The sequence below is a fragment of the Leucoraja erinacea genome, chromosome 3 (genome assembly GCF_028641065.1).
Source record: "Leucoraja erinacea ecotype New England chromosome 3, Leri_hhj_1, whole genome shotgun sequence".
Classification (NCBI taxonomy): Eukaryota; Metazoa; Chordata; class Chondrichthyes; order Rajiformes; family Rajidae; genus Leucoraja; species Leucoraja erinaceus.
In genome coordinates this window covers 32,268,753-32,340,841 of record NC_073379.1, presented here as the reverse complement: position 1 = coordinate 32,340,841, position 72,089 = coordinate 32,268,753, and positions in this window count along the sequence as shown.

Here is a 72,089-nt window from a genome sequence, read left to right as displayed (position 1 = left end):
TCACAATGTCCCGCAAGGGAAGGGTGTCGCCACCCCTTTCAGTGACGTCAGGGGGAGGGCCGCATTTTAAAAGCACCTTCACCGCCTCTCCAACGGTACAGTCAACTGCACTGATTGAGGTCGACTTAACATCGACTTCTGCACTGCTTTCTCACTTTGCCATCTTTAAAGATAAGATTTATTTTGAAACACCTCGCCGTTTTTAACTTTATTGCACTGATTCCGTTTTTAACTTGATCCGACTGATTCCTTCAATATAACATTTTAAAAGATTGACTTTCCTATTATCCCATTTATTTTTAAAAAATCTCAGGTTTTAAAACACCTCGCAGTTTTAATCCATTTTTCAACTTCTTCCCCCCCACACCCACCCCCCCCCCCCCCACGCCACGCCCCCCTCCCTCCCTCCCCCCACCCCCCCCCCCACACACCCCCCTCCCTCCCTACTACCCCACACCACCCACCCCCCACACACACACCCGCACACGCACTCACTCACAAACACGCACACACACACACACACCCACCCCCCACACACGCCCTCCCTTCCTACCCCCACACACCCCCTCACCCACACACATCCTCCCGGCCCCCACACTCCCTTCCCTCCCACACACACCCCTCTCCCCCCCACCTACACACCCCTCCACCCCCATACATCCCCCGCCCATACCCCCCTCTACCTCCCTCCCCCCCCCCACCACACCCCGCCCCCCTCCCACGCCCCCCCTCTCCCCCACAACACCCCCTGCCCCCACACCCCCACCCTGCCCCCTCCATAATTCCATTATTTTCCTTGTGGGAAGTGATGGGAGTGATTGGCTCGGGGGGGGGGGGGGGGGGGGGGGCTGTCTCCGGGGTGAGCGCCGATGCCGCCCCCCCCCCCATCCACCCCCACATTGGAGGATGGGGCCCAACAGGTTCCACTTGACATTTAAAACTCTTGGCACGCTTTCCATTCATCCCATCTTAACAGTGCTTCACATCAGGAAGACTGGAAGCATCACCAAGATAAAATATTATTAAGTTCAAATGAGAACCAGTGGTGAAAGAAAAAACCTGTTTCCATGTAGCTACCCCATGGTAGTTAAATGCCATCATCTCTGACAAACACAGTTTCAATGCAGGAGATCACATGAGAGAGAGTTGCTTTGGAAAATGACAAGCAATCAGTTTGATTCATACTTTTCAACGATAGTCTATTAAACGATCCAACAGCAACTAATACTTCTCATTAAAATCTGCCATTAAGCATGGGACATCTTGATTCTGTATCATTGTAACTAGGCAGGAGAAGACAATAAACGCATCTCCATGTTAACTGGTGCTTGTCACTGCCATTCAGCACAATTGTGGAAGTATGGCGATGCTATTGAATGATCTTGTGTATAATTTCTGACTTACTTATGGACAAAATTGACTCACGAAAGCCTGAAAAATTGGACCTGTTTGTGACCTGTGGATGTCCTGTGATCCCATCTGTCTGCACATGGTCCATATCCCTCAATTCACTGCCTATTCAGGTATATTGTCTAGATGCCATTTAAACATTGCTATTGAACCTTCCACTCGCACTTACTCTCGTAGTGTGCTTCAGGCAACTATCACTCTCTTTGCAAAACACTTGCCTTGCTCATCTTTTTAAACTTTCAACCTCTCATCTTAAAGCTATGGCCTCTAATATTTGTCATTTACATTTTTAGTGAGACTAGATTCTGACTGCCTACCCTATCTATGTGTTTCATAACTGGATTTAGTTTGTTCATTTTTTGTGCACAAGACATGGACAATTTGCTACCCTGTCAGGAAGCTATTGGCGCTGCAACAATATTGGCTGAAGACATTTAGGTTCTGGGTACACACATTGAACACCACCAATAGATGGTGATGAGCCCCACTGCCCTTATATGCAGTGACTCTGACACTACTTATCAGCACATGAAATTAGTAAATTTGGCTGCAGGCTGCCTTCTGTGATCATGGGAATCTCTGGAGGAGGTCTTAGAGTCATAGAGTGATACAGTGTGGAAACAGGCCCTTCGGCCCAACTTGCCCACACCAGCCAACATGTCCCAGCTCCACTAGTCCTACCTGTCTGCGCTTGGTCCATATTCCTCCAAATGTGTCCTATCCATGTACTTGTCTAACTGTTTCTTAAACATTGGGATAGTCCCAGCCTCAACTACCTCCTCTGGCAGCTTGTTCCATACACCCATCACCCTTTGTGTGAAAAGGTTACCACTCAGATTCCTATTAAATCATTTCCCCTTCACCTTCAACCTATGTCCTCTGGTCCTTGATTCCCCTACTCTGGGCAGGAGATTCTGTGCATCTAGGTAGGGTGCATTTTTCACTCAATCCTCCAGATGTTAATTGTTTATTCTTACCTGCTGGGCTTTGCTATAAATGAGAATTAGGTCATCTCTTGGAGTCTCCTATTCTCATTACTCATGTAATTACCTTTGCGCCAAGATTCATAACTACATGTGGCAGGACCAGAAAGCTTTGAGCAATCCATCGGTGTGGAAATATGTAGCTCAGTCTGCACAATGCTGCCTCAGTTATTTAGTGAAAGCACAGACTTGTAATGAGGCTTCAAAATATTGGAACCACATTTTTATCTTTGACATTGCTGCTTCTGTCAGGCTCCTTCACACTCTTTACTTTACTTTAGACATGCAGCGTGGAAATAGGCCCGTTGACCCACCAAGTCCACACTAACCAATGATAACCCCGGACACTTGCACTACCCTACACACTAGGGACAATTTACAATTTTTTTTTAACCCAAGCTAATTAACCTACAAACCTACATGTCATTAGAGTGTGGGAGGAAATTGGAGCACCCGGAGAAACCCATGCGGTCACAAGGAGAATGTACAGACAGCACCCATAATCAGGAACGATTTGGGTCTCTGGCACTGTAAGGTAGCAACTCTACCAGAGCGCCGCTGCATCACTGTGTCACCCGCTGTGCCCAATTTTGGGCTCTGAAGGATTGATAATGTGCCATGAGAGGGTCCAAAAAAAAGTTATTTTATTCGTTAATTTTCTTTTCAGTTGTTTAATTTGATTGATATCATTTGCCAGTGCCATTCCTCTATACATTAGGGTTGGTCCTCCAGCTTAAAGGATTGTAGGGCAAGTGAAGTGACAGGTGCAGTTACAGGCTCGTATAAAATACAATACTGGTGTATCTTGTGGCTTGCAGTTTGCACAGATGCCCTGTTTGTTGTAAATTTATCCTATGCAACAACATATCTGAAGGTGCAGGTGTTCCTCCAGGAGTTTGATTTTCAAGTGTTCCTCCAATCAGTTATTTTTGCTCCAGATTCCAGTAGGTGCAACATTCTTGCGTCTTCATCTGAAGGTGTCATTATCTCAGATTTCCCTGCATCACAGGGTCAGCACCACAATCTATGATTGCCATCATCTTGCCTGGACCAATGCTGAGCATCATTTTGCCAGCTTTCTGATTAGAATGTAAACCATGTTGCGACATATCAGCCTTCACCATCACTTAAAGCAGTGATTCCCAACAAAACAATTCGAGTTTTCAAACAATTTGCTTTAGCTTTACAGTTTATTAATCACAAAATTAAAACATGAATAAAAATCAAATTAAATCAATTAAAAGAAAATCAAATAATAATTATTATTTTTTGGACCATATTATTGCCCAGTTTCCATCCTTCACAGTCCCAAATTGGGAGGCAGCTGGAGGTTGGGAACCAATGACTTAAAGGTTGATATGCTGGTGCATTGACTATCTGAACCCGATCATGGCTTTAAATTAACAATGAATAATCATATAAACTTTAAGAAAGAATGAAAGAGCATGTCATTATTTACGATAGAACTTTATTTATCCCAGGAGGGAAATTGGTCTGCCAAAAGTCATAAAACACATCAAGTTACGTGAAACATGAAATTAAAGTGGCAAGTGGGAAGTCCGGGATTGGGGATGTGCAAAGATTGGAGAGGGGAGGGGTGACAGTCTACCTCACAACAGAAGCGGGAGGAATTGTACAGGAGGGAAAAACGATTTCCTGTGGCATTCTGTTTCCCACTTAAAGATTTAGCACTTAAAAGATGGAATATATAGAGCATAAGATAAAATTCCACAAAAACCAATACAACTTTGATCAGAAAGGTTGGTATTAAAGAGTAAATATTGCCCATCAAACTCAATGAGGTTTTCTCCATTACCCAAAAGGATGAATGGAACTGTGGTTCAAACAATAAGACAGCAGTTTCAAAAATGTTGAACAAACTTTGTGTTACATTGGATTGCCACAAAATCCCTGAATTAGGCCACAAAACAGCATTCTGCTTTGGTGGTGAAAGTGCTGCCAATTGACATCATCAATCTGTCACCAAGGTTTGCAATAAAAACGGATACCCAGTTAAGAATCTTGCAATTCCATACCCAAAAGATTAAAAGATGACATTGACTCAGCTGTATAAGTGATTGAAAGAGCCATTAAACTGCCTTGCTTCTCTTTGCGATTTGAGACATTTGAAACCTTCATTGGAAAATCACCATTACACAGTGATAGCAACAATCCTTTGGGCACAGGGTAATTCACACTGCAGGATACGTCATTTTATCTCACTATTTCTTATATTAATTGTGCAGCAATTAATTACACTGCTGTTACACCACCTGTCCAATTGGTTTTAAATTAAAGTCCTGACAACATAGAAAATGACAGGAATTGAAATAGAAAATATCTGGAACACTCAGCTGGTCAAGTATCATCTATGAGAGGAGCAACTACGTTAAGACCTCAGGTTGAATACCCATCACTAGTACTGGGAAAGTGATAAAACAGTTTAGTTTTAAAGTGTACATAGCGCAGAGGAGGAGTGGATTGCCCAGGTGATTGCAATGTTTAGACTTAGGTTTATTATTGTCACGTGTACCAAGGTACAGTCAAAAGCTTTGGTTTGCATGCAGTCCAATCAGATCAGATAACACTATACATAATACTATGTCGTCAAACTCAAGTACAGTAGTGAAAGCAAAGGGGAAGATACAGAGTGCAGAACATATTTCTCAGCATTTTAGCACATCAGATCCATAGACCAAGTTCAATGTCTGCAATGGAGTAGCAGTGAATCCGAAGTAACCTAGCATGGAAGGACCATTCAGAAGCTAGATAACAAAGAGGAAGAAGCTGTTCCTGAGTCTGGCGGTACGCGCTTTCAAGCTTCTGTACCTTTTGCCCAAATGGAAGCAGGGAGAAGAAAGAATGACCAGTGTGGGATATGTATTTAATTAATTAAATGTGATATGAGTAAAGGATGCCTGTTTACATCAATAGACAATAGACAATAGACAATAGACAATGCAGGAGTGGGCCATTCGGCCCTTCGAGCCAGCACTGCCATGCAATGTGATCATGGCTGATCATCCACAATCAGTAGCCCGTTCCTGCCTTCTCCCCATATCCCCTGACTCCTCTATCTTTAGGAGCCCTATCTAGCTCTCTCTTGAAAGTATCCAGAAAATTGGCCTCCACCGCCCTCTGAGGCAGGGAATTCCACAGACTCACAACTCTCTCTGTGAGAAAAAGTTTCCTCGTCTCCATTCTAAATGGCTTACCCCTTATTCTTAAACTGTGGCCCCTGGTTCTGGACTCCCCCAACATCGGGAACATGTTTCCTGCCTCTAGCAAGTCCAAACCCTTAACAATCTTATATGTTTCAATAAGATCCTCTCTCATCTTTCTAAACTCAAGAGTGTACAAGCCCAGCTGCACCATTCTCTCAGCATATGACAGTCCCGCCATCCCGGGAATCAACCTTGTAAACCTACGCTGCACTCCCTCAGTAGCAAGAATGGCCTTCCTCAAATTAGGGGACCAAAACTGCACACAATGATGTGGTCTCACTAGGGCACTGTACAACTGCAGAAGAACCTCTTTGCTCCTATACTCGACTCCACTTTATGTAAAGGCCAACATGCCATTCGCTTTCTTCACTGACTACTGTACCTGCACCCCAGATCCCATTGTACTTCCCCTTTTCCCAACTCTACGCCATTTAGATAGTAATCTAAATTTAGATAATAACTCCTGTTTTTGATACCATAGTGGATAATCTCACATTTATCCACATTAAACTTGCTAATGTTACTTTGAATCCCTGCATCCAAATCATTGATGTATATTGTAAATAGCTGCAGTCCCAGCACCGAGCCTTGCGGTACCCCACTAATCACTGCCTGCCATTCTGAAAGGGACCTGTTAATCCCTACTCTTTGTTTCCTGTCTGCCAACCAATTATCTATCCATGTTAGCACTCTACCCCCAATACCATGTGACCTAATTGTGCCCACTAATCTCCTATATGGGACCTTATCAAATGCTTTCTGAAAGTCCAGGTACATTACATCCGCTGCATCTCCCTTGTCCATTTTCCGAGTTACATCCTCAAAAATGTCCAGAAGATTAGTCAAGCATGATTTCCCCTTCATAAATCCATGCTGACTCTGACTGATCCTGTTACTGCTATTGTCTTTTTCGTTATCTTCTGTTGCTCTTTAAACATTACCCAATCCTCTTGCTTCCCACTCAACTTTGCTAAGTTGTACTTCTCTTTTATTTTTGTACAGTCCCTGACTTCCCTTGTCAACCACGGTCACCCCATACTCCCCATGGAATCTTTCTTCCATCTTGGAATGAACTGATCCACCAACTTCTGTAATATTCCTAGAAATACCTGCCATTGTTGTTCCACTGTAATCCCTGCTAGGGTATCTTTCCAGTCAACTTTGGCCAGCTCCTCCCTCATGGCCCCATAGTCCCCTTTATTCAACTGTAACACTGACACCACTGATCTACCCTTCTCCCTCTCCAATTGTAGATTAAACCTGACCATATATGGTCACTCCCTCCTAATGGCTCATTAACCTCTAGTTCCTTTATCAAATCCGGTTCATTACATAACACTAAATCCAGAATTGCCTTCTCCCTGTTAGCCTCCATTGCAAGCTGCCCTAAGAATCCATCACAAAGGCACTCTATGAAGTCCCTTTCTTGAGGTCCAGTACCAACCTGATTTTCCCAGTCTACCTGGATGTTGGAATCTCCCATAATAACCACAGCATTACCGTTGCTACATGCCAATTTTAACTCCTGATTCAACTTGCACCGTATGTCCGGGCTACCGTTTGGGGGGCCCATTAGGGTATTTTTACCCTTACAATTGCTTAGTTCCATCCATACTGACTCCACATCGCCTGTTTCATTGTCACAACTTGCAAGGGACTGAATTTCATTCCTCACCAACGGAGCTATCCAACCCCCTCTGCCCACCTGTCTGTCTTTTTGATAGGAGGTATACCCTTGAATATTCAGTTCCCAGTCCTGGCCCTCTTGCAGCCATGTCTCTGAAATTCCCACAACATCATACTTGCCAATTTCTAACTGAGCCTCAAGCTCGTCCACTTTATTTCTTATACTTCGCGCATTCATATACAACACTTTGACATCCATATTCACGTCCCGCCTCGCACCGCTCGCAATTGGCCCTGACCTTACTCTTTTATCCCTTCTCGAACTTTCCTTCCCATAAAATTGAGAATCCTTTGTAATATTTCCCGTACTCACTTCCCCTTCAACTCCATCTTTATACTTCCAATTTGTCAATCCCTTCCCCCCCATCCACACGTGTAGCCGTAGCAAACCTGTCTGCCAGAACATAGGTCCTCCTCCAGTTAAGGTGTAACTCGTCCCTTTTGTACAGGACAGTAGCATAATGCAGAATGTTATTGTACATTCTGGGCAGCATAATTCTCCTTTTACTCCCATGCCATCGAAGTGTGTTGACCAAGAAAATTGTGTAAATGTCCAGGAAAAACTAACCATTAAATTCCATAAACTACAGAGAGACTGAAACATTGTGTTAAACAATTCCCTCAGCTCTTATTTAATTATAACCTCTTAATATCTTGTGAAAGTTTAGGGGTGAGGTGAATGTAGATGTGGATTATTAGAAATGGAGTGTGATCAAAAAATAAAAATAAACCAAAACAGCTAAATCAAAGTTAAACCTAATTTCATTAGTTTAATTGTTTATTGACCATCAAACAGAGGCAACATCTGCCACGACAATTTTCTTTCCATTGTCAATGACTATCAAGTAACATTTGATTTACAAATTCTATTCCTTGCTTATAAATCATACTGCTGCCTCCCTCCTCTCAATCTCTGTGGCCTTGTTGGCCTGTTGATTCTCTGCACTCCTCCATTTCTGACCAATGGTGCATTTTTGCTTGAACTGTGTCTTCGGTATGCTCAGCCTACATATCTGGAATTTCCTACTTCCTGAATATCTCGGTCACTTTCTTGCACCCACACCCTCCCTTTCCATTGGAAACTCTTTAATTCTAAATCTTTGCTCCCATTACAATACCGCACCTGAAGTCCAACTAAGAATAAGGAGGAAGCCATTTTGAATGGAGACGAGGAAACACTTTTTCTCACAGAGAGTGGTGAGTCCGTGGAATTCTCTACCTCAGAGGGCGGTGGAGGCAGGTTCTCTGGATGCTTTCAAGAGAGAGCTAGATAGGATACTTAAAAATAGTGGTCAGTGGATATGGGGAGAAGGCAGGAACGTGGTACTGATTGAGGATGATCAGCCATGATTACATTGAATGGCGGTGCTGGCTCGAAGGGCCAAATGGCCTACTCCTGCACCTATTGTTTATTGTCTATTGTCTATCATGTGAAACGGTCAGACTTGTAATGACTACACTCCAGAACTACAACATACACGCAGACAAATCTTGCAGTTGCAGGTGCATGGAGGCTAAGCACCAATCCATCGGTAACTTGTTCACCAAAGTACAGTATATGAGAGAATTTACCTCATGCTCAAAAGACCCGGGATAATGGTGATCTACCAACTTGCCCCTGCTGCATTAGACTGCCTCTGATGATAAAGGTTCATGGCACAACTATGTGAAATATAGGCCACTTCACTTATCTCTGGATACACTTCATGTTCAATCTCACCCACCTCCTACTCACCTAACTGCTCACGAGAAACCAGACATTCTGGCAATCTCCTGGGGAAGGAAATAAACTTGGGTACACAGCAATATCTTTTGTAGGTTGCTGTCAGACTCTTACTGGACCAGTTCTGTTTTATAGAAGTTTATATAGAATCAACATCACCTCTATTAATTAGTAAATCCAAATTGTGTTGATACGCTGACATTCATATTCCCATTCTCACTGGTATTTAATTATTCCAGGGAGCTCCTGAGATTCGCATACCTACAAAACAGGTTGATCAAGATCCTTGGAGCTATCAGCACTGAAATGTTGCCTGATCAGTCTGAGCAAAGGACCCAACCCCAAATGTCACGTGTCCATTTCACCCACAGATGCCGTATCGCCAGTTGAGTTAGTCCTGGACTTTGTGTTTTGCTTAAGAGTCCAGCATCTACAGTATAGTTCCTTGTGTCTCCATTTTACTGCTCAGGCCCTGTTAACTCGCAATCCTTTGAGGATTTTTCTTCTGAACCCACTACAACTACCCTCATCACCTGATCACATACACACAGGAAATGAAATGAAGAGTAGAGTTATTTTACTGGAGTTAATTCACTTTCCAACTCATTCAGATAACAGAGAACCAGAGAAAAATTAAAACATATGTAAATGTGCTGGAATTTAAGGAGCACTTTTCAATGCATAATGTTATAATTCAGTGGTTAACCCATTTGTTCGGATCATAGATGGTAGAATGGCAGGACTCTTGGGGATGCAGTCCTATACCACTGTTGTATAACGTTAGTACCTCCACCAATGTAAAGCACTTTGGTCAATGAGAGTTGTTTTTTAAATGTGCTATAGAAATAAAAGTGACTTGAATTGACATGATAAAGGGAAGAGATTTAACTTTTTTTCGCCTTCCATCATATTGAGGAATGTTGAGTCTCTGTGGTGGGTGTTTAAGTTAAAATGTGTTTTGTGTGTTCTGTTGCTTTTTATTTGTAAGACTGACTTGACAAATGAAATAGAAAGATTAAACGAAAACTTACCGTTTGAAGTTTGGTCTTAAAACCAAATCCAGCTACCTTAGGTGGCTTTTTTGTAATTTATCGCTTTTTTGATAAATTACATTCACTTTTTTTGTTTATTCACAATTATGTGGTGTATGAATCAATCATTTTTATGTACACTTTATTTTATGTTTTTCTCTTTCCCTTAATTATGTTTAATAATGTCAGGAGATGTAGAACTACTGTAGAAATTATGAAGGACAACTCTGGATTCGGGATTCTGAGGTACTTGGCTGCATCACATGAATCATACAGTCTGGTAATAATAGCCAATGCAAGATAATAGTCGAATAAATATCGGAGATCTCACCTTCTGTAGTTGGAACATCAAAGATGCGAATGAGCCAATTAAAAGAGGTAAAATTCTGGCACAATTAAAATCATTAAATATGGATATTGCGTTCCTACAAGAGACACATTTGAAAACAAACTCAGATCAGATTAAGGGCAAATTGGATAGGTCAAACCTATTACTCCTCATTCACCTCTAAAGCAAGAGGCACGGCCATTATAATTCGGAAGGGCATACCTTTCAAATTAAAGAATTCCATATCTGATAAAGAGGGAAGATATGTTATAGTCACAGGAGAAATTTACAATACACCATTACCTATGATAAATATTTACGCGCCTAATTTTGATAACCCACAATTTTTTAGGAAAATAATAGATTTAATCGCAGAGCATAATTTTCAAAATATAATAATGGGGGGAGATTTCAATTGTGTTATAGATCCATACTTAGATAAATCAATAAAGCTAGGGAAGCGTCTTGTTAAAACCAAGACCTGTGAATTTTTAAATACTTATATAAAAAATAATAACATAACTGATGTTTGGAGAATAGCAAATCCAAGTGGTAGGGAATACTCATTTTATTCATCAGTTCACAAAACTTATTCGCGAATTGACTATTTCTTACTGGACACAAAATTGATCCCGTATACGAATAAACCATCATATCATAATAGTATTATTTCTGATCACTCACCATTGACTTTTATACTTAAAATTGAGGGAATGCCGAGTATAAAGCCTTTTTGGAGGTTCAATGCACACATATTAAATAACCCGCAGGGTTATGAGTATATAAAAGAACAAACAAAACTTTTTTTCGAAATAAATGACACACCGGGTATTTCTGCACCGCTATTATGGGAAACCTTCAAGGCATATATTCGCGGTGTCATAATCTCTTACCAAAGTTTTCAAAATAAGGAAAATAAAAGAGAACTTCAGCGGATAGAACAGAAAATAAAATTACTAGAACTGGACAATGCAACTGACCCAACCATAAATAAACATAATAAGATAACTTTATTGAAATATAAAGTCAATAGAATACTATCGGCTAGAGTAATAAGATTATTCCAAATTACAAAACAAGCACACTTCGAATTTGGGGATAAGCCACATAAACTGCTTGCGAGGCAACTGAAGCAACGAGAAAAGGAAAAAAATATTACAAAAATTATCTCGGACAATGGTGAGTTTCTAACATTGCCTAAGGATATTAATAAGAGGTTTGCCCAATTTTATCATAATTTATACACATCCAAAATAAAGACAGATGTAAGTAAAATTACAAATTTTTTAGATAATTGCAAGCTCCCAAAATTGGATAGTTTAGAACAAGAGCAATTAGGAGCACGGATTACTAGTGAAGAAATAAAACAAATAATAAACTTATTGAAAAATGGGAAGACCCCAGGACCAGATGGCTTTAGTAATGAATTTTATAAAAGATTTCAGGAGTCAATTGTACCAAGATTATTTAATTTATACACGCAGGCTTATACTGAAAATAAACTACCAGAAACCCTAGCAGAAGCAACAATAACGCTTATACCAAAAAAAGATAAAGATTTAGATGAACCTGGTTCTTATAGAGCTATATCACTTCTAAAATACGGATCAGAAAATTTTAGCAAAGATTCTAGCTAGAAGGCTAAATAATTATATTAACAATTTAATAAATACGGATCAAACGGGATTTATACCCAAAAGACAATCATTTAATAATTTGAGAAGGCTTTTTAATATAATGTACTCTCATAAGGAGGACAATGAAGATATCTCAGTGGTCACGTTGGATGCAGAGAAGGCATTTGATCAAGTAGAATGGCAGTATTTATACAAGGTACTCCAAAAATTCAATATGGGAGAGAATTTTATTAGATGGATTAAACTACTTTATGATAGACCTACGGCAAGAATATTAACTAACAATACGCTATCTCCAAAATTTTACTTATCAAGGGGTAATAGGCAAGGGTGTGCCTTATCACCATTGCTATTTGCCCTTATGATAGAACCGCTGGCCGAAAAGATTAGAAATCACCCGAATATTCACGGATATAACAGCAAGGACTCAAAGAATAAAATTTCATTATACGCTGATGATATCCTTTTATATATTACTAATACACAAACGAGTATACCCACCTTATTAACACTAATTGAGGAATTCGGCTCTTTTTCAGGATATAGAATAAATTGGAATAAAAGCGAAATTATGTCTTTAAAACCACAAGATTCGAGACACTTACTAAAATTCCCCTTCAAAATTGCAACAGAAAAATTCAAGTACCTGGGTATTCAAATTACGAGAAGACACAAATCATTATTTAGTGCCAATTTTATACCACTATTAAATAAACTGAATGATACGATTAAATTTTGGAAAACGCTTCCGCTCTCATTGATAGGTAGAATTAACGCTATAAAAATGACTTTCTTACCACAATTAATATATTTGTTTCAAGCGATCCCAATATATATTCCAAAATATTTTTTCAAAAAATTAGATTCCACTATCACTAATTTTATATGGGACTACAGAACACATAGAATTCAACGAAAGCATTTGTGCAAATCTAAAGAAGTTGGGGGTTTATCATTACCTAACTTTATATATTACTACTGGGCAGTGCATATTAAGAACATAATATACTGGCTGGATAGTTCCACTCAGCAGTTGGAGTGGATAAGAATGGAGAAAGAGGAGTGCTATCCGCACGATATAGGAACGATCCTGCTCTCACCGATAAAATTGAATAGTATAATATATAAGAAGAACCCAATTATTCACAATATAATAAGAATTTGGAAACAAATAAAAATATCCTTGAAATTAAATAATTTATCAGTACTAACCCCACTATTGAACAACCCCGCATTCAAACCTTCTCTCATCGACAACACATATCAACAATGGGATAGACTGGGGATTAGGAAAGTAGGGGATATGTATGAAGTGGGCAAACTGTTATCATTTCAACAATTAAAATTAAAATTTAAATTGAAGGATAATCAATATTTTAAATATATACAGGTATGTGACTTTATGAAGAAATATACACATAGATTTCAAACTATATTTTTAGATCCTTTAGAAGAAGCAATGAATATTAAGGCTGATTCACAAAAATTAATATCATACTTTTATAATAATATATTAAATAGAGAATCACCCTCAACAGAAGCATTAAGGGAAGATTGGGAACAAGAGCTAATGATAAAGATCTCGAAGGATAGATGGGAAAAGTATTTGATGAATACACATAACTGTTCTATTAATGCAAGACATAATTTAATTCAATTCAAATTATTACATAGACTATATTATTCAAAAACGAGGTTGAATAAATTTTATCCAAACGTCTCTCCCAGATGCGATAAATGTTTGTTTCAAAGCGCTAATATAACACACTCATTTGTAGGATGTACAAAGTTGAATAAATTTTGGAGTGAAATATTTGATATATTTACAAAGATTTTCAAGTCAAGAATAGAACCCAAAACGGAATGGATTATATTTGGAATAATAGGAGAAGATACCAATTTAAATAAAGATCAAAATGTTTTTTTTAATTATGGGTTAATAATTGGAAAGAAATTGATACATAAATTTTGGAAAAATACAACCACACCAACTGTTAAAATGTGGATTAGGAATATGATGGACATAGCACGCCTTGAAGAAATGAGACTCCGACTAATAGATAAATATGACCAATTCTTAAGGAGTTGGTCTCCTTTTATCGACTTTTTGGAATCATGTGATGCAGCGGTACCGTAAGGATTGCTGATTTCAGTTCATGACGCGGATAGATCTACATCTCCGAATACAGATTTGAAAAATTCTCTTTTAAGGGGCCTTCTCTTCTATTTCTACTTTCCACTTTCTCTCTTCCTTTTTTTTATTTTTTATATACACACTTCACGTTTTTCTACTCTCTACCATCTATTTTTCCACTTTTTCCCCTTTCTATTGTTTTCTTTTTCTTGTCCTGCTTACTTCCTTCTTATAACATAAAACTAGAGGTTGTACATAGAATGGATTACGGTATTACATAGTTGGCACCTAAAATTAGATGCCACTGTACTGTTTTGTGCTGTATTAACTTCTAATAAAATAAACAAAAAAAAAAAAAAAATGAAGTTTGGTCTTTATTTTATGAGAAATTGAAGTGAGGGATTACATGAAGAGCCCGCCAGCCCACATGCGCCTCAATCTTCAGAGCAGCTGTATGTACCACAGACCACTTGCACAAACTTAATCTATCGAAAGATTAATAACCGTTACCGAATGATCTTTATGAGATTCAGGGTTGAGAGTGGAGGGCATGTAATCCCTCACTTCAACTCATAAAATAAAGATCAAACTTTAAACGGTAAGTTTTCGTTAAATCTTTCTATTTTATATCGAAGACACGTGAGTGACTACGTGAAGCCTTCAACGCTCTGTGGTTTCATGCAGTAACCCAATCTGTGTGTGAAACATTTAAACAGATAAACCATAAAGGGTAGTAAAGACATGGGTTATTAACAACATGAAGCTAACTTGCATACATGGCAATTGCTCTTAATGGCCACAGTCCCAATTGGCTTTGAGTTAGACAATAACTCATGCAACACTGTTCAGAATTTATATCTGCAATCATCCAGGCATATTCAACCAAATGTTATAACTTCTGAAGTGCACTATATAAGCCTCCTGCTGTTGCAAGAAGATGATCAAATGGGAATACCCATGCTTTTGGCTGCTAATAAGCCAGCCCCCTTAGAAGAGTGAGACTTGAAATTATTTGAATTCACACCCGCTATTAGCTGCTGACATTCCATTCATGTTGAGATCATCTGCACCAGCAATCTCTTGAGAAAACTATTAAATAACAAAGAAAAAACTATCCTTCATCTCATAGGTACTAGCAAGCTCAGTGTACGTGTATACATAATAACACCCCCAACCCCCAATCTGGTGGGTATGCCGTCAATTTTCATGTCAGTTGTGACCCAGAGACCAAACCGGAGATTGAGTAAATACTATGTTCTTTGTGCTGAAATGTTGCTAAAAGCATAATCAACTTAAAATATACTGCTCCCATTAGGAATACAGTAGATGAATATGTGCATAATAATTTACTGATACACATTCCACACCACTATGAGTCTAGACTTTTAGAGTGTTCATTTAAAAGACACCTTGCATAATGTTAGTCAACAGTGGGTGAATAATCAATCATGTATTGCCCCACATGGTATTAGAGAGAATGACAAAGCAGCACAAGCAGTGTCAAATGTGTTCTAACATAATTGCTTCTCTAAGCCCAAACTGAAAGAAACACAAACCTCTACTCATTCTGTTTAAAAGTAGCTCACGTATCTTCTTCACAAACTTCCCATACAACTGTGCAGAGCTAGCTGCACGAGAAATAGGCTGAACTAGCCATCACTCATGACTTTGAGTAAATAAGAGCTTCTTTCAGCCGCCTTTTACAATGGACACCCTGAATGAGTAGGCTAAATTAGCACTATTAAAATTCATGTTGCCTTATCTTTAATATCGTAAGAGGCATCTACTGATAAACCCCTGTCTTATCAGCTACAAAAGCATGTTGTCTATAAACTCCATGACACAATGCCCTTTTGATCTGAGTTGGGCAGCATAGCTTTAAAATCTTTGTAAATAGCCTAGGCCTGAAGACAACCCCTAGGTAGAGCCTAAACTTTCCACCACTGGCTTTGTCATCAAAACACCAGATATATCTGTGCCTCTCGTGAAAAGATATGGAAAAAACATGCACCTTCAAGATCGATTGAAGCCCTAAATCCTCTGAATCAGCTAATTTGCTGAAAGACAATTATTCATCTTAAACTGGTTAACCACACACATGATCAGACTAGCCAAATCCTAACTTGATTTGGCATGCTACATTTCTCTTCCCTTGAGAATTCTCAAAACTCTCTGGGGTTAAAGCCTTTCGAGTTTGATTTTGCCTCAACTGATGGCATTAAACTACAAACCTCCAGTGCCTGATAGAATCAAAACATCCACCAGATCCTTATGCAACTAGAATTGAAGTGTAGCATCCACTTTGTGTGGGAATATGAGTTCCCTGTCAACTCCTCACAGGCAGAATCACCCTCAGATTGGAAAATATCATAATGCAAGCGTGAACCAGGAGTTGCTGCCGCAGTTCTCTACCTGGAACAACCTATCTCAGTCGCCAGTGTGCGCAACACATTTTCTTCACCAAGGTGACCGCGATGACCCTAGGCCTAAATAAGGCCTCTGGCTAAATCTGAATTTTGTAGGCCTGGTGTTCCAACCAGCCTCAGAGTAACAATTCCTGCCTTTAGTTATATATAGAGGTGGTATATCCCACCAGAATACTGAAGCCATACCAACATAGGATGGTTCTACCACCCCCGCAGCTGCCTAAAATTCTTCCTGCTTAAATGTCTATGGCTTTAAGGCTTTAAGTCTTAAATGTGCTAACATTAGTCCTCTCCGAAGAGATCCTTTGCAGGCTGCATGTTACTGGCCCTGCATAAATGAACACATTTTTTAGGAAGTACCTCAGGCTTATAGCATTTTGCGAAAGCAATTTAGCTCCAGCTGCGTATTATATAGAAGTGCTGATGCATCTTCTGCACTATCGAAAGCTGAACCTATCAACTGCTCTTGCAAAGGCCAAAATGATATCAGTGACCAGTCTTTTGGATATGCTGAAATGTTATGAATAAGGTAAATTATCTCTCAAATAGATGTAAGTGATCCCTTGGTGCAGGGTAGAGATAGAATAGGACAGTTGTCCTGGCCAATATTTATTACTCCACCAACTCCTAAAGAGAGGTGATCTGATCATTCTCACTCTGGGATCTTGTTTTGTGAAAATTTGCTGCCAAGTTACCTAGTTGACTATAGTATCCACTTTAAAAAATACTTATTTGGTTGTGAAAGATTTGTGTAATCCTGAGGTTGTGGACAACACTCAAAGTAACATGCTTTCTTCATTTAATGTGCTTTTAAAACACTGCTGAGTGTTTAAGGAGAGAAAATTGATTTTGCTGTGTAGGAAAGAGCTGCAGATGCTGGATTAGATTAAAGGTCGACACAAATTGCTGGAGTAACTCACCGGGACAGGCAGCATCTCCGGATAGAAGGAATGGCTGATGTTTCTGGTCGAGACACTTCTTTAGGTTGATGTCAGGGGAGTGGGCGGTACAGAGATAGAATGTAGTCGGAGGCAGTAAGACTGGTGGAAAAACTGGGTGGGGGAAGGGATGGTGAGATAGGGAAAGCAAGGGCTCTTTGAAGTTAGAGAAGTCAATGTTCATAGCACTGGGGTGCAAGCAAAATATGAGGTGTTATTCTTCCATTTTATTCTGGGCCTCACTCTGATAATGGAGGAGGACCAGGACAGAAATGTCAGATTGGGAATGGGAGAGGGAGTTAAATTGCAGAGCAACCAGGAGATCAGGTAGGTTAAGGCAGACTGAGCAGAGGTGTCCTGCGAAATAATCGCCGAGCCTGCGCTTGGTCTCGCTGATGTACAGGAGAGCTTTATTTCACTGCTTTGTTTGGTGGCGAGGAAAATTAATGTTATTTACATGAGCATCGATATGATTTGGGCATACAATAGCCATTACATTTATTTTAGTGATACATTTTACTTTTGATGAATATCAGGTCATTTAGTATTCATATCTGAAATAACATGTTGATATCTTCTTGGAACTGTAGAATCAACCAGGCTAAGATTAAGGCAAAATGCAGGAGGCATTCCATAAAGAGGCCAATTTAAGAGGAAGACTGAAAGTAGGACTGGAATTGGGAGTACAAGTAAGTTGGTTAGTAGTGATGTCTCATGAATAGCATGTTGCATTATGATGCTGAGGTTGTAGTAAAAGAGCTAATAGTCAAATGTAATATCGTTTACAAAATGGAGTAATTCTTCTATAAAAGCATGGTCTAGCAGAACAAAAGAATGGCTCGGTGCCAAGTCTGAATTACTTTGCAAATTATATGGAACACAATATGGAGGACAGGTTGTCTTTTTAATGAAGACATTAAGATGGAAACCTTCATAATAACATGTGCTTCTTTCAAGGCCATTAAGAAGCCAAGATTGAAAAAATAGCTGACGCTCCAGAGATGTTATAACTTATTATTGGATGAGCTTGATTTGGACTCAGCTTTTCCTATATTCTGAAAGGCTATAGAATCTTTCAGTCATGCCATATTCAGACTTGGTAGGAGTGTTTTACTGATAAGAAAAATGTATAATTGAGTTAACTTTCCTATGTTCTGTGAGTGGAGCCCGAGAAGCACTGAGCAACGTTTGTGCTCTTTGTAGATCTTGGCACTCCCGTCTGACAAATCGATTAAAGATTGGCTTGGTTTACCTTTAACCAGTTTGTTGTTGTCTGCTTTTGAAGAGACAAACTTTGACATTTGGCGTAGTCGGCAGGATCACGCTGGGACCAGCAACAGATGACAGAGTAAGAGGGTACAGTTGACCGGGATCAGATGGGGAGAAAACTGAGCTCTAGTTGGACACTTTGAAGAAGCTCCCGGAAAAAACTGTGGTCCCTCAGTCTGATGTTAACCCAAAACAAGATCCTTAGAAGCAGACAGCAAAGTTAAGACCACATGTGTAAAGGATTGGCTTGTGTATTGAATTGGGTAAAGGATTGGCCACGGCACACTACAAAGGTTTTGTCACTAATGTGTATTAGAGATGTGCACAGGATTGGACGCGGCAGACTAAAGAGGTTTTGTCACAAGTAAAGGAGTGGGCACGGCAGACTAAAAAGTTTTTGTCACTAATGTCTATTGGAAAGATAAGGTGCCTTGAAAAGAAATGTATTGAAAAGCCAATGTGTCTTGAAGAGACAGTGTTTCAAAAAGACTGTTGTGAATTTACTGCCAGAGAGAGTAGCCAGGATTGGGCATTACAGACTGCAAAGTTTTGTTACTAATATACAGGATCGGGCATAACAGGCTGAAAAATTTGTTACAGATTGTGAATAAGTAGTGAATTGGAGATTGGATAGACATGGAAATAATTTGGATAAGAGTGATGGAAAGACGGCTGTATAACACGCGTTATGTGTTTCAAAAGAACAACAAGGATTATAGAATATTGAATTATAAATTAACCAACGTTTGAGTGATGTGTCTTGGTCAGTAGGAGGAATATAGAACGTGGAGACTATTGAAGGAGAGAGAGAGAGAGAGAGAGAGAGAGAGAGAGAGAGAGAGAGAGAGAGAGAGAGAGAGAGAGAGAGAGAGAGAGAGAGAGAGAGAGAGAGAGAGAGAGAGAGAGAGAAAATAAGAAAGAGGAAAAAAGCGAGAAACGCGCGAGATAGAAGTTGGATGGACAATGATTGTAAAAGAGTGATTGAATTGAGTAATAAAAACAGAACTATTAAACGATCGAAAGTACTTCAGATGGAATGCAAGTTTGTTGAGTAATAGGAGATAAGGGCTCAGGCAGGGAAAGAAAGTGCTGATAAGAGTTCGGAGAACAGCAATTAGTTGTTAAGAGCAAACCTGGTACCAGTGAGTCCTCTTGAGATCCTATGTCTGGTATGGCGACCTTGTCTATAGAAGAGGAGGAACTCTTGCCAATCACAATTGGATCACTGTCCAATCACAGCTCGGACCACTCCCATTTTGAACATCAGCCCACCCACCATTGCACTAAACTACTTCCTTTGGTCATTTTAACTTCTCATTCCAACAAGAAGCCAACTATTGCAAGCCCTCTGAGTCACAGTACACAAAGTCTCCCAGGAGAATGCCCTAGCTTGCAAATTCTGCACATTGGTCCCCACAGAAACAAAGATGATTTTAAACAGAACGGCTCTTTAAGACAAGGGAGGTGAATGTAAAGTTAATACAAAGAGATGGCTCTAGTGTGCAAAGTGGGTTTTTTTTAATCGAGGGGGCTGTGCCGCTCCAGCTCACCCCCCTTGGACAAATTTGTGAACTGATGTATGTTTTGCCTGTTCTTTTGTACTAGTTTTCTTTCAATGCTTGAAGGGAAGTGTTTGTTCTAATCCAAAGCCCTCTCCCAGTATTCTAGGATATTCTTTCAAGTTGTCACTCATCCAAGTTCTGTCCCTCATCAGACTAGATTGATCTTCCTGTTCTTTTGAGTTGTCACTCAACCAAGTTCTGTCCCTTATTAGACTAGAGAGCACTCACTGTTGTTTCAAGGCTATGCTGCCTAGATGCCTGCAGCTCTATTCTCCTTTGTTCAGCATTTCGACCAAAGCAGGGAAACTTGACATCCAATATAAATATATTTATATATTCATATATATGCCCCTTTTGATGAAATAGTCCGTGACAGATGAAATGGGATGTCATTGAATTAGCTTGCAGTCTATGAAAATTAATTGTTTATTCTTTGCTTTCTCTTAACTTTGTTTATTTTCTTCCTATTTCTTACCTTTTGAATCGAGTTCAAATAATGACCTGAATTCCACAATGCCCACGTGGCATCCGAGTAGATGTGTTAGATGAGATTGGAGATGCCTTATCTCAGAACAATCTTTGGGGAGATAGATTGGAACAATTGGGAATATTTAAAACATTTTTTTAAAAATAATTATCTATTTTTAAAGGGTCTGCCTTGAAGGTAGTTAAAGTGTGATCTCAAATCCCCCAACTCCCATAGAATTCTGGATTAGTGGGGCAAATGAATAGGACACTAAAGAGTGTGAAAGTTAAAACAAGTTAGGGCTTTATTCTTTGGAGCGCAGAAGGTTAAGGGGGGACTTGATAGAGGTTTTTAAAATAATAATAATAATAATAATAACTTTATTTGTTAAGCACCTTAAAAACAACCAAAGCTGACCAAAGTGCTGTACAGAAAAAAGAAAACAAGCAAGACATCATAAAACAGGCAGAACAACAGAACATACAACTAACACGAGGCGCATAAATTACATACAAAAATCCAAACAATAAATTTAAAAAAAAAAAAAAAAAAAAAAAAAAAAAAAAAAAAAAAACATAAAACACAAGTACGAACAACGCAGCAAAACCAAGCAAATAAAGTTAATAAACAATTCAACACCTCACTGGTCTACAAAGGCCATGGAGAATAGATATGTCTTCAGGAGTGATTTAAAAATGATGAGAGGGATAGACAGAGTTGACGTGGAAAAGCTTTTCCCACTGAGAGTAGGGAAGATTCCAACAAGGGAACATGACATGAGAATTAAGGGACTGAAGTTTAGGGGTAACATGAGGGGGAACTTTTTTACTCATCTTTCTCCTACAATTGAGCACGGACTGATAAGTGTTAAGTAACATTCACACCACAAAATACCAAGACAATGACTATCTCCGATAAGCAGATATCTAACCACCTACTCTTGACATTCAATGGCATTATGATCTGAGTCATTTCACTGTCAATATCCTGCACAAGCCTTATCAGTACCATGGCTATAAGATCAGAACAGAGGCTGGCATCCCGCTGTGAGTTACCATCTAACATCTCAATGCCATTCCACCATCTACCAGATACATCAAAAGAGTGAAGATCCACTCTTCATGTGCATCCATAACATTAAAGAACGGTCTGAGGTTACACAAGCCACCTCATGGGAAACCCTAATGGGCCTGTCCCACTTGGCGATTTTTTAGGCAACTGCCAGCGACTGTCATAGTCGTAGCAGGTCGCCGAAAAAACAGTGACAACCTACGTCATCCTGGCGACTAACCACTACAGCACCTATGTCAGGAGAAGTCAAGCTACGCTCATTGAGGTCAAACCTACTCACTCCGAAAATTGTACAACATGTTAAAAATTTAGAGGCAACCAGAAAGACACTACGACTTTTTGCGCGACTGAGGAGATTTCGGCGACCACAGGCGAACATATGGCAACAAACTAGTCCCCTGCAGTTGCCTAAAAAATCGCCTAACTGGGACAAGGGCAATAAACATTCAATCCTGATACTACCGGTGCACAGTGGCTGCACACAGTGATTTGCAGATTACCTAGTCATTATCATTGTTGCTTTTGGGAGTTTACTGTGTGCAAATTCCTGATTTTATTCTGATGTTGCAAGATAATTTCAAGTGTACATCGATGAGCAGTTTGGAAAACAAGATACCATGAAAAGTGTTGTATAAATGTAAGTCTTTCTCTGACATGCATTGGAGCCATTTCTGATGTAAATTCAAACAAACAAGTAAATAAACAACATTCACTAGACCTCATTTATTAAAATCAACTATCTCCCACTAGCACCTTCAATGAATATCCCAGTTGGGTTAAGTTTAATTACAATTTGTACTATTGGAAGATTTATATTGCACTAAATGTCAGCTTGTTTTTTTTTTTCAATTTGATAGAACACAAACATGTTGGAACAGTATCAGCTTGAATCAACTTGATGATAGAATTATGGTTTGACGTAATCCTTAGACACTAGAATAATTGAACACAGCTTGCATTTCAGATTCACCTTATCAATGCTGCAACTTTTTTTCTCGAAGTCTGATAAGATTATTTTTATTGTCCATTTTGAGTTTAGGACTTCTTCTGAATGTGGCAAAATCAAATGTTTCTATGAAGAACATCTCTGCTGTTTCATCCTCAAAGCTAACCATGCATATAAATATTAAACTGTCATTCACAATGTCTTTAAAACTAGTCTTAAATCAGTTTTATTTTACTGAGGTAGATATCTGTAAATTGTTCTGTGTAAACCGCAGTGAAAGCACAAAGTGGTGAATGAGGTTTAATTTATGGATCCACCTAGTTTCATTTTAAACAACGGTATGTGGGAGCTTCCAGAGAAAGTCAGTCCTTGATCAAAAATAATGAAAATTGGAAGTGCAATATGTTAAATGACATTATCAGAGAGAGTAAGACATTTCAAGAAAGGCGATGAATTAACAACTGAATGCAGGTACTATGGAGGGATAAAAGGGTTGTATCTTTTGACAGCCAGCTGTCTGATTAATTATTATAAAATATAGTATGATAGACACGTGTGTGGGACTACAGGTTTGCTCTGTGACAGATAATATGAATAAAATGAAACTTTTTAGGTGTATGAGACTGATCGATAAGGTACATTCAGGTGTGAAACATGATTTCTCTTATCACCTCAAAAGATGCCTAATTACAAAAATATGAAAATGCACAATGCATTGTAGAAGAAAAAAAAGTCAAAATGTTAAGTTCCAGGCAGAGTCTTAATCCACTGCATCATCCAAGTACCCGAGGAGTCCTGAAATACCTGGGTCTTCTCTGCTCCATCCAGGTGCAAACAGCTTCATACAGTAATTTTTTTTCTGCTGATGTCACCAAGTTGCTGCTCCAGATAGGTCAGCCTGAAATAAAATATTTTGTCAGCTTTGACTGAGATGCAATCAAGTCATCCAAATGTGGGGACACTAATTTCAATAAAATCCAACCTTTCAGCTAACTCAGATGCCAGCTGCAATTCTATCTCAAACGGGAAAAGATGACTGGATGAAAGGTCACTGAACACTGTTGGTATATCTTTTGGTTCCAAAAATGGCCTCAGCAGAGCCAGCATACAATGTGATTTGCCTTTAGGATCAATGCCATCTCATTTTCTTTTCATGTTTGACTAGATTTTACAATAAATCATTTCCCATGGGTGATTTGCGGAAAAAGTTAGCAATTTGGGGGATTTTTCAAATAAATTCAGCAGTGTTGTCTCTTATAAACTTCTGCAGATGCAGGATAGAAAGCAGACTGTTGGGTTGCATCCCAGCTTGAATTGGGAACAGCTCTGCACAAGAAATTGCGGAGAGTTGTAAATGTAGCACAGTCCATCACACAGACCAGGCTCCCCACCATTCACGCTGCCTCAGAAAAGCAGCCAACATAATCAAATACTTGTTCCACCCTGTTATTCCATCTTCTCCCTGCTCCGATCCGCTAAAAAGTTCAAAAGCTTGAAAGTGCATACCATCAGACTCAGGTACAGCTTCCTCCCCTCTCTTACCAGGCTTCTGAACAGCCCTTCCATAAATCAGAGTAATGTCTGGTTCACATCTATCCCATTGCAGACATTGATCTTTGTCTATGTAGCTGATTCACTAAAATGCTGTGAACTATGTTCTTCACTTTGCATCTTCCCATTTGCTCCATCTGTTGTACTCGAGTTTAATGTGATTGCATTTTATATATATATATATATAGTATTATCAAATCTGATTGGAGAGCATGCAAAACAATGCGTTTTCCTGTACCTTGGTACACATGACAATAATAAACCTAAACCTGAACCATTAGTTATTAATGCTAAATGAATCCATTGTTATATTCCACTCTTCAATATATTGAACTCAATGGAACTAAACTAGCCAACAGTTGTTTTAGTTACCAACTGAGTAACCCAGATAACTGGTTTAATCAATTTGGTCTTTAATCATGGTATTTTCAATTTTCATCATGGCAATCATAGAATTACACTGAATTATTATTTTTTAATCCCTTTCATAGAGATCATAAAATTACTGGATTGTTGTAAAAGTTCACTTAGTTTTCTAAATCCTTCAGGGGAGAAGATTGACCATCCTTGCCCTTTGTTTCCCTGTGACTTTAAACTGTTGCAGCAGCTCATTCACTTGCAAGAAATGAATGCAGTGGTTCAAGAATGTGTACTGGTCTACTATGCTTGGACAACAACTGTTGACCTCCATCCCAAAATAAAACACGTTAGGAAAGTTCTGTTTTATCTACATAGTGTACTTCAGACAAAACACACTCATAAAGTTAAGGATTACATGCAAAGTTTTACCGATATAGGAAGGCATTGGAAGCACCTCACAACATGTGGAATTGTGTCACAGTGTGAACCTGAATCTTCATGAAAGGAAATAAGAAAATTGGTGCAGACAGCATTGAGAAAGGATCAATTCCTCACAAATTATCAGTTCAATGTAGCTGTTAATAATAGAATTATATTTGTTTTCAAATAGAATATTTTGAATGGTACCAAAAATAATTCATTTTCTCGCTGGATGAACTATTGATCTCTCTATACATGAGCTCTTTTTCCTGATCAGGGCATTTTATATTCCTGTCATCCATCTACAGTGGATACTAAATCTGCAATGGATCATGCAGGACCGTGTTGCTAGGTGACAGGCTAATAACGATAACAGCTCAGCATTGCGCAGTGTCTTCTTTGAAGGATGTCAAGGAAGGAGAAACCAAGGTGACAAATACACCTGTGGCCTGCTTTTTTGGGATTAAAAATCTTCATTCTTGCTCCATCTTCTCTTGCACACTCTATTTGCCAAAAATGTCTCAGACTCCTTGTAAGAGGATTGCTATTTTTATCTGGATTGTCATGTGACTGTCACCTGAAGGATATAATAATAATAATAATAATAATAATAATAATAATACATTTTATTTTTGGGCGCCTTTCAAAAATCTCAAGGACACCTTACAGAGATTAACAAGAATAATAAAACATATAATCGGAATAAAATAAATAATAAAGACATCACCAAAACACAAATTAAAAACAGAATTCAATCCAAAGACTAAAAAATGAAAAACACAATGTGAAGAGAGAGCAGCGGCAGCTAAAGAGCGCCAGCGTCCACTCTCCCTGATGACAGCCATCTTGGACACAGACTAACATGTTTACTTACACACGAAAAAAATCATCCCCCCACAATGGTGTGTGTTTGCACTTCAAATACAACTAAGTGCAAATTAGTTTGTCTGCTGGGTCGAGTTGATAATTTGAAAGCTAGTATTCATGCACAATTAAACCTAAAAATGTACAGAGTGTTGGTGTGCAAGGCTTGTAGTTTGTCATGGAGTCTTTATCCATAACCTTTTTTTAATTCTTTGACAAGACATGAGCATTGCTACCGCAGCCATCACTTATTGTAAACTGCTCACAACACCATTCTCTCCAAATCTGTCCTGGTATCTCTGATAAACATCAAGTCAAGAGGAAAATTATACTTGATTATGCAAAGTAACTTTATGGTAGGTGCCATTTCCTCTGATGTAGTTTAGCTGATATTAGATGTAAGAGAGAACGGTACAGAGGCAAGTTTCCCTGGGCTGAATTGGATTAAGGAGAGAAGTAGCTTGTTATTGAAGACACAATGAAGGATGTTTCCAAATTAGCTTGGTGTGCAATGGGGAAGCACATCTACATCTGACCCATAGGTGTTTATACATGTTTATAAATCTCTGGACATCCAGCTAGGGCATGCTTCCCAACAGCTGCTTTGCCATATTTGCCATATCCACTCAATACCAATAGTGAAGCTTTAGAGCTACGCAGCCTCATTAAAACATTTTAATTGCCATCTTCATTTGACAACTCAACCGTCAATGTAAACTAGAAGAGGAAGAAGATTGCGCAGTGGCGCAGCTGGTAGTACTACTGCCTCACAGCACTGGAGACCCGGGTTCAATGCTGACCTCTGCTGTCTGTGTGGAGTTTGCACGTTCTCTCTGTGATCATATGGGTTTCTTCCAGATGCTCCAATTTATTCCCACATTCCAAATACTTGCACATTTATAGTTTGATTGGCTTTTGTAAATGATCCCACGTGTGCAACGAGTGGATGATAAGGCGGGACAATGTAACATTGAACTAATGTGAATGGAGATCAACGTACAGCGTGGACTCAATGGACCAAAGGGCCTGATTCCATGCCGTATCTGTAAAACTAAAGTAAACATAGGTGGATTGATGACAGGTTACATATTACATTATCTTCAATGTCTTCCACCTCTCAACCTGCCAACCAAATCTCCATCTATTCACAACTTCTAAGATATTCCATTATAGAACACCATGTGACTCTGTGCTGGTGTTTAACGTGACACGTTTATTCTTGAAACCGAGTGCTCTTATAAAACAATTCAGTTTGATTGTGTGTCATGGTAACCAGGGATTATTACCATGAATCCTTTTATTCTTTTTTGAGTGGGAGTGCAGATTAAGATTCAGCATTCCCCAAGAGAAGTTAACATGTTGCTTGAATAGACTGTTGTATTCCATTAGCAAATTGTCAGTTCATTCTGTTTACATCCAATTATATTTATCACAACAACAAGGTGGTCTTTTAATATTGAGGTGTTCCAGTCAATTTATGTAATTACAGTAGATCATAGTTAGAGCAGTAGTCTATTATTCATGTCATGTTCAAGTAACTGAATTATGTTGAAGACTGATGTTTGAAATCTGTGTAGGTTCTTACTGTGAGTATATGCAGTCATATTTGTATATAATTCCATGTACTAAAATGAGGTCAAATATTCATTTTCACTATATGAAGCTTGAAGTTCTTGATGTCAAGTTGTATGTTCTCTCAACGTAATGAAAACAGTGGTTGATTACAAAGACATTGTGAATCAATTTCTGCTAGACCACACCATCCTGAATACGCCAGGGGGCCTGAAATGAAAAGTCAACAGCAGTGGCAATGGTAGAAAAAGCTAAATAAAGTAATGCAGGAAATCTGCAATAAAAACAGAATGTTGGGGATATTCGGTAAATTGATTAACTTCTGTGAAAAGAGGACTGTTTATTTTTCTCTTAATAATCGCTGCTTGTTTATTTTAAGCAGTGAGTACTTTACTAATCATAATCATAATCATACATTCTTAGCCAAGCATGTTTTGCAACATACGATGAATTTGATTTGCCATGCAGTCATACCAATAAAAAGCAACAGAACACACAAAATCCATTTTAACATGAACATCCACAAAAGTGACTCCTCCACATTCCTCACAGTGATGGAAGGCGAAAAAAAAGTTAAATCTCTTCCCTTCTTTGTTGCGGTCGGGGGCCTCGAGCCTTCCGTTGACAGGATGATCTTGGCTCTCGTAGCCGGCGGTTGGGCCCTCCGCATCGGGGCGATCAAGCTCCCGCATTGGAGGAATCTCAGCTCCCTGTGCCGGCTGATTAGACCCCAGGTCAGGACTGGTCGAACCACTTGCGACCAAAGCTTCTTGACATCAGTCTCTACTCGAGACTGCGAGCAACTCCGCAGGCCGCGTTTGGAGCATCAATCCCAGGCAAGGGATCACAGGTTCTGATAATATGTCCACGGCCCCGCGTTGGGGCTCAAAGTCAGTCTCGAGCAAGGCGGCCAGCTCCATGATGTTAGGCCGCAGAGCAACAGGAGATACGATCCGGAAAACAAACGCATCTCCGGCAAGGTCCAATTGACAATGACAATTTGTAGATTGCAGATCTTTAAATAGTTGAAGAGATAATTTATTTGGTGAATAAGTGAGCTTGTAAATATTATTCTTCATGGCATTCTAATACATAATGGTCTGGAAATTCCAGGCAAGAATGAAGAGATAGTGTTTCTCTGTGACGATGGAAAAGCTTATCACACTTGCAGTGGGCTTTGTGGTCCAGTGACAGTACTGTTAGCAAGAGGCCGAGCAGCCCACAAACCAGGAAGTACAAAGCTGCGTTTCCAATGACATTGTTATATACTTACACGGAGCAAAATAAAGATTGATTGCTTAGACTGATGGATTGCGAAAAACATTTGTGCAATTTTCAAATGGAAATAGACTTTGTATTTTATTTTTCAGAATTAGGGAGTTTGTTCGGAAGAAATTACGGTTTTAGTTCACAGTTAGAAAATCTGTTGCATTCCTTTCAATGAGGCAATGTTACACAATGATGTTGGGTTAATTGTGAGAGTAGCATGTAAGTTGATGATGCAGGCATAAAAACAGTGCTTTGATTGCCTTGTTGAAGGCAGCAGCTGGTGCGCTTTGTGGGAGTTCAAAGTTTCACGAACAACAACTTTCAAATTCATGGAATAATAGGAATGAAAATGCTGACTAACAGGTTAGTCAACATTTTTTGAGAAAACAACAGAGTTAATGGGAAATAATTTGCTTTGAAATACTGATAGTCGCAAAGATTTGAAATTTGCTCCCGAAACATTCAGCAAATTCAGGGTTCCTGTGCTGCCGTGGTGCCCAGTTCCCCAGCTGTGCTGTGATTCAGTGGTTGGACAGAAGATTGATTAGCTCCTTGCCACATACAATGGGGAATCTGCCCACTACAACCGTGTCATGTTAGAAGGCACAGAAAAAGAATAACTATTGTCTGAATGGGGAAAAAATGGTTGGAAATGAGAAGAGTTTATACAAGGCCCAGAAATTCAACTGCATTTCACCAGAATAAAGGTTATGTGAAAATGAAAAATATTTTTAACACTTATCAAAACAATTTTGCATACTACTTTGGCTGTGATAGTGCTATTCATGTGATCAGCACCAAACTCACCCAAGTGATGTCAATAGTAGAGCAATGCCCAAAATTAATCATCAGCAAGACTTTCAATTGTGTTGGTTTGAAAAAAAACAACAGATGCTGTTCACAGGCAGAGCAAACACCTTTTACCAGCACAGATGTCTTGGAAATTGCTTTGTTTCATGGGGGCACTTACACAAACCCTGCCTTCATACCCAGCCTACTGTATGAACTCCACATGGTGACAGATCTCTCTGCACATTGCTCACGTGGAAGACCGGGCTTTCATCACACCTGGCTATAACTAAAACTGCTTTCCCATAATCATTTGTCAAGGCCTTCCAGAGATTATATGAGGAGAGAATGGGCAAAGGTTCACAATATATGCTATCCAGGCACAGTAGGCATTTGGGGGACAACCCTCCAGAAGGAATATCCAAAGTCAGAGGGTGGTGAATCTGTGGAATTTATTGCCACAGAAGGCTGTGAAGCCCAGGTCAATGGATATTTTTAAGGTTGGCATAGATAAATTCTTGATTAGCACTGGTGTCAGGGGTTATGGGGAGAAGGCAGGAGAATGGGGTTAGGAGGGAGAGACAGATCAGCCATGATTGAAAGGTGGAGTAGACTTGATAGGTCGAATTATGGCTTAATTATGCTCCTATCACTTATGATCTTACGAAGGAAGTCAAGCATCCAGCACCCAACACTTCTTGCACCGAGACTTCATGTGGAGCCAAGCTCTTGTCTACATTTCTCGGAGGAGCAACGTTTTTTTAACAGGATGTGCTGCCACAGGGCAATCTTCATTCACATCTGCATCCTCTAGAAACCTTATGTAAATGCTCACACACCCCTCTCACAATGGAATTCAACCTCACCTTCATTCTAACCTGCCTAGCTCTATGGTCATTGAGGATACATCTGCTGATAAAGGTCACATAACATAATTGGTTAATGAACACTACATCCAGGAAGGTCCATTCCATTTGACAATGCTATTTCTACATATCATAAGGTCATAAGGTCATAAGGAATTAAAGGTGTTTTCAAATTAAATTTGTATCTTTGTTTGTATGTGTTTGATTATTTTTATTAATTGTGATAATTTAAATCTGCCTATTTTATAACATCTTGATTTTCAGTGACATTTAAAACAGTTTAAGCACTTTCATAGCAGTGAGCAGTCAAAAGGCCATCAGGCCAATTGAAGGATATGGCTCCAGGATAAACCACTTAAGGGCCAGTTGTCACTCATGGACTGTCTCGGCTCGAAGAGTATTCTTGGCAGGGAGATTTAGCTCTGCAAAAAAATATGTGCTTTCATGAGAATAATACAGAGATTGAGCATGGATTATGCTCTGTATTACATCGTAATGTTAAACTACTGTGACACATTGTAATGTGATACTTCTGTGCCACACCCCATTACAGTTAATGCATTCACAACATCCTAAATGTCAGAAAAAAGACCTAAAAGTCTGCCCAAACTACCTCCCATCCTATACACATCATTTGTAATTATGGACCTGAGCTTCATGACAAAATAAATCAGTGGCACTGATTTATGTAGGTGTACTATAACCAATCCAACAAAATATTTCTAGGATCTTCTATTTCCGTTCCAAATTCCCGGCATTCACAATATTTGAAGTCTCTAATTTCTATCTTCTGCATTCAAATCTTTGGAATTGGAGAGAGGAGACATGTGCAGATGAGTTGCAGAGGAAATGACTCACCACCTATGTGGTGATGAATAGTAAGATTAAACGAGAACTTACCAGTTTGAAGTTTGATCTTTATTTTATGAGGAGGAACGTTGAGGGAATACGTGAAAGAAGCCCGCTACGACGCATGCGTGTCATCCTTCAAAGCAGCGGTGTGAGGTCACAGATACACTATAATGACCTAAAATAGTAAGATTATTAAAGAGATACCAGTTTAAGATATGACCATTCGAGGGTGGGAGCGGAGGGCACGTATTCCCTCAACGTTCCTCCTCATAAAATAAAGATCAAACTTCAAACTGGTAAGTTCTCGTTTAATCTTACTATTTTACTTCGGAGTCACGTGAGTGACTACGTGAAAGATTTCAAAGCTCTGTGACCTCATGCCGTGGAAACGAGTCCATGCTTCACAACTGCCTTGGTAGTTAGGGAGAAATTGTTAATTATATTCAAAACATTCATACCAATTATTTAATGGAAATGATAAATAATATCGAATTAATTCAAATCATAACCCTGTATTCTTCAGGGATAAATTATCATACAGAACTTAAAATGTTCCCCGAAAACGTTCCCATACTGCTAACTGGTTTGTTATAACATTTCTGAAACGTTTTCTCCGACAACCATCCTGCAATCCTGAGGATTTGGTCCATGGATACATCAAGGCGTTTTGCTGCGGATGTAGCTGCAGCCCTGGTGGAGTGATAATTAAATATGTTATTGTCCACTCCCGCCTATCTTAACCCATATTTCAGCCACCGCGAAATGGTCTGAGTTACACTCTATGGTACAGTTTCTTATAGCTGATTAAATGCCAATTCCTTGCCTCTGATAGCCTTTGTACTTTCACTGTATAACAAAACGTGCTTCACTATACAGAGGCGTTTGTCCTCCGGGTAGGCCATCAATTCTATGACCTGCCCCGCTGATCCTGGCCTATTTTGTTTAATAATACGGTCCTGGATCACAAACCCCAAACTTCCTGCCGCCATAGTGAAGCCATCCAGTCTTACTTTTTGCAACAACTGGAGCTTATGCGCTGTGACTAGCGCCATCAGCATTACCATTTCTAGTTAGTTTATCCAGATTTAATGCTGTAGCCGGCGACCAATTCCTTAGCAAGGTCAAGAACACACTTACATCCCAGATATAGTTGTATCTTATTTTTGGTGGCTTGGTGTTAACATTGCCTCTTAAAATTTTAACTACCAGAGGATGTGATCCCACAGACTGTCTTACTGTTCCTTGCCACCAATAAGTTGACAATGCACTTCTGGCACTATTCCCAGTGCTGTAACTCAGTCCTCCATAGTGCAGGCTGGTGAGAAACTCTAGCACCGCCGGAACATCCTTATTTCTGTGGTCCAGAAGGTTATTATGGCAGTAATTAGTCCATTTTTAATATGACCTAAATACTGTTTTTGTGTAGACCTTCTTTGTGCTGCTGTGATCATGTCCACAGTTCTTTTTGATAGCCCCATGTCCCGTAGCGGTGTTTTAGAGTCTACAACCTACTAAATCAATATTTTCTATGACATGGATAGCTATCCTCAGTTACTGGATGCACCAGCCACTTAGGACTATGTCTTACAGTTATACATGGTTCCAGCACCATGTCCTGTACCCCGGAAAACCATAGTTGGGTAAGCCAATCAGGTACTAAGACATCCCAGATGCCGATTCCTGTTGAATTTCCCTTAGTACCCAATTGATAAAGTAGAAAGGAGGAAATACATAAATGCAATCTTCCCCCCCCCCCAGTGCAGTGAAACAGCATCTGTAGCTTCTGCCTCAGGATCTGGTACCAATGATACATACCTCGGTAACTGGTGATTTAACCCTGGATGCAATTCTAATATCCGGCCTTACATACTTTACTGATTTTAGCAAATACCGTTCTATCCAACATCCATTCAGTACTTTCAATAAATTTTCGTGACCTGGTGTCTGCCACTGAATTAGTATCCCTGGTAGATACGTAGCCCATAACCAAATATTCCTTTGGACACACCATTGCCAAATTGAATTTGCCAATTCATCACAAGATGTTGATATCTTTGCACCCATATGACTTATATATGCCATCACCGAGGTATTATCTATCTACCATCTAACATGCTGCAGTTTCATTCCTGAGCTATAAGATTTTAGCCCATGAAATGCACTTAACATTTCTAACCCTTAGTGTTATGTAGGTTAGCTTCTTATATATTCCATCTCCCCCATAGCTCGAGATGGTATCAGTTGTACCGTAACCAATTGCACTGGCATCTGTTTGTAATAGCACAGACGGGTTGTGAATAACTATTGGGTTTGGAGCAATACTTAACATTGTGTTCCCAACATTGTAATTCTTTTATAGCTTCTATCATTAGCTCCATTGGCCAAAATAAATGACCTCTATAATTATGAGCCCATTGAACTCTGTGGCTTTCCATATTAGTAAAGTCATTAACATATTAAATGTGTTAATGGTGTCAATTTTGATTTAAGTGGATTGACAATGAATCCCAGCTGTTCAAACAATTGTTTAGTGGCAACCACTGCCTAACATGCCGATTCATAAGTTATTCCCACAATAAGGATATCATCCAACTGTACCATTACTCTATGATTTTGGTGTTGCAGCAGTCCCAACGTTGGATTAAAATGTTTTCCCCTGTTGGATATTGAATAGCAAGGATCTTAAAGATTAATACTTGCCATACAGTAGCCTGCTGAAAACTAAGTCTTTAGCACTGCTAAAAGTATCCATTTTTAAAATGAATATATTGCACAACATTGTGAAGTATTGATAATCCATAATAATACGGCATCCCCCATCTTTCTTATTTCTAATAAAGGTGTTTGAGACAAATCCTGTTGTTCAGGTGTGGTTTATTCCATTACCAGCATGTATATCTGTCCGGTTTATGTTGTACTGGAGGGTTTTGTTTGTGTAGAAACTCTATCACATATCCCTTAAAACTGCTAAGGATATATCTGCCCATAGATATATTACACCAAGCTTCAACATGAAGTTGCAATGTCCCTCCAACTTCCGTGCTCCCTATTAATGCTGGAGCCCCAAATTCACCTACCTCCATGGTTATCGGTGGTAACCAAGTTATTTTCTTGGTTTCATACGCGGTTGTGGAGAGCCTAAAGGTTAATGTTAGGGTAGATGCTGACGTAGAGACTTTTGCATCTTCCACAGTGGTCGTCCCGGGCCAAACCCTAAACAGGACACTGCTGCTGGGTACCTCTGCCCCATTCTTTGTAGTATAATTACAAAACACTACCTCTCTTAGGATGCACATAAGGTTAATGTCTTCCCCAGATATCCTTTGGATGCTCTAATCAGCCCCAAAGTCGAGCCTCCTCGCCAATTCTTTTACCTGTTTAGACAGGTCTCCCCCCCCAAATAACGGGGTCTATAGCCCTTTGCTTACATAGTATAGCGAACTAGGGTCTAGAGTTGGCTGAATGGCCCTTCAAAATGCACATCACAAAAAATAGTGCTAATGGCATCCTTGTGGTCACTAATTTTGTCCACCTTTTTTAACATGCGGGCCAAAACTGTTATGCCCGCCATGAGACCTTTCAGAGTATTACGGATTTTAATATCCCGACTCCTAACGGCCTTCCCAACATGTCTGCAAATGCACCTGTAACAATGGCTACATTAAGAGCAGCACAATATCCCGGGGTATAAAAGCCTTGCCAACACTTCAGCAAAAATATTAGCTTGAAGTTTATGGGTGGACTCACAGTCCTTCAATACTCACAGCCATCCTTCTCGAGATCATTCTCAGTGTGTTTCTGCTGGCAGTACTGGCTCATCATGTTCAGCAGGTTGTTTTTTCCCACCCTTCAATAGGGGAAAGTGGCTCCATCACCTGCTCAGATTTTACCCCGTCAGACCGTCCATACCCTCCTCAGAGGCGTCTGACATTTCATGCAGCCCTTATGGGAAACTGCTGTGGGACTTATATTTATTTGCCCACTGTGGCTATCCTCCAATCCCGGAGCCTGCCACTGTGGAGAAATTTCCTCCAGCCACCGCTCCAGCCGACTTACATGCCCTCGGGCACTAGTCGTTGCAGGTGCTTTAATATATGGGACCGCTCCTGCTGACCTTGGTGCTCTCTGGCACTAGTCGCACGCGGTATTTCCCGCAGCCGGTCCCCATGCCTACGGGCACTGGTCGCTCCCCATGGTCCCGGTACTCACGGGCACCTGTACCCATTTAGGGTGAAATTTGGCACTCGCTCCCTTATGGGAGATGCTGGTGCCGACATTCATTGCTGCCTGCTGCTGGTCATTAAGCAGGAGCAATTCTGTGTGGCAGCACTTCAGCTCTATACTGACATCAGTAGCTGGCTGCCTGCTGTTCAGAACACAGCAGTAACGACCTGTGGCTCTGCCCTGACGTCCTTAACTGGCTGCCTGCTGCTCTTCAGAATACAGCAGCAAACTCTGGAAAAGAACCAAAGGTAAGTGAAATTTGTTCTTACCTGTACTGGTTTTCAGCCTGTCGTTTGGGAGGAACGTCCTTCCTCCCGCAGCCCCACGGACCCCGTAGCGTAGGTCCTTGGGCTGCTGTCCCAGATGTCGGCTGACGGCTACTGAGTAGTCCTGCTCTCTTCCGGGTCCCGCAGCCGCTTCAATCGGCTCCAGAGCCGCTAGCGACTGCTCCAACATAGACTGCTTAGTCTGGAAAACCCCCGGGACGTGTTGCTTCGCTTCCCGCCCCGCAGCAGTCAATCTTGCCGGTGCGGGGAGCGACGTCGGGCACAGCTGTTCTGCTGCTACTAAAAATAGCCTTTTAGGAATCCTCTCCGGAGGATTCGCGCATCGGCTGCTGCTGGCTGCTGGCTGCCCGCTGTTTCCGCGGTTCTCCCCTCCAGCTCCCGCAGCTTCTTGCCTTTCCTACCTGCAAGGTAAGTGGGAAAAATTTTGCAGTCTCTTACCTGCTTCTTTGCATTTCCCTCTAGGGAGACGTCCTCTCCCATGTCTGACTCGTTCAATGCGTGTATGCGATATGACACGCATGCATCGTAGCGGGCTTCTTTCACGTAGTCACTCACGTGACTCCGAAGTAAAATTGACCAGTACTGGCCAAATAGCTAATGTGCCAATATCAGATTGCTTGCAGAATGCACCAGGATGATTTTTAACCACAATGACATTGTGAGCTCCATCCAGGAGTTGACGCTGCCTTAACTGGTGGAAGGCTGTTAGTTGGTGCTGACTTGCACTCCACTTGTGCATGCAACATATGAAATATGTGGTACAATTTCACCGGGCAGCTACTGAGCAACACTTCAACACAAGTTTCAGAGGTGAAAGGTCCTTATCCACCAATTGCAACACTTATCAATGGAATATTACCCCAGTTTCCAGGATATTTTCCATTTAAAGCAAGCCACACCCAGAAAATTGCCCCATTGTTTCCGGGATGGCATAATCCTTGTTACTTATCTTCACAAATTGCACTCATTTACAAGTTAATTTTTGTATAGTTATTAAATTTCAGTATTTTCAGTAATTTCTGACAAAGTAGACCAAGCAGATTGATTGGGACAATGATTAAAGATACATATATTCTGTGATTAATCATGCAAAATGGCTCAACCTCCTGTATTCTCTTTGTGTAGTTTGCAGGCACTCATTATGACTCTCTAGATTTGCGTCAACATGCACCGGTTTTCTCCCACATCCCAAGGATGTGCTGATTGCTAGGTTAATTAGCTATTGTAAATTACATCCGATGTGGAAGGATGTCAGGAGAGTCAAGTTGAATTGATAATCATGTAAGACAGAAATAACCCACAAGTGGTTCTGTGAGCCAGTATTGACACAATGGACACAATTGGCTCCTTCTATACCATAGGGGAAAATGGAAATATTTTTTACAGAAACAATAAGGAAAAATGAGAACCTGTATTGGTTCTGTATTTCGCAATGCACAGGTGAATATGATTGGAAGTAGGAAAATGAAAAAATCTTCAAAATAGGCAGTTTTTTGTAAAGGTCACTCAGAGGCACAAGTGTTTTGATAATGCCATAGATGACAAAATGGTTAAGACAGTTTAAATTCATATTTCTCTTGCTTTTGTGTCTTTCAATAGCATGACACTGATTAATGACAAACCTGTAAGATCAGCTTGGGAGGGATCAGCAATGACCACATCACATATGTTACTTGCTGCTTAGTTTTGAAGCAACTCTATTCATTGATGTTAGATGTTCTGACTTCCATTGCACTGAAGTCAACAGTTTCACATTGTCATTTAGAATTCCTGCACAATATAAACCTGCCTTTAATGCTGCTGTGAAATATCAGTCACCTTTGCCACAATCTCTGACATTTAAGTAGATGGTAATATCACAGATAAAGTTGAAAGTCACTCCTGGATAATTCTGACGTTCCTAGGAATGTTTGAGCTTCAGGGTGATCAAACTGCTCACAGTGTAAAGGCCCTGTCCCACTTACGTGTCCTTGGCACGCAAATTACGTGACCTCGTCATCGCGTTGATGAGCACGGGCTTCATGTGGCCACGTGGGGCCGGTCCCACTGAGAAGTGTGGAGTGGTATGGAGTTGTGCCCGTTAATGCGCGGCACTCCGAAATTTTGTAGCGAATGAAATCTTCATGCGCAACCGGCCTGTCGAGTAACTGACGGCCAAAGTGGGACGGGCCCAAGACCCTGGCACGATGCAACGTCTCACCTCCAACAGCAGCAGAAGCAGGCGAATGATCGTCAAACTCAGCCTGGGGCTCACGGCCGTTGCGGTCCGGATCTGCCCCCACTCCTACTCCCAGAGCGGGGCCAAGAAAATTGAAGGTACACACAAAATGCTGGAGTAACTCAGCGGGACCTGCAGCATCTCTGGAGAGAAGGAATGGATGACGTTTCAGGTCAAGATCCTTCTTTCAGACGGAAGAAGGGTCTCGACCCGAAACATCACACATTGCTTCTCTCCAGAGATGCTGCCGGTCCCGCTGAGTGACTCCTGCATTTTGTGTCCATCTTCAAATGACATCACGCGATCTAGACTGCAGTGCGGACGCATGAAGTCGCGCGCGGCCTTCGCGGGACCGTTGCGCCTCAACGCGACCACGAGGTCGTGTAATTAGCGTGCCAAGGACACGTAAATGGGACAGGGACTTTAGTCTCATGCATTGCACATAAGCTTTTAAATTCAGATCTAAATCTTGCATTCTTCACTAGGATGCAATGAACTGAATTAGGTACCATCCACTCAGTTTATCTAATTCATTCTTTCAGAACACCAGCACTCAGTTGACTTGGAGTACCATTTAGCAGGCTTGGATTTGTTTATAGGTAATGGAAATAATATGTTAATAGGACAAGAGGTTGTCCCGTGAGGTTGCAGTTAAGCTGCACTTACAATCAAGTTAGCATTCTGGTGTGTTGTGTGGTCTTGACCTGAACATATTCTGTAAATTACCAGACTAAACATGAATAAAACATTTAGCTCCCCACTTTAATGAACGCCTAGTGCACGTAAATTTGCAAAATATGGGCACTCGCTAAAATTAATGCAGGTGATATCTTTGCCTTTGTTAATTACCATCAGTATTTTTACAGAATTTTACCCAAGTTTCAAAGAATTGATCAGTAAGGCTATATCTGGCTGTTGAAAGGAAGAAAAATACAGTTTTATTTCCTGTCAAATGAGACAAGACTAAGTAAAAGCTGCCTATCATTTGGTGGATCACCTGTAGGCTGACAAGAGCAAATGGATCAAAATTGGCCAATCTTGTTGCATCCGTCATTTTAGCTTCCCCAAAATTTTGAGAAAAAAAACAGCTTCCCAAATGGCTCAAAAGGTGCTGCATTTTCAAATGCCCCACTCCTGAGTGACAAGAATTCAAGAATGACGATTGGAAAGGGCAGTAAGACAAAATGTTTTGAAAAGTCAAACATTTGCCTGAAGCTCACAATGTTGAACTAATTTACCAGATTGTTCAATTGGCTGCTCTCTGAGTCCTCTGCTGTAACTTTACATGTTGTGCATTTACTCTCAAGTATTGAATATTAATGAATATAAATCCAGTCAAGTACCAAATTAAATATTAAACACCAAACATACATAATTCTTTGTGCTTTGGGAGTGATACAAATTAAGGACAGTTGAGTTGAATTGTCTGGCTGCTGAAACCGATGATAGATCGAAACATTATCGCCGTGAACTCTAAACACATCCAATCTATTCTGAGTCCCAAAAAAGAAGCCGACTGCTGACCCATGTAAGGAACAGCACAGCACCTCGATTGGCAAAGAATAAGCAAGGCACAAACTCCAGATTTTATCTCATCTGATCAGTCAAATGGGAAGATTTACTAGCTCAGACTTTAGAGGTCAGGCAGTCACGCGATGGCAATGCATAAAAAGAGGTAGAATTGCATTAGATGTATATCTACTAGGTGTATATACAGGCAAAGATGGATATTTACTAGGGATTTTAACGATTCAACAGTATTCAAAAAGAATGGCGAAGAGTCTCGAATGCCGAATCATCACCCGTTCCTTCTCTCCAGAGATGCTGCCTGTCCCACTGAGTTACTCCAGCATTTTGTGTCTATCTTCAAAAATAATTTTGCAACCTGAAAATCTAGTTAATGTACTGTATGTACTGAAATTTTATTAAGAAAAAAGTAAACAATAATGAAAAGATAGAAAATCAATATATTTTAAAATATTAATTGATGGAATTATAGTATACTATGACTACAATGCATGGAATTTTGGAGGCAAGGGAGCTAACATAGCAGGAATTATGATTTAATTAATCAACAATGTGATATTATCAGAGTATTCTAAAGCAAGCCAACTTGAAGTTCACAACATTTCAAGTGATTTCCCTTGATTCTGATGTAAATGGGAATATGGTGAAGTTTTTGGATTTACAATGTGTAAGAAGGAATTGCAGATACTGGATTACACCGAAGATAACTGCTGGAGTAACTCAGCGGGTCAGGCAGCATCTTACTCCAGCATTTTGTGTCTATTATTGGATTAAGAACTATTTTTTGGACTAACAATCAAGAGGTGCTGGTTTAAATACCACCAACACAATTACAGAATATTAAATTTTAATTATTAAACAAAGTTCGAATTTTAAAAAAAAGAAACTCCTGGTATATTGTCAAAATCGATTGGTACTATATGGTACGTTAAGGAAGGAAATATGATCTCATTGCAGATCTACGATATGATATGATACGATACGATAAACTAGAGCAATGTTACACAATTTTGAGATTTAAAAAATCAAGTCTGCAATTAATCCCATCAGATAAAGCATAAAAAGAAGTTTAATCTGACACCTAATTCACTTTCATATCTTCACAAATATTAAAAAAAATATGGCCATTTTCATACTCGGAAATTAGCATCCTGTTCCCTATTGTTTTTCCATTGACTTAGCACAAAAGCTGTGATCGAGGACAGTCAAAAGCCCATAACTTTCTTAAAAATCAATAGAACTGAATTAAATGTTCAGTTATTATAGATTGAAGCATTCTGAAGCAAATATAAAACATCTTGCTTGGATGACCTGAAATTAAAGCATATAATTAGTTAATTACCTAATTGTAGTTAATTACAAAATTGACCGTTGTGACGGAAATAGTAATAAACACCCAGACTGCCTTGAAAATTCAAAAATGTGATATTCTCAAGATCTGAACTTTAATATTATTGTATAATATGCTGTAAGTCCATAACAGATAGGTAAATAAATTACAATTTCTAGCAATAGACCAAGTCTTTATGGAGAAGATCAGTTGCTAGCTGGTATATTGGCATATCATAATCAGTAGCATCATCATACTCCTCAGATTGTAACTAATAAGCAACTCTGTACACCTTGTTTTTCCTCAACTTTTCAATTTTGACATTGTAAACTCCAAGTTTTGCTCTTCAAACCACGCATGACATGCCTTTCTGCCCACTACTTTCCCATTAAGAATGTCCTGTAGATTCAATTTCTTAAGAAAAGGATATATTTGTTAAATAGCCTAAGTATCCAAATAACAAACTAATCCCATTCACACAGGAATTCACGAAATAACATGATTTTAAAATCTCACTGTCATGAATTTACATGCCAGATTGAAGGAATTTAATGTTTAATTCCCATAAATTAATCTAGAAACATCCACTCAATATAATTAAAATAATTATTTTTTTGCACAATACATGGGACTAAAACTGATATTTAATATAAAAATATTGACTATGGGTAGACAATAACACAAAATATAGACGATTTAGATGCTCTTATGACATGATTGTCCAAAAAAAAGAGCATTTAGATCATCTCACGAGTGAGTTTTTCGGGAAAGCGATTGATTGGAACGTTGTATTTGCAGTGAATTGGAACCCCATATCGGCAGGAAAAACACTGCCGGTTCGTATGGGGCTCAAATCACATTTTCGCATCGTAAAATTTGATTAAAGCCATCCCAAGAAACAAGATGATATGTAAAATAGACGACTTACATTTTGTTTTGTCCCGTTCATGCGATCCGTCACGTTGTAGGCGTCAGGAGTTGCTTTTGATTTTAATGTAATTATTTAATTGTCTCACGATTAGAATTTTTTTTTAATTAAAAAAATCGGGAACGGAAGTCCGATCGATTATTCTTCAGCAGCTGGCAGCCCGAGGAAGTCCGCCTTGAACAGGCAGGAAAAAAAAGGCATTTTAATCCCCCCCCCCCCCCCCCCCCCCCCCCCCCTTCTAAGGCACCAAAGTTGTGCACATGGCCAATGGCAGAACTGCAGTGCCGCTGAAGGTAAGTTTTGTAACATCGCTATAAACTATATTTATCCCAGAGGGAAATTGGTCTAGTGTCACATAAAGGAGAAACCAGACAAGAACGGCAGATTTCACTGTAGCTCCAGTGCAGATGTAATTTGGGTTGGACTGTGCATACTAATGCCATCAATGTCCTGTGAATAAATGAATATATAAATACAAGGCTGCACCATGTCACAGTCATCAATCTGTGTCTATTGTTACAAAGAGGTAAACCTTTACCTCTCAGCACTATTCCCCAGTATTAAGCATGCCGCGGCATGGTGGCGTAGCGATAGAACCACTTCCTTGCAGCACCAGAGACCCGGGTTCAATCACAACCACGGTTGCTTGTCTGTATGGAGTTTGCACGTTCTCCCTGTGACCCGCATGGGTCTTCTCTGAGATGGTTGGTTTCCTCCCACACTCTAAAGGCGCATAGGTTTGTATGTTAAATGTAAAATTGTACCAAGTGTGTTTAGAGTAGCATTAATGTGCGGCAAATTCTGGTCGGTTCAGACTCAGTGGGGCGAAGAACCTGTTTCTGTGCTGTATCTCTAAACTAAACTAAAAAAGTGGCATGCCTATGCTCCAGTGCTATACAAAACAAACCTGTAACCGCCATAAATCTTTGTAATCCAATATCATACAAGACATCGGGGAGACCAAGCGCAGGTTGGGCGATCGTTTCGCCGAACACCTCCGCTCAGTCCGCAATAACCAACCTGACCTCCCGGTGGCTCAGCACTTCAACTCCCCCTCCCATTCCCAATCCGACCTCTCTGTCCTGGGTCTCCTCCATTGCCAGAGTGAGCAACAGCGGAAATTGGAGGAACAGCACCTCATATTCCGCCTGGGGACCTTGCGTCCGGATGGCATTAACATTGACTTCTCCCAATTTTGCTAGCCCTTGCTGTCTCCTCCCCTTCCTTAACCCTCTAGCTGTCTCCTCCCACCCTCCTATCCACCCGCCCTCGGGCTCCTCCTCCTCCCCTTTTCCTTTCTTCTCCCCCCCACCCCCCATCAGTCTGAAGGAGGGTTTCGGCCCGAAACGTCGCCTATTTCCTTCGCTCCATAGATGCTGCTGCAACCGCTGAGTTTCTCCAGCAATTTTGTGTACCTTCATACAAGACATCTATCCCCAGTGGTATTTGACACCAGTGCTATACACTTGCAAGTATTGTTCTCCTGTTGTTATTCTGTAACAGACCTGTTCCCATCAAGATGTGTCCCCATTTTCTGGTGACAAATCCATATTCACCACTGTAGTACCTCAAAATCTCAAACTGGATATGGTCCTGGTCCCGGAGGCTCAGCAGCCTACACTCGACCTGACATAGATGCTGGTAACTCATCTCTGGGTACATGCATCCAGTATCTGACCCCAGATTTCCTGCTCCTGCACCAAGTGGCTTTGGGATGTTGTTCTGGGTGGGCCCCAAGGCACACGCTGTCTCAGGTAGGCTACAGTAAAGCTGTTACAGATTAACCTATTCCAGAGCCCAGTAGTGGCCGGTGGGATGAATTTTGGTGACAGGCTTAACTCTTCTTAGACTGCAGCAGTGAAAGCAGAAATTACCAAAGCTACAATATGTTACCACTTTCATCACTCAGCTTAGGTCTTGCCACCCAATAAGCATCTATCAGCATGAGTACCTTCACATCTTTTGGCCAGACTAGCTTAGATGAAGGCCAAGAAACATACAATTAAATTGCCAAGAGGATTTAAGCATTACACACTAATCACATCAGACAAAAAGAACCTTTGTCAAACAGCCCAATTAATCTTCCATTCAACAATCCAAACCAAACAAAGCACAGCAGACAACGTTTACAAGATATATATCATGCAGTTGATTAGGTGTTTGAAGAATGCTGTCTTCCTTCATGATGCCAGTGTTGAGTGACAGAAGCATTAGAGAACAAATAATTAGAACATTGTTTATTATCAGGCACTTGTTTGTAGGGACAAAGCTATGATTAGACCCGATAGTGTATTCAAAGTGGCTGATTAATCTGCCTCATTACAAATAAATTCAATGGTCGTATTAAAGTTCCATTAATCTGAATGGAAGTTCTGATATTTCACCATATCTCTGACCAAATGTGAATGCAGGGTTTGTAGTCCTGGGTTTGTAGTCTTGGTTTTTAATGTCCCAGGTATCCCTGGTAACGCTACACAAATGCCACAGACTGCTGGGTCAAAGATGGGAAAGTGTTAAGAAAAGTAAAAGTGATAAGAAGTAAGAATAAGATGTGTTAACAATTGACAAAATTAGTTGCATGTCATTAAGAATTTGACTGAGACTTTATAAGGCCATAAGTTCATAAAGGATAGAAGCAAAATTAGGCCATTTGGTCCATCAAGTCTACTCTGCCATTCAGTCATGGCTGATCTACGTCTCCCTCCTAACCCCATTCTCCTGTCTTCTCCCCATAACTCCTGGCACCTGTACTAATCAATAATCTATTTCTATGCCTTAAAAATATCCATTCACTTGGCCTCCCCAGATTCAACACTCTATGACTAAATACATTTCTCCTCATATTCTAAAGTAACGCCATTTAATTCTAAGGCTATGGCCTCTGGTCCTCACCTCTCCCACTAGTGGGAACATCCTCTCCACATCCACTCTATCCTAGCCTTTCACTATTTGGTAAATTTCAATGAGGTACCCCCCTCATCCTTCTAAACTCCAGCGAGTAGAGGCCCAGTGCTGTCAAACGCTCATCATATGTTAACCCACACATTCCTGGGATAATTCTTGTAAACCTTCTCTGGACTCGCTCCACAGCCAACACACCCTTCCTCAGATATGGGGCCTAAAATTGCTCACAATACTCCAAAAGCGACCTGATCAGTACCTTGTAGAGTCTCAGCATTACATTTTTGTATTCTAGTCTTCTAAAAATAAATGCTAGCATTGCATTTCAAAGGTATCAAAGGTCTTTTATTGTCACGTACCAATTAAGGTACTATGATATGCAAATTACCATACAGCCATATGAAAATAAAAAGCAACAAGACACACGTCAAAGTTAACATAAACATCCACCACAGCAGATTCCCCACATTCTTCATTGTGATGGAAGGCAAAAAAGTCTAATTTTCTTCCTTTTTATTCTCTCGCGGTTGGGGCAGTCGAACCATCCGTCGGGGTGATCGAACCTCCCGCAGCCGGGCCATCGAAACTCCCGCGTGCCACGGCTTGGAGATCCCGATGTCCCGATAAAGGAAGTGGCGGCGCTGTGAAACGGCTGCGGCTCGCCTGCAGTCTGTCTGTTGTGTTGTTTTTTTTGTCTAGTTCAGTGACTTGTCTAGTTGAGCTGAGGCCTAATGGCGGAGCTGGTGGCCTCCAACCTGGGACCGACCTTGAGGCTCCGGAGGTAGAGCCAACCACGACTCACCAACGCGAGGCTGGCCGTCTTCGAGCTGCCGCAACGTTTGGGCAGCGGCACGACTCGGCGCTCCGGTGAGGGCGGACGGCACGGGGCTGAAACACTCCTGTGTGGGCGGCCCGGCTACCGGCTGGAAGGCTCTCCTGTGTGGGCGGCCTGGGTACCGGCTGGAAGGCGCTCCCATGTGGGCGGCCCGGCTCTCGGCTGGAATGCACTCCCGTGTGGGCAGCGCGGTGCGGGGCTGAGACGCTCTCGTGTGGGCGGCCCGGTGCGGGGCTGAGACGCTCTCATGTGGGCGGCCCGGTGCGGGGCGGAGACGATGCTCCGGTGGCTGAGGCGGCGTTCTGGCGGCGGCGACCTGAATCCGGGGCCGGCCACGGGCCAGTGGACGACATCGTCGGGAGCTCGCAGGTCACAGGCTGGTGCCTGTTTTCCAGAGCTCCCGTGGCAACAGCTGCGTCCGCTGGACTGGAGGGCGGCAGCTTCGACCACCCCCGGGCCGCGGAGCTTGAACCGCGGGACTGACTTACCATCGCCCGGTGGGGTATCGCCTCAGCGCAGAGGGAGAAGAGGAGGGAAGAGACAGTAACTCTAAGACTTTTGCCTCCATCACAGTGAGGAGGTGCTTGGTGAACTCACTGTGGTGGATGTTAATTTGTGTTTATTGTGTGTTGTTATTATTACATGTATGGCTGCAGGCAAAAACATTTCGTTCAGACCGAAAGGTCTGAATGACAAATAAAGGATTCAATTCAATGTCAGTCTTTGACCAGTGAACGTGGATTCCGTGATGTTGAGTTCGCAAGCAGTTGGGGCACTGAGGTCAACCCCTGGCAAAGGGACCGTGAGCTCTGCGATGTTAAAGTCCCGTAGGCACCCCACACCGGAGCTCTCAAAATCGCTCTCTAGCAAAGGCCACCAATTCCTCGATGTTAGGCCGTAGTGCGGAAGGAGATACAATACAGAAAAAAATTTGCATCTCCGTCGAGGTAAGAGATTATAAAAAGTTTCCCCCTCCCCCACCCCCACATAAAACAAGCTAAAGAACAGTAAAAACATACATTTAACACATATAATTAAAAGGAAGGAAAGGACAGACAGGCTGTTGGGGAGGTAGCCATTGCTGGTGCCACCTGGTGCCTTCCTTACTACCGATTCGACTTGCAAATTAACTTTTTGGAAACCCTGGACCAGCACTCCCATGTGCCTTTGCATTGAAGTATAATTTAGTAGCATTGAAGATTCATTTCTGCAAACTTCAAAATATTATTTAATGCTCCATGTCATCATAAAAATATATACCCACTGTGATAAAAAGTTGCCCCTCAGGTACCTATTAAACTTTTCCTCTGTCAACTTTCTCTAGTTGTTGATACCCTGCCCTGGGATAAAGATGATTTGCATTCACCCTGTCTGTTGCCCTTTTGATTTTATACACATCTACAAGGTCTTCCCTCAGTCTGCTGCGCTCCAAAGAAAAACGTTCCATTCTGTCCAACTTCTATCAATTTCTCATGCACAAAACAATGCTGACTATCCAAAATCAATCCTTGTTTTTCCAAATGAAAAAAACATTTCCTTACCCATTGGAAAGCTCCACAGCGACTTTCCGACCATCGTTGCTGTTGTAGTTGTTGGTCTTAATGGTCCATAGTTCCCTGGATTTACCATGCAGCCCTTCTTAATCAGTGACACAACATTGGCCACCCCCCAATCTTCCAGCACCTCTCCAGTGCCTAACAATGATCCGTATATCTCAGCAACTACTTCTCAAGCTTCTCACAATGTCCTTGGAGAAACCTGATCAAGCCCTGAAGGTTTAACTACCTACATAGGTTTAAAGGTATTGATTTCATCCTCACTTCATCCTCATACTTATTACTTACTGTGATAGCATAGGTTTGCCCCAGATGCTCTGGCTTCCTCCCACAACAAAAACAGATTTTAAAGTCCTGAGCTTTCAAAGTATTTAATCAGGTTCACACGTTGGGTTTCAGATTTGATCACCTAGCACATAAAAAACATAGTGCAAATTCCAAAGTCAACATCTTTATTTCCTGCACTTCAGAAATTGAAACACTGTCTACCCTCTCAGAAGACTTGGAAGATCCCATGGCACTAATCAAAAATGTAGAGCAGCTGAGCTTTTCCCGAATGGATTGGCAGATAGTTAACCCTCACTCAACATGACTGAAGCAAATTAGACCAATATCAAATTTTTCTTTGAAGGAGCTTGCCGTGTGTAAACTGGTGGCTGCATTCTTGTCATACTAACGGAGACTATGCAAAAAAATAATTAATTGGCTTTGAAATACCGAGTAAGTTTCACATTAGGGTGAAACATCACATGGTGGTGTAGCGAGGGAGTTGTTGTCTTGCAGCAAATGCAGCGCAGGAGACCCGGATTCAATCCCGACTACGGGCGCTGTCTGTACACAGTTTGTACATTCTCCCCATGACCTGCGTGGGCTTTCTCCGAGACCTTCCGTTTCCTCCCACACTCAAAAGACGTACAGGTTTGTAGGTTAATTGGCTTGGTAAAAATTGTCCCTAGTGGGTGTAGGGTAGTATTAATATGCGGGTATCGCTGGTCGGCATAGACCCGGTGGGCCGAAAGGCCTGTTTCCTCCCACAACAAACTAAACTAAACTAAATATGAGCCTTTCTAAATAGGAGCCTTGCCCCTGTCCCACTCAGGCATTTCTTTTGATGACTACAGGTGACTTGGCTGTCGCCACATGGTTGTGGGGTGACGCCTGTATGGTCATGAGTAGTCTCCTCAAGTCCCCTAAAGAGTCATAACGTTTTTCTGCTCGCCACTGGATTTTGAAATATTCAAAACTTTTTGGCGACTGTAGGCTTGACGTAGCTTAACGTAGCTTGTCTTCTCCTGTCATAGGTGCTGTCATAGGTTGTCGCAAGGATGACGCAGGTTGTCACCAGGTGATGTTGGTTGTCGCTGGGTGCTGACTTCGGTGAATTCCATTGGCGACTACCTACATCAATATACATCAACTGGTGACTGAATTGGTACCGGCGACTGAATTGTCTTCAGTTGTCTTCAGTTGTCGCCGACAGGGTCATTGCTTGTCATAGCTTGTCGTGGGTGGATGTAGGTTGACTTCAGTTGTCGTAGGTTCTCGCCTGTGTGGTCGTAGGTTGTCGTAGGTGGGTCATAGGTGGACGCTCTAATGGGTCACCAGTTGTTGGTAGCTTGCCGTAGCTTGACGTCGACTAGGTGGTAGGTTGTCGTAGCTTGTCGTACACATTGTCGTGGGGGAGTTCCAGTCGCCGCTTTTTCAGCGACCTGCTACGACTATGACAGTTGACAGTAGGACAGGCCCTTAAGTGTTTTTCTTACAGAAAATTCTTAGCAACGTACATCATATTTGCTCCTTCACATCTAAGGCAAGTGTAAATAAGTTGTCACCTCTTTAAAAACAGCCATAGGCAAGCTATAGGCTTTTTGCATATTTTCACTTTGTAGTGACTAAGGTAGCAGGAAAGAAGGAGAAAATGTAAGCTGTGTATGTCCAAATCAAAAGGATTGTGGAGCCATAAAACTCTCAATCCTTTAGTTGCCTTTGTAAGTGTGAAAGAGCTGAGAATTAAGAGGAAATAAAGGCTGTTGATCTCTGGAAATTACAGGCTCCTGGCTACTAAAACACTGATACCAAATTTAGCCCCTTATTTGACCTCTTCATAGTCACATGCAAGTTCCAATTCTTCCCAACCTTCATAACTTTCAGCACTGTGCACAATGTGGCCTCATATTCTGAGAAACTACCTGCTTTCCTGTATCTAATTGCCAGGTAGCTCCATCAGGGATAGACACAAAATGCTGGAGCTACTTAGCGAGACAGGAAGCATCTCTGGATAGGAGGAATGGATGATGTTTCGGGTCGAGAACCTTCTTCAGACTCTCGACCCAAAACGTCACCCAAGTCTGAAGAAGGGTCGCGACCCGATACATTACACTCCCGCAACGCAATATTCTACTACTTACCTAGAGTAGACACAAGGCATTGAGGTGATTGTGTGGAGTGCCAATGGAGATCTGAACCCGCCCGGGCCTACTGCGCGAAGATATAGCGTCATTTTGCGTCGCTACTGCGTCAACGGCTTCCGCCAACTGCGCAGGCGTGGATGGTCGCAATTTTATTCCCCAAACCTTCCAGCGGGCCGGAACCAGAATTTTGGGTAATTTCCGTCAATGTGGAAACGCTGATTGCACTCCAATTTGTTTTTCTCTTGGGATTTTTTTTACTCTGGGAAAAAAACACCTTGACTTGAGGCCCCCTAGATTTTGAGGCCCTAGGCTTCAGCCTATGAAGCCTATAAGTAAATCTGGCTCTTCAACTAATCAACCCTCTCCCTTTTCTCTGCTATCCTCCAACACTTGATGTAATTTATAGTAACCAATTGGCAAATCCGTGTTTCTTTGGGATGTGGGAGGAAAGTGCAGCACCTGCATGAAAGCCATACACTATCACAGAGTGAATGTGGAAAATCTACGCAGACACATCAGAGGACAGAAGTAAACCTGGATCACTGAAGCTGTATGGCAGCAGCACTAACAACTGGATTACTCGTCATCTACTCTGATACTTCTGTGTCAGGTAGGAACAACAAACAATAATGGAAACTTCTCATTCCTTCTGCTGTTAGATTTGATACCAAGAACCATGCAATACCCTCCTAATAATCTGTGCCTTTATAAAAGTTTGAAAAAACACCTTGATTGCATTAGTTATCAATATTACTTATTGAATGATAATGTTTAAGAAAGAAATGCAGATGCTGGAAAATCAAGGGTAGACAAAAATGCTGGCGAAACTCAGCGGGTGAGGCAGCATCTATGGAGCGAAGGAAATAGGCGACGTTTCGGGTTGAGACTCTTCGTCAGACTGAATGATGATGATCATTCTAAACTACAGCTTTCAATGGATTTTAAATTGGTTATTAATAATGCAACACAAGGCCATTTGGATACAACAGTTAATTCACAATTGCTGGGGATGAGCACATCTTTTGTTGTCATTTCCTATTACTTTTAAATCTACTTGCCTTAGCTTTAATGTATCATTAAGTTAATTGATTCCAGAAGTGAAGATAGCTGTCCATTGCTTTCAGACTATCTGTCTCCTGACTTTAGTTCGTTAAGCTTTGTCAAGTGCAAGAAGCTTTCTTTTAACAATAGCTCTTTTTACTTAATAAAGATAAAGCCAGACCCCTTGGATTTGTTCGGCTTTTCCCAGGAAATTATATTTAGAATCATGTTAAGTGCTATGACAAAATGATGAAAGCAGACAGAGGAAAACTTAACTACATTAGCTGATCCTTGTTAGTGCTTCAAGTACACTCAATGTGACCTTTTCACTGGAGTTGCAACAATTCAAAGGAAGCAAGATTTTGGTTTGTCAAAGAACAAAGCCATTCAAAAAAACACCGTTGTGTGTAGACAAAGAAATGTTCTTCCACTTACTTGTCATACATTTTTTGGTGACATAAATTTTAATTGGCTGCATATTTATTGTGACATCTCATACACAATAGACACTTTGACAAGAATGTAACTAATCGCCCCATTATAACTTTTGCTGGCACCCACTGCTAGCTTCCATCTCTATGGGGAAGTTGTAAGCACGGTCACAGACATGACCTTTCTGAACATTTTCCAAATGGACAGAGAGAGACAAATGGTCTATGGAAGGAGTTCTAAGCAACAGGCCACAATGGCAGGAAGGCTCTCCAGCTTTAAGCAGAAGGATAATAACACCAAAAATTGCACAGGGCATGTTCGTAGGCAGAATGTGACATGGTGAAACAAACCACTCATAGATGGGTAGGAAAGATTTAAATAGCAGCACTGAAGGAGAGAAATTATAGACAGGCAAGCATAAAATGTTGGACAAGCAGAATGCTGACAGAGACAAAATGTAAGGATCCAGGGACATTGAGCTAATGCATGACATAGAGCATGGCATTGCGGCAATCAAGGGTGGAACTCCCACAGGATTGACTATGCCCATTGGTGCACAACATACAGCATGTCAAGTCAAGTCAAGTCACTTTTATTTCTATAGCACATTTAAAAAACAATTCTCATTGACCAACGTGCTTTACATTGGTGGAGGTACTAACATTATACAACAGTGGTTCATAGATTAAGTACATACATAAATACATACATATAGCTCTCCCTCAGAGGGCGTCAAGAAAGGCTTGAGAGTAAAGATGTGTTTTAAGTCTCGACTTAAAAGAGTCGATGGAGGGGGAGTTCTGATGGGAAGAGGGATGCTGTCCCACCGTCTCGGAGATCCAACCGCAAAGGTGCGGTCGCCTCTGAGCTTATGCCTAGACCGCGGGACCAATGGCACAGTTCAGATCCACCCAGCTGGGTGAGTAGGGGGCAGCTCAATTCTGCTGTTTCATTTTGGTTATTTATAATACCACTCTGGAAATGGGAGACCTTTAAATCAAGAACACCAGTCTTCATTACTAATTTTATGAAACATCCATACATTAAGGGAACCACAATGAAATCTCACATGGTGGTCAAGACAATCAAACGCCGACTACTTGTTAATCATGCATCTTGCAACCATACGGCAGGACAAGATCGATCATTAAATACAGGAGTACCTTGAAGTGCATATAGTATATGATGTGAATTCAAGCCATGGACATCGATTTAGGTGATCTGTCTACGTAGCAGTGACATTATATGCATGATGGGCAACCTTCACGTGGTCCGCCCTGTTTCGATGAATGCAATCAACCCGGCGTGCACAATCAAATAAGATCAAATAGAACATGTTGTCCTACAACTTTAGGCTGTGCACGCCATATGCAAGAAGAAGATATGCATGATTGGAGCTACTGCTACAAAAGCAATTCATGCGAGTGTGTGGGTCTCAAATGGAAAGGTAGATCTTAAAGGAGCCACTGTTGAGCATTACATAACTAAAAAATGCTGGCGTCCTCCCCATTTGCTTGTTACTCCTTGGGGATGGGTAGAGACTGCCAGAATAATGCAATCACTGCATGCTTCCAATTGAGCTCCAATAGTTTTCCCATTGAGAACTGTCACCTGAATAGCTTGAAACATAGTGAGGGACTGTGCAAGTAAGTATACACATACCATGAATTATACGTGGTCTTTGTGTCCAGCTGTGTTCATGACCCAGAAATCGTTCTGCTCATATGCACAAATCTTATTCCATGACGGGCAGAAGAAGACCCCACCCCCACATTTCAAGCCTGTCTTACATTTCTGGTCACAAGCTTAAGTTTTCAGCCACTCCATATCTTCTCTAGCTCAAATGGGAATAGTCATTTGTGAAACGCAAGTACAATTACAAGAGAGACATTAAGATAATTACTGAGTGTGGTGGAAGCTTGAACTAATGTGGGATAATGCTGGAAGTGTAGAACCGATGTTCCAGCGGGGTAAACTGAACCATTTAGTTGTGTTTAGTTTAATTTAGAGATACAGCGCAGAAACAGTACTTGGGCCCACCGAGTCCACGGCGACCAGCGATCCCCACACATTGACGCTATACTCCACACACTAGGAACAATATATAATTATAGCAAGCCACTTAACCTATAAACCTGCACGTCTTTGGAGTGTGAGAGGAAACCGGAGATCCCAAAAAAAAACACACAGTTCACTGGGAGAACGTACAAACTCCAACAGCAGCACCTGTAGTCGGGATCGAACCCTGGTCTCTAGCGCTGTAAGGCAGCAACTATACCACAGTGTCACAGTTCTGCCCCAATTCTATTAAGAACAGAGAGACAGGTTGCCCAGCACAAGGCTGAGTTATCCCAGCACTACTGACCTGATGGCAGAGCTGAAGGACAACTGTGCCACCATTAATCACCAGTCATATAATGTGTATATATCTTTTACACGGGGTTTATTCAAGTCCGGGAAATTATATACCTGGGAGTGTTTGAACGTTAGCAGTCCCGGCATAGCCAAAGCAATTCAGCCCATTCCTGGACATGAAGCAAAATAATAGATAAGCAAAGAGAAAAACTATTAAGAGAGATGGGAAATAATTGTGGAGAAAGACCAATCCCGACAAAAGTGAAACGTGAGTTAGGAATATTATAATTTAAAACATTAGTATAAAAACAAGCCCTTCGGCCCACCAAGTTGATGCTGACCACTGAGCATTCTTTAATACTAACCCTTTTTGTTGTTCTTCATGCATTTTTATTAAGTTCCTACTGATTCTATCACACACCTACACATTAAATCAATTTACGATGGCCAACTAACTTACCGCCCTGCAAGTCTTTAGGATGTGGGAAGAGACAGGAGCATCTGAGGAAGACCCACAGTTGTAGGAAGAATAGGCAATCTTTACATGAACAGTGTAAGTTATTGGGGCAAATCCTCCAAAATTATAGAAGAACTCGGGGATGATGACCATGGACATGTTTTTAAATAGACTTGCTGGCTGCAAAGGAAAAACCCCCAATACACAAAGGAAGAACCAGTTTCAGACCTGTCTGTGGGCCTGGGCATTACACAACTGTGCGAATGGTGTGAACAGGAAAGGCTGGGACGAAGATAACGAGATTATTGGAAAGGCAAAGGAAGGAACCGAGCCTCAGCAGACGGCGGTAAACAGCCCAGCAGCAACACAATCACCATCGTGGATGACCTACCCATCACGACAATGGGAGCCCATCCAGGTGATGGGATAACTGATCAGGCTGATCATTACATCAGCAAACCCCTTATCATCAGAAGCCTATTGTTCATGCCAGATCAAAACTGGGAATCATCGAAAGACCCGTTTGTCCAGAGGACCACCTGGGGGGTTTCAAGGGAGAAACTCGGGTATAAAAAGCAGGAGTCAAGCCAGAACTTGTTGTCTTTTCTGCTCTGTTGGACGCCTCCTGACCCTGTATCGATCCAGCTGTAAGTACCCCCAGACGATTTGGTGAAGTTCCCAAAATAGGGTAGAGGTTGAGGGAAGAAGGGGAAAGGGGGGGTTTACTTGTAAGTAAAATTGTGTAAAGTAAGTTTTACGACGTGCCCGATAATTTACCTTCCATAGTCTTAGTTTAAAGCATAAATTTAGCCACGTATTTTGTAGTGTTGGTGAGATTCGATTTCTCATTGTTTAATACAGCCTGTATATTTTAGACTTGCTTTGAGTCCGTCTTGGTTTCTGTTTTCTCTCATCAGCACGCTCTGGTCAAGTCAACCTTTTATCATATCCCACCATAATTCCGAGGTCTAGAACCCAGGGGAATCCCTTTTGTTGTATTCTCTCTCTTGTGAACCGCTCGAGTGGAGTGGTGGCCGATTGACCCTCCGACAAGGGAGAGAATAACTCGGGCAGTTGGGCCCGAAGTGGAGTAAAGGGAACAAAACCCCCTACAACAGTACCAAAGGTCAGGATTGAATCTCTGTCACTGAGCTGTGAATCGCCCCCCTCTATATTTCTATCACTGCCAACTTTTCCTGCTGCTCAGTGAAACATATTCTTCGTCCATGAAGAAATATTCCATAGCTACTACCAAATAAGTTAGCCTGATTTTCTAAATATGGGAACTAAATTGATTGATGAAATCCTGTCTGAATATCTTATGCACATTATTTTTAAACTAGTTGTCTACATTAGTACCCTCCAGCGGGCTGAGGCCGACAAATTCTTTCCACCTCAGTGCCTCAGTGGTCAAAACAATCATTAAATTATCTCCCACTTGTCCATTTTAAGATTTTTTCTAAAGTTGATTTAAAGTTTCAAAACATCTGGGTCAATGAAAACACTGCAAAGTGCACAGGATATCTGGCCAATGCTTATCTCGCAACTAACACCAGCAGAGCAGATGATCCGCTAATTATAACACTGCAATCTCTGGCAGCTTTCCACGACGAGATTGCCTGCATCAATTCCAGCATGACAACAACTAAAGCATTTTGCAAGTGACGACTGGCTCAAAAGCACTTTAGATATAAAACACGGCATGTAAATGCAAATTCTTTCTTTGTCTAAAATGATAGAAACATATAATTGTCAGCATCAGTTTCAGCTCTTTGCAGACTGTCTCCTTCTCTGAGTGCTTCATTTGCGGCTGGTGTTCAATGTAGCTACGGTCAACCTGTATTGGTCTGGTGGCTGCATGGACCAATTATAATCCGATGGCTATTAGTAACTCCATCTCCTGCTTCAACTTCACTTTCCTTCATAGCGTTTTATCAAAGATACTCTGACATACCGTCTCACTTGCTTGTATCTGTTTTCTTCCTCATGCATACTGTATTGAAATGACCAATAACTGCATCTCTATAACTTATTTTATATTGTAAAGTATTGTGGACTTTAATAGTTTAGTTTATTGTCACTTGTACCGAGATACAGTGGAAAGTTATTGTTGCGTGCTAACCAGTCAGCAGAAAGATATACATGATTACAATTGAGCAATTCACAGAGTACATGATAAGGAAATAATGTTTAGTGCAAGATAAAGCCAGTATGGTCCGATCAAAGATAGTCTGGGGGGTCTCCAATGAGGTAGATAATAGTAAGATTAAACGAGAACTAACCAGTTTGAAGTTTGATCTGTATTTTATGAGGAGTTACGATGAGGGATTACGTGAAGAACCCGCTCAGTACGCATGCGCGGCATACTTCAAAGCAGCGGTGTGGAATCACAGATAGACACAGTTATTGAAGTAAACATAGTAAAGACAAGGAGACAGTTTGGCCCATATTATTGAGGAATGGAGCGGAGGGCACGTAATCCCTCATCATAACTCCTCATAAAATACAGATCAAACTTCAAACTGGTAAGTTCTCGTTTAATCTTACTATTTTACTTCGGAGTCACGTGAGTGATTCCGTGAAGACTTCAAAGCTCTGTGATTTCAAACCGTGTAAAGGTATTATTTCATGCACTGCCGAAGTCCTTGAGGGAGGAAGTGTGTTATCGTAATCAACCAATGAATCTGTTTGTAGAAAAACACAATGGTATTTTTTAACAATAACAATAAAGTAATTAAATTGCTCCCCTGGGCTTAAATTAAATATTTGCAGTCTGTAAAATCTTTTCTGCAAATAAAACAGGTTTTGCCAACGGCTTATTATAGAATTTCTGAACAGTCTTTCCCCCCCTCTATCCTGCTGTAGCAAGGATGTGGTCTATAAGCACGTCCATTCTTTTAGCCGTTGACGTGGATGCTGCCCTGGTGGAATAAAATTTGTACATGTTAGTGTTTATCCCAGCAGTTTTTAGCACCTGCTTGAGCCATCTCGCAATGGTTTGGCTCGTCACCCGACCATAAAGTTTTTTATGACTGACCCTACAAGGCTTTTCATCTCCCTCGAATATTTTAGTTGTGTCTATGTAGGACAGTAGGTGGGTCATGGCACATAACCATGGTTCTGGCGAGTAAGCCCGGAATTCCACGACTGGATTAAGTGTTCCTGGTCTGCTCTGTTTGATCAGTCTCTGGATAACAACAGAGATCTGGTCTGGAGCTGTGAGCATGGTGTCCAGTCACAATAGGTGTAGCGACTGGACCCTCTGTGCAGATACAAGTGCCATCAACATGAGTGTTTTTGAGCATAGATTGTTCCAGGTTGAGGGATCTGGCTGGTGGCCATCCCCATGAGGTATGTCAGGACAACACTGACATCCCATGTATGGGTGTACCTTGGTCTAGGGTCATGCATGCTGAGCGGGTTTTTCACGGAATTACTCACGTGACTCCGAAGTAAAATAGTTAAGGGCTGCTCTCTAGTTGTAGTAGAATGGTTCTGTTGCCTGATAACAGCTGGGAAGAAACTGTCCCTGAATCTGGAGATGTGCGTTTTCACACTTCTATACCCATAATAAATCACAAAGAGGCAAAATCTAAGACCAAAGTAGAAAAAGAGATATTATTTCAATGTGCTAAAAGAGGTACTTTTAAAGAAAATCTTAAAATCGTAAAATCATATGCAAGGAAATAAACCCCTCCACCCAAATCATCCATCTGCTTACATTGAAATTCCATCTAAGATCATCTGACATTCCCATATTTGACTAATTTTAGGCAATAGACAATAGACAATAGGTGCAGGAGTTGGAAATTCGGCCCTTCGAGCAAGCACCAGCATTCAATGTGATCATGGCTGATCATCCCTAATCAGTACCCTGTTCCTGCATTCTCCCCATATCCCTGACTCCACTATCTTTAAGAGCCCTATCTAGCTCTCTCTTAAAAGTATCCAGAGAACCGGCCTTCACCGCCCTCTGAGGCAGAGAATTCCACAGACTCACTGTGTGAAGAAGTGTTTCCTCGTCTCTGTTTTAAATGGCTTACCCCTTATTCTTAAACTGTGGCCGCTGGTTCTGGACTCCCCCAACATCAGGAACATGTTTCCTGCCTTTACCGGGTCCAAACCCTTAATAATCTTATATGTTTCAATAAGATACCCTGTCATCCTTCTAACCTTCAGAATATACAAGCGTAGCCGCTCCATTCTCTCAGCATATGACAGTCCCGCCATCCCGGGAATTAACCTTGTAAACCCACGCTGCACTCATATCAAGAATGTCCTTCCTCAAATTAGAGGACCAAAACTGCACTCAATATTCCAGGTGTGGTCTCACTAGGGCCCTATACAACTGCAGAAGGTCATCTTTGTTCTATACTCCTCCTCTTGTTATGAAGGCCAACATGCCATTCACTTTCTTCACTGCCTGCTGTACCTGCATGCTTACTTTCATTGACTGATGAACAAGGACCCCCAGATCCCATTGTACTTCCCCTTTTCCCAACTTGACACCATTTAGATGATAACCTTCCTTCCTGTTTTTGTTACCAAAGTGGATAACCTCACATTTATCCACATTAAACTGCATCTGCCAAGCATCTGCTCACTCACCCAACCTGTCCATTCACCCTGCGTTCTCATAGCATCCTCTTCACTGTTCACACTGCCACTCAGCTTTGTGTCATCTGAAAATTTGCTAATGTTACTTTGAATCCCTTCATCTAAATCATTGATGTATATTGTAAAGAGCTGCAGTCCCAGCATTGAGCCTTGCGGTCCTCCACTAGTCACAGCCTGCCACTCTGAAAGGGACCCGTTAATCCCTACTCTTTGTTTCCTGTCTGCCAACCAATTTTCTATCCGTGTCAGCACTCTACCCCCAATACCAGGTGCCCTAATGTTGCCCATTAATCTCCTAAACTTATCAAATACTTCTGAAAGTCCAGGTACACTACATCCACTCGCTCTCCCTTGTCCATTTTCCTAGTCACATCCTCAAAAAATATTTCATCTTTTATAATTGACTCCAGCATCTTCCCCAACACTGATGTCAGGCTAACTGGTCTATAATTCCCTGTTTTCTCTCTCCCGCCTTTCTTAAAAAGTGGGATAACATTAGCTACCCTCCAATCCACAGGAACTGATCCTCAATCTATAGATCATTGGAAAATGATCACCAATGCATCCACGATTTCTTGAGCCACTTCCTTAAGTACCCTAGGATGCAGAACATCAGGCCCTGGTGATTTATCAGCCATCAGTCCCTTCAGTCTACCCAACACCATTTCCTGCCTAATGTGGATTTCCTTCAGTTCCTCCATCACCCCAAATCCTCTGGCCACTAGTACATCAGGAAGATTGTTTGTGTCCTCCTTAGTGAAGACGGTTCCAAAGTACCTGTTCAACTCTTCTGCCATTTCATTGTTCCCCATAATAAATTCAAATATATTGGATGTTGTTATTGTATCTGCCTCAACCACCTCCTCGGACAGCCTGTTCCATATATGCACCACCTTCTGTGTGAAATAGTTGCCCCTCAGGATGTTATTAAAGACTCCACACATCCCTCCCCCCCACCCCCAACCCCCAACCCCATCTTAAACCTATATCCTTGATTTCCACAACTTTGGGAAGCAGACTGTGTGTATTCACCTGACCTCTCCCCCTCATGAACTAACACATCAATAAGATCACCCCTCAGTCTCCTATGCTTCAAGGAATAAAGTCCTTGTCGGCTCAACCTCTCCCGATAGCTCACTCCCACAAGTCTTGGGAATATACTTGGAAACGTTCTTTGCACTCTGTCCAGCTTAATGGCATCTTTCCTATAGCAGATTGACCATATCTGAATACAAAACTCCAAGTGCAGACTCACCAACATCTTGTACAATGGCAATATATCACCCCATCTTTTATGCAATGCCCTGACTGATGAAGGCAGCGTGCCCATGCAATCTGACCTTCCAGAGCATCTTATCATGCAGGACATATCAAAGGGCTTGCTGGAGGGGAACTGATTCATCAGCTGTAAGAGAAGGTACAGTGATAATCGGGAAATGATTTTCTTGACCATGTTTCACCTGAAGTTTCATGAGATCAGGAAGCAACATCAAACTTCCCAGAGTTAGCCAGCCGATCTGTACATCCTTGGAACGTGGGAGGATAATTAGGGCATTTAGAGCAAATTCACATAGCCACAGAACAAACTTTCATACTCCACACAGGTGTTATGAAGTTTAGCGTTTGTGAAGGGGAAATCTTGCCTGACAAATCATTTGGAAGAGAGGGAATGGATGACGTATTGGGTCGAGTATGAAGAAGGGTCTTCAACCAAAACATCACCCATTCCTTCTCCCCAGAGATGCTGCCTGTCCCGCAGAGTTACTCCAGCATTTTGTGTCTATCTTCAGAGAATCAGTAGATGTTGTTTACTTGGATTTTCAGATGGCTTTTAATAAGGTGCCACACATGAGGCTGCTATATTCAATACAATCATTCCGGACAATCTCATTGGTAAACTGGTCACTCTCGGCCTCCCCACTCTCACATGTGCCTGGATAAAAGATTTCCTCACCAACCGGCCCCAGACTGTGAGACTCGGCCCCCACCTCTCCTCCACTCGCAGGTTGAGTACCGGCTCCCCACAGGGCTGTGTGCTAAGCCCCCTCTTATACTGTCTCTACACCTACGACTGTAGTCCGGCCCACAACAACAACCGCATCGTCAAATTTGCTGACGACACTACTGTAGTCGGACTTATTTCAAAGGGAGACGAGGCAGCCTACAGAGAGGAAGTCCTGAAGTTGACAACCTGGTGCTCAGAAAACAATCTGGCTCTGAACACCAGGAAAACAAAAGAGCTCATTGTCAACTTCAGGAGGCACAGCACCGACTTAGTCCCCCTACACATCAACGGCGAGTGTTTGGAGAGGGTCAACACCTTCCGGTTTCTCGGCGTCCATATCGCTGCTGATATCTCCTGGACAGACAACACGACAGCCGTCATCAAGAAGGCTCAGCAGCGGCTGCACTTCCTGAGGGTCCTCAGGAAGCACAACCTGGACTCTAACCTGCTGCTGACCTTCTACCGCTCGTCCACCGAGAGCCTGCTGACATACTGCATTACAGCATGGTATGGCAGCTGCACCATGGCAGACAGGGAGAGGCTTCAGAGGGTAACTAAGACAGCGCAGAAGATCATTGGTTGCCCTCTCCCATCCCTGATGGATATCTACACCTCCCACTGCCTTAGCAGGGCAAAGAAGATCATCAAAGACAGCTCCCATCCTGCGTTTGGACTGTTCGACAGCTGCCCTCTGGAAGGCGCTATAGGTGCATCAAATCCAGGACAAATAGACTCAGAAATAGTTGCTTTCCGAAAATTATAACTACTCTTAATTCAAATTCACACATGCACTGACTTCACAGCTCAACACCCGGACTTCCATCTGTATATATGTATATAGCGCCGCAGAATTGTGCACCTATCCCCCCCCCCCCCCCTCTCCCTTCTGTTTTTTGTTTTTCTGTTTCTTGTTTTTTTGTACTAAATTATATGTATGCACTGAGTACGAGCAGCTTTCAATTTCACTGTACATGTATAGTGACAATAAATGGCATATCTATATCTATATCTAAAGAGGATGATAGCATGGTGTGTGAGGGAAGATACTAGCATAGATGGAAGGTTGCCTGAATGACTGAAGGCAAAGAGTGGGAATAAATTGGGCTTTTTCTGGTTGGCTGCCAGTGACTAGTGGTGTTCTGCAGGAGCCAGTATTGTTGCCGCTACTCTTCACGTTGTATATCAATGTAGATGAGGGAATTGGTGGCTTTGTGGCCAAGTTTGCAGATTGTGTGAAAATAGGTGGAGGGGCAGATAGTGTAGAGAAAAGAGGAACTCTGCAGAAGGACTTGGATAGGTTGGAGAGTGGCATAGAAGTGACAGGTTGAATGCAATGTAGCAAAGTGTGCAGTGATGGGTTTTGGTAGTAGGAATAAAGGCATAGACTATTTTTGAAATGGGGAGATAATTCCAAAATCAGTGGTGCAAAGGGACTTGGGAGTCTGGGTGCAGGATTCCCAAAAGGTTAATTTGCAAGTTGATTTGGTCGTAAGGAAACCAAATGCAATGTTTGGATTTATTTCAAGATGACTAGAATACAAAAATCTGAATGTAATGCTGAGGCTTCATAAGGCACTGGTCAGACCGTATTTGGAGTATTGTAAATAGTTTTGGGCCCCATATCTGAGGAGGGGTTTGCTGGCGTTGGAAAGCGTCTAAAGGAAGTTTATGGCAATGCTCCCAGGGATGATTGGGTTAATGTATGATGGCATTTGATGGCAATGTACTCGCTGGGGTTTAGAAGGATAAGGGGGGCCTCTTTGAAGCTTATAAACTAGTTCCTACTAGGATGTTTCTACTAGTAGGAGATTCTAAGAGCAGAGAGCACAGCCTCAGAATAAAAGGATGTACATTTAGAAAGGAGATAAGGAGGAATTTATTTAGTCAGAGGATGGTGAATCTGTGGAATTCATTGCCACTTGGCTATGGAGGCCAAGTGATTGAGTATTTTTAAAGTGGAGATTGAAATATGCTTGATTAGTACGGGTGTTACGGATAAAGAAGAGAAGGCAGGAGAATGGGGTTGAGAAGGAAAGATAGATGAGCCCTGATTTTAAATGGCAGAGTAGACTGGATGGGATGAATGCCCTAATTCTGTTCCTATGACATGAACTTCTGAATGTGGTCATTGGAGCTAAGAGGCTAAACTGGCTGTATTACTGAGCCACTCTAGATTACAACTCAAGCCTAAGGAATGTGGTTTGAAATCATATTCATCTGACTTGGTTAGCAATAAGGCCAACAGGTCCAGTCCAATGATGTTACAATTTCTTAGTTGTCCATGACCCATGCAAGAAATGATTAGGGTTAGGAGGAGAATGTCCTTTTAATCCTTGGACATTTTATAAAATATGCTTCAGGATCTTTTGTTCCCACTCTTTATGGGGAACCTTTTGCCTAGCATGGAGCACCTTCACAGAATCACTACACTGTAATCCAAAGAGATATCAACTGGTTTATGGAAAAACCTGTCAGTTTAAATGTATGAGCTGACTAAATATTTCTGACTGAATATATATGGCGATCAAATCCTCAAAGCCAATTCTTTGACATCCATTAAAATTAAGCGCTCCATAATGAAAAAAAGTCAGGATTTCTTGTGAATGCAGAATAACCTCTGTATTTAGTTAATATAACTGTACAAGCAAAAAGAAAGATAGCATATTTTTATCGGCTGGATCTTGTCTTAGCATGAAATATATTCAACAGTTCATCTGGGAGCCACGGAACCACAAATTTGCAACTATAAATCATTGTGTATATTTAGTTGGGATCAATAAATAATTTTATTTAACGTGTGTATTGATGAAAAGGCAGGTGCACTTGCTACTGATCGTGCTTTCAGGGAAATGAGAGATAACCATCTGGAAATAAAAGAACATTGTTAAATTTAAGAACACAATGTTTAGTATTGAATATACACAGAAAATAATGTCCCCCAAAAGATTTAACAACCAGTGAGTTATTACATTATGGGTCAACGAGGATGAAATTAAATGGAATAGAACAGACCAGAAGATATTTATCTGTATTATGTATATTCATAGATTTCAATGCTTCTTGAATGAGTATGTATTTTGTTAAGCTTTGACTTCCCTTGGGCATATTTTTCCTTTTCATTTATCTAATACTTTTTTGATAACAATTATTACATTTTCTTCAACCACACTTCCAGCAAGTTCTTTTTAGACCAATGTAAAAATCTGCATTGGGCTTCTGTATTAGTAAACAATTGCTTTACATTTGCACTAATTGGCTACCGAACCTGCTACATCTACAAGAGATTGTATCTCCTTGTTCATCAAAGCCTTCTGAGATTCATATTACATTTCTTATGAGCCTTTTCTGTTCAAATGAGAGCAAACCCAGGTTATCTTTCTCTATCCCAAAAGAAAGTTCTCTTCTTTCTTTTGGAAGTCCCTGGTATTGTGAATGACTTGCTTCCATCCAGTTCTAGGGTTCTGAAGTGGTTGATGAGAGTAATGTAAGACCTACAGACTCTAGCACAGGTGAGGCAGTAGATCTTGACAGTGCAAGTGAGTGAGTAAGTGGTTTGCACGAGTATGCACACTTTTGCGTGCTCACAGAAGATGAACACAAGATTTTCAGTGTTCTACATTGACTAGTTTTTCATCAGGCCAGGAGTCAATGGGAACACAATACTTCTCAAAGAAGAGTTTAGAAGAATGAGGGGACCTCATTGAAACATAAAGAATAGTGAAAGGCTCGGACGGAGTGAATGTGGAGAAGATGTTTTCACTGGTGGGAAAGTATAGGACTAGAGGTCATAGCCTTAGAATGAAAGGATGTTCTTTTAGGAAGGCGATGAGGAGAAATGTGAAAGGTGAGATGCATAAGGAATTAAATGTATTGTACATGATTGCGCGAAGTATAAGAAGTAAAGTAGATGAGCTTGAGACTCAGTTAGAGGTTGGTAGATATGACATTGTGGGGATTACCGGGACGTGGCTGCAGGAGGATCAGGCCTGGGAATTTAATATTCAGGGTTATACATCCTATCGAAAGGACAGGCAGGTGGGCAGAGGAGGGGGGGGTTAGCTCTGCTGGTGAGGGATGGAATTCAGTCCCTTGCGAAGGAAGACATAGGGACTGATAAGGTAGTCACTGTGGATTGTTGAGGAATTGTAAAGGCATGAAGACACTAATTGGTGTTATCTACAGACACCCAAATAGTGGGGTGTAAGTTGCAGCAGGAGTTAAAACTGGCATGTAACAAAAGTAATGCCACTGTGGTGATGGGGGATTTTAATATGCAGGTCGACTAGGAAAATCAGGTTGGTTCAGTACCCCAAGAAAGAGAGTTTGTAGAGTGCCTCCGAGTTGAATTCTTAGAGCAGCTTGTAATGGAGCTGACCAGAGAAAAGGTAATTCTGGATTTAGTGATGTCTAATGAACCAGAGTTGAAAAGAGAACTTGAGGTAAAGGCCAGTGGATGTAGTGTATCTAGACTTTCAGAAAGCCTTTGATAAAGTCCCGCATGGGAGACTGGTGACTAAAATTAGAGCACATACTATTGGGGGTAGGGTGTTGACATAGATAGAAAATTGGTTGGCACACAGGAAGCAAAGAGTAGAAGTGAACAGGTCCTTTTCAGAATGGTAGGCAGTAGTGAGTGGAGTGAGGCAAGGCTCGGTGTTGGGACCGCAACTGTTCACCATATATATTAATGATTTGGAAGAGGGAATTAGGAGCAACACTAGCAGGTTTGCGGATGACACAAAGCTGGGTGGCAGTGTGAACTGTGAAGAGGATGTTAGGAGGTTGCAGGCTGACCTGGACAGGTTGAGTGAGTGGGCAGATGCGTGGCAGATGCAGTATAATATAAATAAATGTGAGGTTATCCACTTTGGCGGCAAAATAAAGGGGGTAGATTATTATCTCAATGGGATTAGGTTAGGTAAGGGGGAGGTGCAGCGAGACCTGGGTGTCCTTGTACACTAGTCACTTAAAGTTGCTGTGCAGGCACAGCAGGCAGTGAAGAAAGCTAATGGAATGTTGGCCTTCATAACAAGAGGATTTCAGTATAGGAGTAAAGAAGTTTTTCTGCAGTTGTATAGGGCTCTGGTGAGACCACATCTGGAGTATTGTGTACATTTTTGGTCTCCTAATTTGAGGAAGGACATCCTGTGATTGGGGCAGTGCAATGTAGGTTCACGAGATCGATCCCTGGGATGATGGAACTGTCATATGAGGAAAGATTGAAAAGACTAGGCTTGTATTCACTAGAGTTATAAGGATGAGGGGGCATCTTATAGAAACATATAAAATTATAAAAGGACTAGACAAGCTAGATGCAGGAAAAATGTTCCCAATGTTGGGTGAGTCCAGAACCGGAGGCCACAGTCTTAGGATAAAGGGGAGTCCATTTAAAACTGAGGTGAGAAAAAACTTTTTCACCCAGAGAGTTGTGAATTTGTGAAATTCCCTGCCACTGAGGGCAGTGGAGGCCAAATCATTGGATGGATTTAAGAGAGATTTAGATAGAGCTCTAGGGGCTAGTGAAATCAAGGGATATGGGGAGAAGGCAGGCACGGGTTATTGGATTTGGATGATCAGCCATGATCACAACGAATGGCTCGAAGGGCCGAATGGCCCCCTCCTGCACATATTTTCTATGTTTCTATGTTTCTATATTTCTAAATTTATTTTGTCTGAGGGTGGTAAATCTGTGGAATTCTTTGCCACAGAATGCTGTGGAGGCCAAGTCAGTGGATAGTTTTAAGGCAGAGATAGATTTTCGATTAGTACAGGGGTCTGACGTTATACGGATAAGACAGTAGAATAGGGTTAGGAGGGAGATCTACATCAGCCGCGATTGAATGTCAGACTTGATGGGCCAAATGGCCTAATTCTACTATCACTTCAGTCTGAAGACTTATGACCATTTGAGATCTTCCTTAAATCATTTCCTTGTCCACCCATTAATCTGATCTTGTAATGGTGTTCCAGACACAGTATCTCACGGATGTTTGATGTCAGGAATATAAACAATGTGATTTGTTCATTTGGTATAATTAAGGATTTTCACTTGATGTTGATTAGCCTAACCAGCCAATGGATTTAAAGGATTTTGGAGAGACAGCATTAGCGATAACGAAGTTTCGAGGTACCTATTGTTTCATATCACAGTGGTGCACAGAAAGTCAGGAATCACTGATTCATAGATCGTCTGCTTCATGCCAGGTTTGAGCTCTTGATCTTCAAACTCTTTGTTCCTCACATCAACAAAGGCTCTCCAGGGTACAGAGGCAATGGTGAATGTTATTGTTGATGCTTGTGGTTACTTAAAGAAACTCCCAAGATATTGAATATGGTCCGTAGTCTTTAGGTTCCTGTTGTGAATTTTAAAAATTAAACAGTGGTGCTGCACACATCGTCAGAAGACTTTTTTGATTGATGTTAAATATCTGTACATTGTGAATTGCTTGATTGTAATCATGTATTGTTTTTCCGCTGACTGGTTAGCATGCACCAAAATCTTTTCACTGTACCTTGATTCACGTGACAATAAAATAAACTAAACTACATTAAACTAAGGCCTCTTTCCTTGGGCAGTAACAATTACTAGGTCATCAAAACATGTATCCAAATACCACCGGGTGGTGCTGTCAGCGATGGCAGCCTCGCCAACGGTCTGTCTGTCTTTTTGGGTTTTTTTGGATATGTTTAGTGTGTTTTAAAAGTTTGTGTTAATGTTCTCTGGTTTGTTTTATGTGGGGGGTGGGGGAGGAGGTTGGGGGAAACTTTTTTTCAATCTCTCACCTTGCCGTAGATGCGATTGTTTTCCGGATTATATCTCTGGTCGTTCTGTGGCCTATCATCATGGAGTTGGTGGCCTTGCTCGAGACTGACCTTGAGCCCCACCGCGGGGCCATGGACTTACCATCGTAGCCTCCAATCCCTTGCCTGGGATAGATGCTCCCTGGAGAGACAGCATTAGTGCGGATTTCAACGAGGAGCTTACAGTCTCGGGTAGAGACTGATGGCGGGAAGCTCCAAAGTCACAAGAGGTCCGATAGCTCGCGCGGTGGAGCTGAAATCCCCCCCCCCCCCCCCCGATGCGGGAGCTTGTTCGCCCTGTCGCGGAGGGCACGACTGCTGGCTACGGGAGCCAAGATTGTCCCATCAACGTAAATATTGAGGCCCCCGACCACAGGAGAATAAAGAAGGGAAAAGAGTGAACTTTTTTTTCCGCCTTCCATCACGGTAAGGAATATGGAGGAGTCACTGTGGTGGATGTTTATGTTAAAATGTAATTTGTGTGGCTTGTTGCTTTTTATTTGTATGATGGATGGCAAATTCCTCATATGTAGCAAAACATACTTGGCTAATAAAGTGTAATTATGATTATGATTATGATGTGCATACATACCAATAGTCTGTATTCTCCAATTCAACAGCTGAGACTGGAGTGGCCATGTTTCTGGTGTGGAGGTAACAATGGTTAACATGTTTCCCATTTATTCCATAAATCAGTTCCATGCACAGAGGAACTCAGTTGGCGGAAGATACAGCTTTGCAATGAGCAAGAATGATTAAATGGTTATAGCGATAATTCAGCAGTGCCATCACATTGTCGAGGCAAAATGGCAGTGAAAATCCAAAGTCTGCAGGAAATTTGAAATAAAACAGAAAATGCTTGATACATTGAATAGCATTTGTGGAAAGAGAAACAGGGACTAAATGAGGGTCAGGCAGATTGCAGCATTATGAGCAGGAGCAAGGTAGAGTAAATTGATAGCAGTTGATATTGACTAAATCCACATCTGACCTGGGGGCTGTTCAAAGATCAGCTGATCAGAGATCAAGACTGGTATGTTCCACTAAGGAAGTGGAGGCATGGGGTGCAAGATTGCAACCTTCATGTGGTCCGCCCTGTTTCGAAGAATGCAATCAACCCGGCGTGCACAATCAAATAAGATCAAATAGAACAAGTTGTCCAACAACTTTAGGCTGTGCATGCCATATGCAAGAAGAAGAAGAAGAGGAGGAGGGATAAGGGTGGCAAGGTAACGGTACCGTAGATAACCAAAGTGATTGCAAATTTGGTCAGAAAGAAAAAGAAAGAGATTAGAGAGGTGAAATCTGATAGGGCCTGGAAGGAATATATTGCAAACAGGAAAGAACACAAGCAGGCAATTAGAAAGGCCAAAGAGGCCATGACGTTTTAATGGCGAGTCAGATTAAAGAAAATCCCAAGGTAGACAAGAAGGGTCTGAAGAAGGGTCTCGACCCAAAATGCCGCCTATTCCTTCACTCCATGGATGCTGCCTCACCCACTGAGTTTCTCCAGCATTTTTGTCTACCTTCGATTTTTCCAGCATCTGTAGTTCTTTCTTGCAGAAAATCCCAAGGCTTTTATACATACATTACAAAACAAGAGGATAACCAATAAGAAGGTAGGAGTGCTCAAGGATAAAGGAGGGAACCTATGGTTGGCATCAGAGGGTGAAGGTGATGTGCTAAATGAGTACTTTGCATCTGTATTTACGAGGGCATGGATAAATAAATGCTCTTCTAAGGGGGATCAGGGGATATGGAGAGAAGGCAGGTATGGGATACTGAGTTGGATGATCAGCCATGATCATATTGAATGGCGGTGCAGGCTCGAAGGGCCGTATGGCCTACTCCTGCACCTAATTTCTATGTTTCTATGTTTCTAAGGGCATGGAGGATAGTGAGATCAGTTAAGGGGATATTAATGCCTGAAGAGAATTAACATGGTTAAATCCCCAGGGTCTGATGGGATCTAGCCCAGATTATCATGAGATACAAGAGAGGAGATTGAAAGTGCCTTGGCAATGATCTTTGTATCTTTACTAACTGCAGGCGAGATCCCAAAGAATGTTGATCCTTAGTTTTATAAGAGAAGTCAAGTTAATGTCAGAAATTGGAGGTTGGTGAGCGTTCCTTGGTTGGAGATTAAGTCCAAGGTGCAAACCCCCCTCAAGCCCCCCCCCCCCCCACTCCACCCCTTGCCCTTCCCCCCTCCCCCCCCCCCCCCCCCCACGCACTCATTCCCTCACCACCACAAACCACCCCCTCCCCCATCCACTCTTAGCGACTCTCCAGCAGCACAGCCATATCCTCCCAGTGGGTTCCCATTGTGATGTAGAACGCGCAGATATTACTGCGCAGGTGCAGTTGACGGGCGTGGCAAGTGGAAAAGGGATTTATAATGCTTAAAATGTGAATAACTTAAAATATAACAACAATTTAAATGTTACAGAGGAGATCGTGTTGCGTCTCTTGTGGAATTCTGCTGCCGGGGCAGGGGAATCGTCTTCAGGCGGGGGCTATCGGGGGCCAGTGGGGTAGCGTCCTTCGGTCTGCGGAGGGGGCATGGCTTAAAGGCTCGGCTGCCAGGGGCCGGTGGGGGGAGCGACCAGCATCCGGGGGAGGGGGACAGCTTCAGACGGTGGCCAGGGGGGGGGGGGGGGGGGGGGTGGAGGGGGGGTTTCTGCTGGTCTACTACAGGTGATGTGGGCTGAAGGGACTGGTTTCCAGAGGGCTAGTATGGACATTGTGGGCTGAATGGATCCTTGAGCTAGTCCTGAAGCTGGGGACGGGGAGGCTTCAGGTGGGGGCTGGCGAGAGCCTTCTGTAGCCGGGGAGGGGGACGCCTTCAGGCAGGGGCCGGTGGGGGGGGCGAACTCGCAGTTCACTCAGCCACAGCTTGCGGACGCACAGTTCACTTAGCCATGGCTTGTGGACTCACAGTTCACTCAGCCACAACTTGTGGACTCACAGTTCACTCAGCCATGGCTCGCGGACTCACAGTTCACTCAGCCACGTGCTCGCGCACTCACATTTTGCTCAGCCACAGCTTGCGCACTCACAGTTCACTCAGCCACGTCTTACGCACTCACAGTTTATTCAGCCACAGCTTGTGCACTCACAGTTCACTCAGTTACGGCTTGGGCACTCACAGCTCACTCAGCAATGGCTTTTGCATGCACAGTTCACTCACTCACGGCTTGCGGACCTCTGGGCTCGGCTGGATTTCCGGACTTGGTGCGACTTCCGTACTCGGTGCTACTACTGGACTTGGTGCGACTTCCAGACTCAGCACGGCTTGTGGACTCACAGTTCAGTCACTAACGGCTTGTGAATTCACAGTTCTGGACTCAACTCTCACTCATGGCTGACTGACTCATGCCTGGCCTTCGGGGCTTTATTCTCCTCACTCCCGGAAGGGGCGTTACCTTCATGGTGACTGGCAGGCTAGAAGACCAATCTGATCATCTCACAATTTTTCAAACCTTCATAACTTTTGTAATATTCCACTGATCGGAACAAAACATGGTGCGCTTGGAGCAGGTGGAGCGAGTAAGGTGGCAAAAACATTCGAGCAATATAGGGTACCGCTTTTGCGCAAATTTAAATACAATGCAGACCATAAGTGGTCAAGATGAGAGTTTTAGTAATAGTATAGATTAGCTACAAAGAGAGGTTGACAAACTTGGATTGTAGCCTCTGGAGCATTGGAGGCTGAGGAGAAACAAGATATCAAATGATCAGAGGCCTGGATAGATGAGACAGTCACCTTTCTCCAGAGTGGAAATACCAAAGACTTACCTAAGACACGAAAGGATGCTCCATAGTCATGATCAAAATAGGCTGTGTGCAATGGTAGGTACTACTCCTTAACACTTCAGTTAATAATACTTCTCTGTCAGTGGCCCAGAATGTTCATATATGTTGAATGCACACTAGTTCACGCAAGTCGTCTAATTAATTGCATGGAAGACCTAAACCAAATGTGAACAAATGCTGTACTTGTGCTCATAGTACTTAATAACATTTTGCAACTGGGGATTAAATTCACTTTAAATGCATAATGCAGGAAAATATTATACTGTATTGTATACGATAATGCAGAAAGCCTTTGGATATTTTTCTGATAAAGCTGTTTAACTGTATTCATCAAACCATGGTCAGGTTACCACTGTAACATTATATATTATATTTTCAAAAATCTAAAATACTCTCTAGTTGTACTAGTTCGAGAATTTTCTCTATTTTGTGATAGATGGATTTAAAAGTGTAAAAGTAAACATTTCAAAACCACTACAATTTTGTGTGCAAGTTATACTTCAAATAATAATCATTTCCAAAGCAGGTGGCTTACATGGTTGAGGGAGTCGTGGACATATTTCACAACAGTGAATTCGGGTGAGGATTTCACTGGATTTGATAACAGAAGATATACTCGAGGCAATTGGAAACCTGCCAAAAAGACTGCATTCAGAGATTCCTGGTAATCCAGGAATGAGTAGGTTAACATATGATGAGCGTCTGTCAACACTGGGCCTGCACTCGCAGGAGTTTAGAAGAATGAGGAGGGACCTAATTGAAACATACAGAATAATGAAAGGCTTGGATAGAGTGGATGTGGAGAGGATGTTTCCACTGGTGGGAGAGTCTAGAGGTTAAAGGTCGTTCTTTTAGGAAGGAGATGAGGAGAAATTTCTTTAGGCAGAGGGTGGAGAATCTGTGGAATTCTTTGCCACTGAAGGCTGTGGAGCCCAAGTCAGTGGATGTTTTTAAGGCAGAGATAGATAGAT